Raw genomic sequence first — 60,948 nt, forward strand, 5'->3', positions numbered from 1 at the left:
AGAAGAGAGAAAATCCAAAAAAGCTCAATAAGAAATGAAATGAGAGATATTACAACTGACATCACAGAAATACAAAAGATTATTCGAGGCTACTATGAACACCTTTACACACATAAACCAGGATACCTAGAAGAGATGGATAAATTCCTGGAAAGACAGAACCCTGCTAGCTTAAATCAGGAAGAATTAGATAACCTGAACAGACCAATAACAAGCAGTGAGATTGAAATGGTAACTTAAAAATTACCAACAACAAAAAAGTCCAGAACCAGACAGATTCACAGCAGATTCCTACCAAACATTCAAAGAATTGGTACCAATTCTACTGACACTATTCCACAAGATAGAGAATGAGGGAACCCTCCCTAAATCATTCTATGTAGCCAGCATCAACCTAATACCAAAACCAGGAAAGGATATAACCAAAAAAGAAAACTACAGACCAATATCCCTGATGAACGTAGATGCTAAAATTAACAAAATACTAGCTAACCGAATCCAACAACATATGAAAAAGATAATCCACTCTGATCAAGTTGGTTTCATACCAGGGATGCAGGGATGGTTTAACATACGCAAGTCAATAAATGTGATACACCACATAAAGAGAATTAAGAACAAAAATCTCATGATCATCTTAATAGATGCAGAAAAAGCATTCAATAAAATCCAACATCCTTTTATGATTAAAACTCTCAGCAAAATCAGCATACAAGGGAAATACCTCAATGTAATAAAAGCCATCTGTGACAAACCCACAGCCAACATAATACTGAATGGGGAAAAGTTGAAAGTATTCCCTCTGAGAACTGGAACAAGACAAGGATGCCCACTCTCACCACTCCTCTTCAACATAGCACTGGAACTCCTAGCCAGAGCAATCAGACAAAATAAATAAATAAATAAATAATAAATGGCATCCAAATCAGTAAAGGTGAAGTCAAACTGTCACTGTTTGCTGATGGTATGATTGTTTACCTAGAAAATCCTAAAGACTCCTCCAGAAAGCTCATAGAACTGATAAAAGAATTCAGCAAAGTTGCCAGATACAAAATTAATGTACACAAATCAGTAGCTCTGCTATGCACCAACAGCAACCAAGCTGAGAATCAAATCAAGAACTCAACCTTTTTTTTACAATAGCTGCAAAAAAACCAAAATACTTAGGAATATACCTAACCAAAGAGTTGAAAGAACTCTACAAGGAAAACTACAAAACACTGTTGAAAGAAATCATAGATGACACAAACAAATGGAAACACATCCCATGCTCATGGATGGGTAGAATCAATATTGTGAAAATGACCATACTATCAAACGCAAGCTACAAATTTAATGCAATTCCCATCAAAATACCACCATCATTCTTCATAGAACTATAAAAAAATTCTAAAATTCATATGGAACCAAAAAAGAGCCCTTATAGCCAAAGCAAGACTAAGCAAAAAGAACAAGTCTAGAGGCATCACATTACCTGATTTCAAACTATACTATAAGGCCATAGTCACCAAAACAGCATGATACTGGCATAAAAATAGGCACATAGACCAATGGAACAGAATAGAAAACCCAGAAATAAGCCTAAATACTTGCAGCCAACTGATCTTCAACAAAGCAAACAAAAACATAAAGTGGGGAAAGGGCATCCTTTTCAACAAATGGTGCTTGGATAATTGGCTAGCCACATGTAGGAGAATAAAAGTTCATCCTCATCTCTCACCTTATATAAAAATCAACTTAAGATGGATTAAAGACTTAAACCTAAGACCTGAAACTGTACAAATTCTAGAAGATAACATTGAAAAAACCCTTCTAGACATTGGCTTAGGCAGAGATTTCATGACCAAGAACTTAAAAGCAAATACAATAAAAACAAAGATAAATAGTTGGGACTTAATTAAACTAAAGTGCTTTTACCTGGCAAAAGGAACAGTCAGCAGAGTAAACAGACAACCCACAGAGTGGGAGGAAATCTTCACAATCTATACATCTGACAAAGGACTAATATCCAGAATCTACAATGAAGTCAAACAAATCAGCAAGAAAAAAACAAACAATTCCATCAAAAAGTGGGCTAAGAACATGAATAGACAATTCTCAAAAGAAGATATACAAATGGCAAACAAACATATGAAAAAATGCTCAACATCACGAATGATCAGGGAAATGCAAATCAAAACCACAATGCGAAATGCAATACCATCTTACTCCTGCAAGAATGGCCATAATCAAAATATCAGAAAATAGTAGATGTTTGCATGGATGCGGTGAACAGGGAACATTTCTACACTGCTGGTGGGAATGTAAATTAGTACAATCACTATGGAAGACAGTGTGGAGATTCCTTAAAGAAATAAAAGTAGAACTGCCATTTGATCCAGCAATCCCAGTACTGGGTATCTACCCAGGGGAAAAGAAGTTGTTATACAAAAAGGATACTTGCACACTCATGCTTATAGCAGCACAATTTGCAATTGCAAAAAACATGGAATCAGTCCAAATGCCCATTAATCAATGAGTGGATAAAGAGATCATGGTGTATATACATATATATATATATAATGGAATACTACTCAACCATAAAAAGGAATGAATTAATGACATTCATGGCTACCTAGATGAGATTAGTGACTATTATTCTAAGTGAAGTAACTCAGGAATGGGAAACCAAATATTGTATATTCTCGCTCGTAAGTGGGAGCTAAGCTATGAGGATGCAAAAGCATAAGAATGTATTGGGGAAACCAGCCCCCATATTTCAACGTAGGTTCTTTCTATTTTCCCTAAGTGTTGGCCGGTCTGAGAAATAAAGAGAAAGAGTACAAAGAGAGAAATTTTACAGCTGGGCCTCCGGGGGTGCCATCACATATTGGTAGGACCGTGATGGTGATGCTGAGCTGCAAAATCAGCAAGTTTTTATTAGGGATTTTAGAAAGGGAGAGGGTGTACAAACAGGGAGTAGGTCACAAGGATTACATGCTTCAAAGGGCAATAAAGATCACAAGGCAAGGCAAAATTAGAAATACTGATGGAGGTCTATGTCCCACTGTGCACGCATTGTCTTGATAAACATCATAACAGGAAACAGGGTTCGAAAGCAGAGAACTGGTCTGACTAGAATTTACCAGGCTGGAATTTTCCAATCCCAGTAAGCCTGAGGGTACTGCAGGAGACCAGGGCGTATTTCAGCCCTTATCTCAACCGCATAAGACAGACACTCCCAGAGTGGCCATCTATAGACCTCCCCCCAAGAATGCATTCCTTCCCCAGGTTTATTCCTTGCTGGGAAAAGAATTCAGCGATATTTCTCCTACTCACTTTCTGCAGAAAGAAAAATATGGCTGTATTCTGCCCGACCCCACAGGCAGTCAGACCTTTATCCTCCCTCGTTCCCTGAAAATCGCTGTTATTCTGTTCTTTTTCAGGGTGTACTGATTTCATATTGTTCAAACACCCATGTTTTACAATCAGTTTCATATTGTTCAAACACATATGTTTTACACACTATTTGTACCGTTAATGCAATCATCACAGGGTCCTGAGGCAACACACATCCTCAGCTTATGAAGATGATGGGATTAAGAGATTAAAGTAAGACAGGCATAAGAAATTATAAAAGTATTAATTCTGGGAACTAATAAATGTCCATGAAATCTTCATAATTTATGTTCTTCTGCTGCAGCTTCAGCTGGTCCCTCCGTTCGGGGTTCTTGACTTCCCACAATAAGAATGACACAATGGACTTGGGGAATCAGGGGGAAAGGGTGGGAAGGGGGTGAGGGAGCAAAGACTACAAATAGGGTTCAGTGTATACTGCTTGGGCAATGGGTGCAATGAAATCTCACAAATCACCACAAAAGAACTTACTCATGTAACCAAACACCACCTGCTTCCCCAATAACCTACGGAAACAAAAAAAATTTTTTTTTAAATCAGGTGCTAAATTTTGATTATTTAACTTTTCTTAGATCTTTAAGACTGACCAAAATTTTATCAGTTTTCAAGGTCATTTAAATTCAGACACAATAATAAATAATTTACTTATTTTATAATGCTTAGTAATTTATGGGGGGGCTTGAAATTTCAGTTACTGTAGAATGATGGTACCCTGGTAAGTGTACAACTCCCAGAGGTAGAATTGTGTGTGATCAAAATTTTATTTTATTTACTTGTTCAGTGATTAAGGGATTCTGGGGACAGATTTCATATAAAATTAACTTTCAAGGGTCTGGTTTTACAGATTGGATGCTCATGTTCTGTAACTAATGAGTTTCCCTGTAAACAAATCTACCTGAGAAGTTAAATTATAACCAAAGATAGTTTGCTCATTAGCAGGAATCTAACCATAGATGGAGCACCTCATTTTTGGCAGTTTACACATTAGATTGATCATTTAATTAAGAAATCATGAAGGACGTAACTTGACCTAAGTAACACAGCTAAGCAAGTAGAAAATTTGAAATTTTAAGCAAAGTTTGTCTAATGTCCCAAGGTGATACTCTTGACTAGGCAAATTGCTTTTCACAGTAGGGGATCTAATGAATACTCCCTTGCCCAGTATCTAGCATGTAATATCCTTTTCTTTTTTAAACTAAGAACAATAGCATTTTCTTAATCCTGTACATTCTATTTAAAGTTGACCCTTGAACAACTTGGGCTTGAACTACATGGGTCCGCTTATATGTGGATTTTTTTCAACCAAACCGATCACCACGTATACCTAGGGATGACTGTACTGTGGACTCAAATTGAGGTCTTTTAATGAGGAAGAGTTAATAGGTACCAAATAAATGTACACTGAATGAATGAATATATTGACTCACATTAGCTATTTTGAGGAGGCAATTTGATGAATTGTCTCAGAAAAGAACACACTTGTATATATTTACTAAATTATGATATTATACTAAATTACAGTATTATACTAAATATAATATCATTGAGTCCTGGACCCCCAGACTTTGCCAGTGAAATCTGTATGAGAACTTTTGCACTCAAAGAGCTGTGGAAGGCAGTGTTGTTTATTTCATTATTATTATTTTTTCCTCAACCCATTTAAGGTGGAGTTTATCTCATTATTAATGTTGCTACTCTGAGAGCTGTATAGCCTCCATTTCCTCTTGTTTGGAATCCTAAGTAAAAAAAATACAGAAGTGTTTAATTCATTCATTCCAATGAATATTACTGAGGCACTGACGTGTACAATGCCTTATTTTCCTTTTTCTTTATTTTCCTGTTTTTTGTGAGAGAAAAAAGCCTACAATGCCTTATTTTTCAAATAGAACTCCTAATTCCCCTCTACCCCAAGCTTGCTTTTCCTTATGTCCTTCCTGTCTCATCAAATTGCAACCTCTTTTTTAGTAGCTTTAAGTAAGAAAATCTACAGTCATCCTTGACTTCACTGTTTCACACACACCCCACAAACAATCAATCACCAAATCTTATTGCCTCTGTCTTAAAAATATATCAAGAATCTGACCCGTTCTCACCACTTCCACCTGTACCAACCTGGTCTGAACCATGCTCACCTCTCACTGAATGAATTACTACAGTTGCCTCCTGACTGTTCTCTACCTGATCTATCTTCTAAAACCTTAACTCTTTAAATCCCTCTTCCCCTTGCTTCCTCTAACTTAGCCACAGTGGCTTCTCTGCTTTTCATTAAACACACCAACACAGTTCTGTCTTTGCACATGTTGTTTTCTTGCTGGGCAAACTCTTCCCTTGGAAGTGGGCATGGCTACTTCTGTGTCTATATTCAGGTCTCTGCTAAATGAGGCCTTTCCTGAAAACCCCATCTAAGATAGTCCTGCCCCACCCCATATCATTTTCTATTTCTTTCCCTTGTTTTCTTCTTTATCATATCAATAATCAACATCTGAGTGCTTATATATTTATTACTTTATTTATTGTCTTTCCCATCTTATTAGAATGTATGCTCCACAAGGGCAGAAATTAGTTTTGTTACCTATTGACTCTGCAATGCTTAGAAGAGAGCCTGTCATTTAATATTTACATATTTGTTGAATGAATGACTATGCATAGTATCAAACTGAATGCTAGAGATACGGTAATGGACAAGTAATGGGCAACATAGACACGGTTCCTGATCTCATGACATTTACAGTTCCTACAGGGGAAATAGATATAAACAATTAATTACATAACATTTAATTATTATGGTTATAAACATGAAGGCATCATTGACCACTCTGGCTGAAGGTCTTGGTGTGTAGGAAGACAGACTATCAAATATTTAATAACTTAGGATCAAGAGCCAGAATCCCTCAAATCATATAATTTTTGAATAAAAATACAGAGAATCAGTGTCATGCAAATGAGCATCTATAGTTAGAGGTAGGTTAAATAGGATTATGAAGATTTAGAGGGAGCTGACAAAGCAAGACAGGGAACAAGATTAAAAGTAGCCTACTAAATAGATAATCCAATGCAGCTATGTTCTTTCTATCAGTCAAGGTTACTGCAGGTACCCGGAAAAGAAATCCAGTGATAGGTATACAGGGTCAAGCTAATCATGCTTTGGAGGGGAAAACACAACACAACACAACTCAACACAACACAACACAATACTCTTACCCTTTTAAACTTGGATAAATCAGAAAAATATTGTAGTATGTAAGTTTTATATATGCACATGAAATTCCAACTTACCTTCAATTTCAGCAAAAAGATAATCTTCCCAAAGCCTTCCAGTTCAGTTCCTTTCCTCCCCAAATTTTTGGGCTCCTTGTATGTAATCTCTCAGCCCTTTATCATACTGTTTTGTAATCATCTCTCTTTCTCTCTCTCTTTTTTTTATTTTTTTGTTTGCCTGTGTCCTGCCTCTGTGGAGTCTCTGAGGAAGGAACTTTTCTTTGTGCCTCGTAGAAAAGTGCCCAGCACACCGTAGATACTCAAGAATTATATGTGAAATGAATGTACAAACATTTGAGCAAATTTTATGCCTTTATGAAGGATTATTATTTTGCATTGTTAAACACTCTACACACATGAAAACACAGATTCTCATTAAAAATGAAAATATTGAATGAAAATTGAAAATAAATTGAAATTAGTTCACCTGGTTATATTTTGCTAGAATTATATAATAAATTACTTAGAAACAAGGTATAAAAATGGCTTTGTGTCCTTTTTTTTTTGAAATAGAGTCTCACTCTGTCACCCAGGCTGGCAGTGGTGCAATCTCGGCTTACTGCAACTCCGCCTCCTGGGTTTAAGTCATTCTCCTGCCTCAGCCTCCCAAATAGCTGGGATTATGGGCATGCACCATCATGCCTTGCTCATTTTTGTATTTTAGTAGAGATGGGGTTTCACCATAGTGACCAGGCTGGTCTCGAACTCCTGACCTCAAGTGATCCGCCCACCTCTGCCTCCCAAAGTGATTACAAGCGTGAGTCACTGCACCTGGCACAAGTTAATTACTTAACAGCCACAGATATCTGCTTATGAAAACTCCCATTGCAGCATAATGGGTACAGGTAAGCCCTCAGCAATATGCTGCAAAGCTTCAGTTTAGGTGCTCCACACTTTAGAAGGAAGGAAAAGGAAGAGAGCACAATTATGAAGTGTCCTCTTTATATACTGACAGTGTGTGAAATGCTAAATCCATTTAAGTCTCATAAAAACCTAATGAGGTAGGTGTTATTTCCATTTTACAAATAAGGAAATTGAACCTTGAAAAAGCTAAGTAATTTTCTCAAGACCACACAACTAATCCACATGATCCCAGGAATCCGTAATATTTAGTTCATTCTTAAATATGGTTTTTTTGGGGGGGGTGGGGGAAGATAGACGAAGGAAGTGTGAGAGCTAGTAAAGAAAGCAATAATTTGCTTTATTTTTGAGATAAATCAAATCAGTTATTTGGAATATGGAGAGAGAGAGTGTGTGTGTATGTGAGATTCATTGTGGAAGAGCTGTTTTATAATGACAAGTTCTATGAAGTTTCATGATATTGACCAAGATTTAAGTTGGCTGAAGGAAGAAAGGTTTACTATAATCATTACCCTGTTTTATTTAATTCATTAAAATCATTTAAGAAAGTTTCAAGTAACAAGCAAACCATGAAGAAAATAAACATTCATGGCTACCTATGGGAGCGAATTCTGGATCTTGTCATTTTGATTTCTTTTTAGATATGTTTATTATAATTACATCATCTGTGTATGAGGTAGGTAGGACTGCAAGAAGATTGCTCTAATTAACCCTGGTATATTTTCTAACCAGAAAATATATCTTCCACTTTTAAAAAGAAACCATGTAAATTTATTGCAATGCAATTATTGTAAAACAAAGTTTAACTTTGATATTTGTCTTCTTAAAATTGATAGCCTCTTCTCAAGTATTTACAATGCTTTAGGAACAGTAATAAATGCTTCATATTACTATGTCTCATTTAATCCTCACAACAAACCTACTAGATATTATTATGCTCATTTCATGAAAACTGCAACTGAGACCCAGCAGTTCATTATCATGCTCCAAATCCCAGAGCTAGTGAACAGCAGGGCTGAGATTCAAACTCAGTCCTGGGACTACAAAACCCATATATTTAAGCCCAGTGTGATATCGTAGAAAACTCCCCCAAAGTGGATAACAACAGTTGGCATTAGAGAGGCTAAAGTAAAGTGAACACTGAATGTAAGAACAAAAAGGTCTTCCACATTCAACAACAGGCAGTCATTTTCTGAAGATCTTAACTCCCCAAGAAGCAATATTAAGCTGAAAATATTAAGGAGACCCACAGAGGTCTGGTCTGAGTACTTTCATGAATGCTAGATCTAAATTGGGTAATTAAAAAACATTTCTTAGATGTGAGGGACAATTATATATATTATATATATATAGTATGTGTGTGTGTGTGTATATATATATATATTTTTTTAATTTGTTTGTTTGTTTTTTTGAGATGGAGTCTCAATGCCTTGCCCAGGCTGGAGTACTGCAGTAACACTATCTTGGCTCACTGCAACCTCTGCCTCCTGGGTTCAAGCAATTCTCCTGCCTCAGCCTCCCGAGTAGCTGGGATTACAGGCGTGCACCACCATGCCTGCCTAATTTTTGTATTTTTAGTAAAGACGGGGTTTCACCATGTTGGCCAGGCTGGTCTCAAAATTCTGACCTTGTGTGATCCACCTGCCTCCACCTCCCAAAGTGCCGTGATTACAGGTGTGAGCCACCACACCGGGCCTCAAGGGACAAGAATATTATAAAAAGTAATAGTGGGCATTATCAAATTTTGCATTTGTATGCAGGTAAAGTGCTAAGGGGTTTACAGGTGCATTCAATGTAAAGATGAGGAAATTGAATAACAGTTGGTGAAAAACGTTTTTCTGTAGAAGAATTCTTTGCTATCACTGTTAGAGGCAATTTGCTGAAATAGGCGACTTGACTAATTTTCCATGTTTTTACCTTCCAGATGTCAAAAGTAGTGTGGTGCTCTGAAGTCAGATAGGCCTAGACATAGAGGTATCAGATAAAACACAGACTACCCAGTTAAATTTGAATTTCAGATTTAAAAAACCCAATTTTAAAAATAAGTTTGTCTCATGCAATATTTGATATATACTTATACTGTACTTTTAGTTGCCAAATCTAGTAACCCTCTCTGGGTGTGAATCACAGCTAACTCTGATATGGTAGCAGCCATTGTGACTCTGGACAAATGACCTCATCTCCCAGCCTTCATTTTCTTCTTCAAAAGATGAAGTAGATACCTTTTGTACTTCACAGAATTGTTTTAGGATTTGAAGAAAGTTAAGTTCATTCTCTTGATAATTTCTTTGTGTGTCTGTTGATTACTTCATGGGTTTCCAAATATTTACCATTAATTTCATAGAGATAGACTTAAGACACTGCCATGGTATTCAAGGCAAGGGGCTTATTCTCTTTTTCTTTTTCTTTTACTTTTTTGTTGTTGTTGTTGTTTTTGAGACAAAGTCTCGCTCTGTCACCCAGGCTGGAGTGCAGTGGCGTGATCTCGGCTCACTGCAACCTCTGCCTCCTGGGTTCAAGTGATTCTCCGACCTCAGCCTCCTGAGTAGCTGGGATTACAGGCACTGTACCACCACACCCAGCTAGTTTTTGTATTTTTAGTAGAGACAGGGTTTCCTCATGTTGGTCAGGCTGGTCTCAAACTCCTGACTTTGTGATCTACCCGCCTCAGCCTCCCAAAGTGCTGGGATTACAGGCGTGAGCCACCACGCCCCGCCAAGGGGCTTATTTTCTTAAGCAGATTATGTAGTCTAGAGAGAAGCATGATATAAAAGGATGGACACAATAACATTTTAGCATAAAGCTAAATTGTGGCACAAGAGGCCACATGTGTTAATACACTTTTTTAGATCCAGTGATCTAATTTCTAAGTAAACACTAATCACAGAGGTACATAATGAAGAGTAAGAATATTCATTTTGAGGCTGGGCTCAGTGGCTCACGCCTGTAATCCTAGCACTTTGGGAGGCCCACGTGGGCGGATCATTTGAGGCCAGGAGTTTGAGACCAGCCTGGCCAACATGGCGAAACCCGATCTCTACTAAAAATACAAAAATTTCTGGGCTTGGTAGCACACATCTGTAATCTCAGCTACTTGGGAGGCTGAGGCAGGAGAATTGCTTGAACCTGGGAGATGGAGGCTGCAGTGAGCCGCGATGGCACCACTGCACTCCAGCCTGGGCGAAAGAGCGAGACTCCATCTTAAAAAAAAGAATATTCATTTTGAAATGTTTTAGACCAGAGGAAAAAATATCCAATAATAGGAAAATGAATCAATGAATTATGGTATAATGAAATACAATAGAAGATTATGTAATCTTAAAAAGAACGCATTAGATATTTAGTGATATAAATATTATCATAATATAATATTACATAAAATCAGAATAATTTTAATTTAAAAATATAATGGTAGGTATAAGGAAAATGTTAATATTGGTTATCCCAAAATAGTGAGACTATGTTTCCATTTTCTTTTCTTTCTTTCTGTAATATCTTTTTATGAAGCATGTTTTATATTAGAAATATGAATTTAATTTTTACAATTCTGGAACTCAGAAGTCAATCTTCCTAAGGTACACAGTACTCCTCTAATTTTCTCTGCTAGGCATCTTGGGGTGCCTCCTCTCTTGAGAGCCTCCTATGCTACTGGAGCTGAAACCATTCAACTGAGGCAATAAGTGTTACTCGGTTGTTCATTGTTCAGCAAGAAAAATATTGCAAATACTGGAGAATGCATGATGTATTTTTGGAGCTAATAGATGGAAATAAAGGCAGTTTTGCTAAATGGAAACAGTATTTATTTCATGTCATTCTGATTTTCAGCCATAAGCAAAAGTTTTGTGAGTATGTAGCCTGTCATACATTGCATAAAACAGTTCTTAGGGAAATTTACTTTTAGGTTATTAGAGTAACACTGAGACACTAACTGAAATGTTGTGATGATTTTTGTACATCTAAAGTATGAATTTTTCTTTCAGGCAAGCTCAGCTTTATCCTATTTTATTTCTTGACCAGGTATCTGTCAAATATGCAATTCCTCCATAAAATAGACAATTAAAAGATCAATGACTAATGAAGTGCATCCTACTAATATTTTAAATAACTTTTAATATCATGGCACTATATTTGAAAATGTAATTATACTTTGTAAAAAACCTAGACACTATTTTCAAGATTATAACCCTGGGTGAAGTTGGAGGTATAATTTTAATAAAATTCATCAGGCAATAGTACATTTGGTTTACTTTCAAATTTGTTGAGAGATGTAGCTTTGAGAACCCCTCTTTTATTTCTAACTCTCATTCATATTAATAGGCTCAGACTCAAGCAAAGGATAATGATGTTGCTGTTATTTTCATCCATGTGTAAATCCGCAAATCCAATGCCGAGTCATGAAAGTCCTACTTTGACAATGCGACGAACTGTTTATTTCCCTGGGAATAATTTTGAAAACTAGCCATTTGTGTATCTTTGAGGAAAGGGAAAAAATCAGCATGTTTATTATTTTTAAAAAATTAGGGCCTGGATTTTGACAATGTCAAGATTTACCGTATATCCCTGTTTGTTTGGATACACCAGTGACTTCCACTTCTAGAAGACAAAGTTATATTACTTAAACAACCAAAGGTAAGAACCCAGTGATAACGATAATTAGAGTTATATTTTTCACAAATGCTTATACTTCTGTTTTGACTCTTTAAAGTATCAGCTTTTGCTTTGCTTTTCATGTGATGTGCTCTCTAGATACAGCTATGATTGTATTTTTATTAACTTCTCTGTCTTTTTGAGAGATAAGTGAATACTCTACCTGGCAATATGATTCTGCTAATCTGAATATCACAAAATAGTAAATGCTACCGGCTTTTCACAGATTTTAGTTTTATTTTTAGAAGTCAAAAACAATACCTTTGACAGGTATGTTTTTCCCCAAAGGAAGTGTCATATACTGATTTTTCTTTCTAAAATATTTGGAGATAGGACACTATCAAACTCATGTAAATCTTAAAGAATTCACTCCTAAAAATAAGAGTTCCAACTCACTGGAAACTTAAGTATCAGATACTTTATCAACATTATTATAACAACCTGCATATCCCCTTTCAGAGATGAATAAGTGGTCTGAAGAGATGAATAAGTGGTCTGAAGAGATTAAGTGCCTCACCCAAGGATACAATACTATTCTATGAAGGAGCTAGAATTTAAATCACCTTGCCTTCTTTTAAGTAACTGTGATAAGCGTGTATATTTTAATCAGAAAAAACAGTTATTGGCTGGGCCTGGTAGCTCACACCTGTAATCCCAGCACTCTGGGAGGCTGGAGTAGGTAGATCCTTGAGCCCAACAGTTCGAGACCAGCCTGGACAATATGGCAAAATCTTATCTCTAAAAAAATGAAAAAATTAGCCCAGGTGTGGTGGCATGTGTTTGTAGTCCCAGCTACTCAGGAGGCTGAGGTGGGAGGATCACTTGAGCCCAGGAGGTTAAGGTTGCAGTGAGCCGAGATCACACCACTGCACTCCAGCCTGAGTGAAAGAGAGAGACACTGTATCAAAAAAAAAAAAAAAAGAAAGAAAGAAAGAGAAAGAAAAAACTGTTATCAATTACTGTCATGTTTTTCTTTAATTAAAAAATGCGTACTGCATTCATCATGTAATAAGATTACATGTTTCAAAATATCAGTGATTTCATTCTATATTGGAAAGTTGAACAGTCTTAAAAGAAGATTTTAAAATGTTTCTATCAATAAAGATACCTCTTAAAACGGGCTTTTTACATTTTGACTTTTTGTTTATATATCCTTTAATCAGTTTGTTCAATTACACTCATTCTTTCACTTGGCTAACACCCATAAACACCAATCACTCATTTCATTGTCATTTTCCCACTCAGCAAATAAAAGAGGGTGGGGAGTGAAGTATTAGGGTGTTAATGAAATTAAAAGGCCTATTATTTACCTGTTGCACCTTATGTCCCATAGAGAATATGCCCTCTTTTCTCCATTCTGGAAACATTTACAAACATTGTTAAGAAAAATAATCTCAGTAAAGCCAAAAACTATCCAGGCCACAGTCAAAGTTAGAAATTAATGAGGAAAGTATAAATTACAGACCCTAGTCCTTAGAGAAAAAAATGTTTTCAAAAAGGAAAAGAAACCTCTTTAATTGAAGATATCAACAAAACAGCCATTGCAGATCACTCTCTTTTTCTTGGAGGTAATTTTTTAAGTTAGAAAGTTAATGTGTTGAAAACTAAAAAGTTTGGGTAAAATAAATTATTTTGTAGAAAAACAAATGTCAAATTTAAATTAAGAATCAAGAGTTAAGTTGACTAAAAATCATGAGCAAAATTTTAAAAAGTGTCCAAGAACTACCTCCAAAAAAGCTACTGCACCTTAAATATTTTTTACTTATTAATTTATTCAACAAATATTTATTTAGTTCCTACTCTAATGCTAGGTATTTTCCTAGGCAGAAACTTTCCTTTGTTTTCTACTATATCCCCATCAATAGGTCAAAGGAGTAAATCCATAGGATGCTACAGCCATTTACCTCAGGTGATAGTGTGTGGTATCTGGGCTACTATATTTTATAAGTTTTGGGTATGGCATTAAGCAAAATTCCACAGCTGGTCCTTTCTTACATATCCTTAAAGTAGAAATATAATGTCCTTTCCCATGAGCAGACAACCCTTGTGCCAAGATTTTTTTTTTTTTTTTTTTTTTTTTTTTTTTTTTTGAGATGGAGTGTTGCTCTGTTGCCCAGGCTGAAGTGCACTGGTGCGATCTTGGCTCACTGCAACCTCCGCCTCTTGGGCTCAAGCGATCCTCCCGCCTCAGCTTCCTGAGTATCTGGGATTACAGGCATGAGCCACCGCACTCAGCGAATTTTTGTATTTTTTGTGGAGACGGGGTTTTGCCATGTTGCCCAGGCTGGTCTCAAACTCCTGAGCTCAAGCTATCCTCCCATGTCTGCCTCCCAAAGTGCTGGGATTACAGGTGTGAGCCACCATGCCCAGCCTGTGCCAAGATTTTGAACAATGCTAATATAGCTACTTGATAGTCTGGAACAAGTGCTTACAGTTATAGGTAATGGTTCTCAAATGTTACCTTTCCAAAGTACAAATCAACTTGAGCTTTAACAATTTTTATAGCTTTAGTTGATACAAGGGTAATTGATTAAATGCAATGATATAGTCTTGATAAAACAGAAAATTTTTTATAAAGAAATTTCTTTGACAAAATAAGAAAAATTTATCTGAAATTAATGGGCAAAATAGGAGAAATTCTAGAGACTGAAACAAGAAGTCAAGGAGTGCCTGATAGAATATCTATTATTTATCATTGTTCTATAAATTCTACCCAACACAATAAAACAAGAAAAAAGAATAAGATATATACTTTGAAGAGAGAAAATTATCATTACCTGTGGTTAATATGATTGTTTATCCAGAAAACCCAAATGGATCAATTTAAAACTATATTAAAACTGACAAGATACTTAGGAAGATGATAGGCTACAAAATAAATATATAAGTAGTTTTCCTCTAGACCAGTAATAATTATTAATAGTTAGACGGTATAATACAACAGATTTTATTTAGAAATAACAAATTTAAATACAGAGAGTACATTTAATAAGAAATGTACCTAGCTTATTTAATAAAAATTACAAAGACATACAAGGTAAATTTTAAGAAGTAAATTAGTAAATGAGAAGACATCCCTTGTCATGTGATAAAAAAATTTAATGTTAACATGTTGATTCTCCCAAAATTAATCCAAAAATTAATAAAATCTCTTTAAAGTATATTGTGAGAGTTTATTTTTAGGGGACTTGATAAAATTATTCTAAAGGCAACTGGCAATAATAAATGTATACACTGTACTGTCATAGGAATAAGTAATCATTAAATAGGATAAAAATCACTTAGGGCTGGGCGCGGTGGCTCACGCCTGTAGTCGCAGCACTTTGGGAGGCTGAGGTGGGTGGATCACCTGAGGTCAGGAGTTCGAGACCAGCCTGACCAACATGGAGAAACCCCATCTCTACTAAAAATACAAAATTAGCCAGGCATAGTGACACATGCCTGTAATCCCAGCTACTTGGGAGGCTGAGGCAGGAGAATTGCTTGAACCAGGGAGGCAGAGGTTGCAGTGAGCCGAGATCGTGCCATTGCACTCCAGCCTGGGCAACAAGAGTGAAACTCTGTCTGAAGAAAAAAAAAAAAATCACTTAAATGCAGTCATTAAAGTGATGAGTGTAGATGTATACCTTTTTATTAGACATGCAAGTAGTGTTTTGTGCAATAAAATACAATAATTAAAAAAGTGTTGTTGCTTTTTATGAACCTGTATAAAGCACTGTATAAGGTTCTGGAGACATTAGAGTTCATTAAATGAACTCTAATAAAAATCAGAGCTCACTGTGACCTGTCCTCAATTCTGGGGGAGAGACACTGACATAAATGGATCATGATAAAATAATGGGTCAGTGCACTGATGATAAGCTCTCTATATTATGTGAGTGTTGAGGAGAAACCATGAGCACTCAGACATCCTAATTCCAGCTGTATTAGTCTGCTACGGCTGCCATATCAGAATACCGCAGGCTGGTGGTCAATAGAAATTTATTTCTCATGCTTCTGGAGGCTGAAGTCCAAGATCAAGGTGCCATCAGTTTTGGTTTCTTCTGAGGCCTCCCTCCTTAGCTTGCAGATGGTCATCTTTTCGCTCTGTCCTCCCATAGTCATTCCTTTGTGCATATCATCCTTCCTGTCTCTTTGTATGTCCACGTTTCCTCTTCTTATAAGGACACCAGTCAGATTGGGTTGGGTCCACCCTAATGGCCTCACTTTGACTTAATCATCTCTTTAAAGGCCTTGTCTCCAAAAACCGTCACATTCTGGGGTTAGAGCTTCAATATACGGATTTTGGGGGCACACAATTCAGCCTGTAACACCAGCCATTAGAAATATTTACTCTTTTCTTCATTCTTTACCTTTTACACATGCTGTTTCCTCTGCCAAGAAAGCTCATTTCCTCTACTGTCGCAAACTCCTATTCATCTTTCAAGATCCAATTACATATCCCCTGCTTTGGGAAGCTCTGTGATTCTCCCACCTCTAACAGAGTTGGCCTATGCACACGTGATATTGTCATATGAGATTTTTATCACTTACAGGTTTCTCTTACTAATTTCTCTAGGGCTGGAAGCCTGTCTTAATCAACATTCTATTTTCTTTTCTTTCTCACTTCCATACCTCAGCAACCTACACGATGCTGCTGTCAAAGGGAGCGCTCAACAAATGTTGAGAAGCAAAAATATTAATGAAATACAGATTGGATTACATGCTATCTGTAAATTGTTTGCAAGTGAAAATATCAAAACTTTAAATGTACCCTTTTCAGAGATAAGGTATAAACTTGCGAGAGAAGTAGGAAAAAAAGGTTATACAAAATGCTGAATGCTCACAGTGACTGACAAAATCTCCGTGGAATTACAGTCCAGGGAACCTCCCTTGCTGGGTTCTAAGTATCTGCCTTTTTATATGGTTACTTATCTTTATTGTTACTATCAAGAAATTTGCACTTGCCTTCTCTCAGGGGATATAAAGAGAAATGAAGTCAGTTTCTTGACCTTAAGAAGCTTACAGAATACTGGGAAAGTGAGACATTCACCTGTACCCATAATAAATACATATACATATATATATATGTGTATATATATACATATATATGTATATATATATGTGTATATATATACATATATATGTATATATGTATGTGTATATATATACATATATGTATATATGTATGTGTATATATATATACACATATATATGTATATATATGTATGTGTGTATATATATATACATATGAAAGTAAATGCTTAGGGAGAAAGGAGTGATTTAAGATATAGGAAATGCATGCAATGGATGGTGCCATCACAATTGATTTCATGGACTTTTTTTTAAGACTTTCCAAAACACCTGTCATCAGCATGAATTTCTAGAGAAATTTCATTGTGAAACAGATATTGGGGTGAGGAACCCTAAGATAAAAGTCAGGAACTACTTCAGTTCATCAATATTTAATAATTTTTATAATTAAATATTCAGAATTCTGAATACTTTCTGATTCAATGAAGGTAGAGAAGTGGGAAGGATAACACATTAAGGTCTCCAACCATTGTGCAAAGTCTTTGTTCTTACTCTTGATTGTATAGCATATTGGTTTTAAAGTAAACTTTCTTTGATGATGAAGGATCTTGTGATGCCCCAGGATCATAATTAATATATATGACTTTATAGTTCTAATAACTTTTTAATGCTTATTTAACAAATATTTATTGACAAATATTCCCAGTTCTAGATACTGGGATTATAACAGGGCACAAAAACAGAATTCTTGCTCTTAATTATGCTTACATGCTCTGGTGTTTAAAACACTCTTATATCACTTTGTGTTCTTATAAAATATTTTGTTTAAAGAAAGGAGTATTGGAAAATATATTGGGTTATTTGTTTGTTTTAGTTAATTGACTTTTGATTAATTGAGCTTTTTATTGTATTGTAGATACTACTTTAACATTTTCTGTGAATTGTGAAGATGATGATAATGATTATGATAACAATGATCTCTTTGGTAAAATTGTTTCTTCCTGAGCAAGTACTGGATTTTCTTTATACGTTGATAACAATTTGACTTACCAAGTGTGGCAGGTCCCTGTGTGTGCTGGGGCAACATAGCAACAGTGTTTTGTCAGCTCTGTTTTAGTTTTTCATGAGAATTACAGCTGGCTTATGAGCCTATAAGGATAATTATTATTTTCTTTAATAGTTGCTTTGACAATTTTAAAGTCTCAAAGTGATATTTCAGGGGAAGAGATTAAAGAAAGATTAATCATTTTAAGTTTCTTTGTCTCTTTAACAAGTTGATGGTTCTCTCTTTCTGAACTTAGAGATCATATAAGAATATTATCAACTAGTATTTGTATAACTTTTCACAAACAGCCTTCAATATTGCCTTATACATATTTTTCATTACCTCCCCATCGAGACTTATTACAATAGGCAGAGCATGTATTATTATCTCCACTTTACAGAAGAGAGGACCCTGTAACTCAGAAAGATTTTTTTGTCAGGGTTTCACAGGTAATTTGCTAAAGAGCTAGGGCTAGAAACTCAGCCCTTGTGGAAGAAGCGATTGCTATTTTCAGGCACTGGCTGTTTCTCTTTTGCAGAGCAGGCACAACCCATTCTAGAAGTTACACAACTTGCTGAGCATTGTTAAATGTTAAAACAAAAAAAACTTAGTTCTGCAATTAAATACTGAGATGGAACGAGTGAGATGAAAAACAGTATTATGGAAAATGTTTATTTTAAATTTATTTTTACCATGCTATATAACAGATCTCCAGACCTTATTCCTCCTAACTGAAACATTGTATCCTTTGACCAACATGCACCCTGCCCAATAATGGAAAACATTATTTTAAAGCAAAGGTGCTGACACAAATGTCCAGACCTTATTCCTCCTAACGGAAACATTGTATCCTTTGACCAACATGCACCCTGCCCAATAATGGAAAACATTATTTTAAAGCAAAGGTGCTGACACAAATGATTTTTGATATTAAACAGACTCTTGTTTTAAAAATATGACTTTTTTCATTTAGAAATATATTAGGAGAAAATATAGATAAAAACAAAGAAGAAAACAAAAATACCAATGATCCCACCACTAAAAACTTAATGTTTAACATTAAAGTGCTTATTAGTTCTATGTACACACACATAGTTTTAAAATAAAATGGTATGATACTATAAATATTACTTCACAATTTGCTTTTTCTTTTTTAAATTTTATTTTTAAAGTTTTATCTAGCTATCTATCATCTATCTATCTATCTATCTATCTATCTATCTATCTATCTATCTATCTAGAGACCAGGTTATGAGACTGACTAATTTTTGTATTTTTTGTATTGATGGGGTTTCACCATGTTGCCCAGGCTGATCTCGAACTCTTGGGCTCAAAAGATCCGCCCACCTCAACCACCCAAAGTGCTGGGATTACAGGTGTGAGCCACCACACCCGGCCACAATTTGCTTTTTCTACTTAGCAATATATCATGAACATTTCTTCAAGTTGTTCAGAAGAATATGAGAAAAAATATTGAAATATATCATTTTATTATAAAATTAATGTGTTCATTCTGTAAAATTGATATAAAACAGAAGTATATAATACTACTGTCCAGAGGTAGCTATGTAGTTTAGTGCCTACTCTTCTGCACTTTTTTTTTTTACACATCCCGAAGTTAACTGGTTGGTGGATTAGAATACCTTCTTCACAAAAAGTTTGAACTAATGAAGAAGAGAGCATCATTTATTTTACAAAGGTATATATTTTACTTTAAATTTCAATATAGCAAATAATATGTAAATAACAAATGCATCATTTGTAATAATCTTTAGGGGCATTCACACAGAATGCTACTCTGGAAACCACTAGCATACAGGAAGCCTTCTACATGTTGAATAATCTTTGGCTGTCTTCAAGTAATACCTCAGTGGTGTGTGAGTGCTCTGAGCTGCATACTATATAACTATCCTTGTTTAAAGATGGTGCTTTAGACCGGGCGCGGTGGTTCACGCCTGTAATCCCAGCACTTTGGGAGGCTGAGGCGGGCGGATCACCTGAGGTCAGGAGTTCAAACCAGCCTGGCCAAAATGGTGAACCATCCCCACACCCCATCTCTACAAAAATATAAAAATTAGCTGGCCATGATGGTGGGTGCCTTTAATCCCAGGTACTCGGGAGGCTGAGGTGGGAGAATTGCTTGAACCGGGGAGGTGGAGGTTGCAGTGAGCTGAGATAGTGCTACTGCACTCCAGCCTGGGCAGCAGAGCAAGACTCCCTCTCAAAAAAAAAAAAAAAAAAAAAAAAAGATGGTGCTTTAAAGTCTGTGTACTATATCAGCCTTTCAGACTGGATTTCTCAATTCAGTTTGTAATTTTATCCAAAAGTAGTTTACTGCTTGGGTGATGTAATACAACCTATATGTGAGCCATAAATTGGTAAACAAATATTTGTTGTGAAATGACTTACAGGATTTACAGGTTAGTAAAGTACACAAATGACTTTAGTAGATGGCAGAATTTTATGCTTCAGAAAGGTAAAATTAAATTGTAGTTAATAGAGGACCATGGTCAGTGGTACATAGTTACTTGTGGGACAATAATAATGCTTGACACCTAGTAGGCATTTCTTAAATATGTGTTAAATGTTGAATGAATTAAAGAACCCAACTCAAAAAAGCAGACCAAGAATATAAACGTGTAATTCACAGAGAATAAATCCAAATGATTAATAAACACATGAGAGTTTGTCTAACTTCACTAGTAAATGTGAATCAAAAACTGTAGGGTAAAAAATGCTCACCCATCGGATTGAGGAAAACTTTTAAATCTGACAATATTAAATGTTGGTCAGGGTATGGGAAAAAATGATCTACTTCCATAGGTCTAGCAGAATGCAAAATGGTACAGCAACTTTGGGCAGCAATCTGGCTGGCTCTAGTGAACTGAAACTAGAACTAGCAGTTCCACTTCTGGAAACATACATGAGAACCACTCTTGCACATGTGACTAAGGAGACTTAGTCTCCTAAGACTAGGGACTTTTATTGCAGCATTGTTAGTAAGAGCAAAGAAATGGAAACAACCAATCCTTCATTAGTAGGAAAGAAATAAAAATAGAAAAGGGGAACAAAATATTATGTATTTATAGGCTGGAATATTAATAAACAATATTGTAAAATGAAACAGCTCTATGTATATTAGCATAGATAATTTCCAAAATGGTTTCAAGTGAAAAAAGCACAAGTTGCAGAATTATGCATAGAGGAAGATACTGCTTTGCAAACTTAAAATACATGTGCAAAACTATACATTGGTTATGGAAGCTTACATAGGTATGTAAAAGGATGAAGAATTACCCTGAAGGATATACCCCAAACTCACAGTAGTGACTGCTCCTAGGGAAATAGGGAAGGGACTGGGAGGTTACAGTGGTTTTTGTTGTTGTTGTTGTTTGTTTGTTTGTTTGTTTTTCAGAGAGTCTTGCTCTGTTGCCCAGGCTGGAGTGCAATGGCATGATCTCAGCTCACTGCAACCTCCACCTCCCAGGTTCAAGTGATTCTCCTGTCTCAGCCTCCCCAGTAGCTGGGACTACAGGCGCATGCCACCATGCCTGGCTAATTTTTGTACTTTTAGTAGAGACGGGATTTCACCATGTTGGCCAGGCTGATCTGAAACTCCTTACCTCAGATGATCCGCCCGCCTTGGCCTCCCAAAGTTTGCTGGGATTGCAAGCGTGAGCCACCGTGCCTGGCCACGGTTTGTTAAAAGAACTTTAAATATAAAGTTTTATTTTTTTCACATGCCATAAAAGGACTGAGAGCCAATTTGACAGAAATCAACAGTTGTTAATTCCTGGTGGCAGAAATATGAATGATATAATTCATATTTTATAGTTCATATAAAATGAATATATGAATATTTCATAATTCATATATAATGATATGCTGTTTTGCATTTTGAAATGGGGGTCAGTATATATATTCACTAAGTAATTAATTTACATGATACAACATTCAAAATGTATAAAATATATACAGTGAAAGATATTTTCCCTTCCACTCCAATTGGAAGTCCCAATTGGAAGTCCCATACTTCCCCTTCCTCAGAGGCAATCACTGTTACCACTTTCTTGTTGCATTTTTCCAGAGAGATTCTCCCCACTCCTTTATGCACAGCACACACACACACACACACACACAAATATAGATATTTACATATATATGTATATTTCCTACAAATGGTAGCATACTGTATTTTTTTTTTTAGATGGAGTCTCGCTCTTCGCCCAGGCTGGAGTGCAGTGGCGCGATCTCGGCTCACTGCAGCCTTCACCTCCCAGATTCAAGCGATTTCCAGCTAATTTTTGTATTTTTAGTAGAGATGGGATTTCACCATGTTGGCCAAGCTGGACTTGAACTCCTGATCTCAAGTGATCTGCCCACCTCAGCCTCCCAAAGTGCTGGTATTACAGGTGTGAACCACCACACTTGGCCTCATACTGTATTTTTGAAGGATTTCCAATACCTTTTTTTTCCTTCCAAAAAGAGGTCCCATAGATGAAATACTATATAGTATATAAAATATAAAAATAACAAGGTACCAGAGGTAGGAAGAAAGGCAGAGGGAGGGAGGAAGGGAGATTGAGACTGTGGCAGAAGAAAGGGCAATAATTCAGTAGACAACGGTGAAATCTTGTTTTCTTTCTTTCTTTTTTTTTTTAATGGAGTTTTGCTCTTGTTGCCCAGGCTGGAATGCAATGGCACAATCTCTGCCCACCACAACCTCCACTTCCCTGGTTCAAGTGGTTCTCCTGCCTCAGCCTCCCGAGTAGCTGGGATTACAGGCATGCGCCACCACGCCCGACTAATTTTGTATTTTTTTAGTAGAGACGGGGTTTCACCATGTTGGTCAGGCTGGCCTCGAAATCCCGACCTCAGGTGATCCACCTGCCTCAGTCTCCCAAAGTGCTGGGATTACAGGTGTGAGCAGTAATCCTAGCAGGAGATAATTTTGTCAGTTGTGGAGTTGGGGGAGGTGGTGGTGAGATCAGGGTATTGAGTACCCTAGCTATGCTGTTCCCGTGGGCTTGCCTTGTGCTGGCTGTGTTCTTCAACGTTAAGTCACTGTTCCTCATAGTTATTCTGCATAACTCCCCCTCTATCCAGGGCCACACTAAATTCCTCTTCTTGTCCTTGGATCCCAGTGGTATTAACAGTTTGGCTACTTCTAACCCGAGGTTACTGCAACCATCCTTTGTGGTTTCCCTATACTAACATCTTTGTAAATAGTCTCTTTGGAAATAACCTCTTCCAGAATTATTTTGAGTGTGCCTTTCTTTTTGGTTGGGACCCTGACTGAGAACCTCCTTCAAAAGTATTACTTATCTAGTACATATCCTTTTTGTCTTATTCACTGTAGTATTAATTTCTTGAAGGCATATATCATATATTTTGTTAATATCTGTATTCATAACATCGAGTACACTTCCTGTGGCTAGTAGGTATTGATAAATATTTTTGTCTCGAGAAGCAAGAATGGAAGGAACGATGGAAGATGGTAGGATTATAGTCGCCAGGCAGTTTTTTTTAAATCTTAGTTTTGGCGGGGCGTGGTGGCTTATTCCTGTAATCTCAACACTTTGGGAGGCCAAAGCGGGGAGATCACCCGAGGTCAGGAGTTCAAGACCAGCCTGGCCAACACGGTGAAACCCTGTCTCTACTAAAAATACAAAACTTAGCTGGGCCTGGTGGTGCACACCTGTAATCCCAGCTACTAGGGAGGCTGAGGCAGGAGAATTGCTTGAACCCGGGAGGTGGAGGTTGCAGTGAGCCGAGATTGTGCCACTGAACTCCAGCCTGGGCGACAGAGCAAGACTCCATCTAAAAAAAACAAAAAAACGAAAAAACAAAAAACTGAGTTTGGTTTCCTAAAATTTTCTCATTTCTCCCAGTCTCCGAATCAGTTCAGTAACCATTTTCTCTGTGTTTCTGCTCTATGGAAATCACTTTACTAGGAGTGGGGTTCTGGCTAGTGATTCGGGCATGGCTCATGCCTCCAGAAATTTGTCTCGGTGAAGGGACCAGTGTGGCTAAAGTTTCTTAAAGCAGGAGGTGTCTTCTGGGGGTGGGAGATGGAAGTGGGATCTGACACTAATGGAGAAGGCGTGGAAAAGCTTCTGTGGCTATAGGAAGAGGATTAATGAGCAGTATTAAGAGCCAAGTTGAAACTCCATAGCAGGAATTTATAGTGCATCTAATCCACTTTACCTTACACAAAACTACTATATTAGTCTTCCTAAAGTAAACATGGGATGATGTCATTCTCTTGCCTTAAAATCTTCAATGACTCTTCATTTCATGTAGAAAGAAGAATGAGCCTCTATTTTGATGCAGTGCTCTTACTTTCACAGACCTGTTTCTTACTTTTTCTCTCTGTGTAGAAATTAAACCAGTTTAATTTCTATTCTCCAGATGGGCTTCCACAGGAATTCCATAGGAATATCTCCTGCCTCTATATCTTTACTCATGAATTTCCATTTGCCTAGAATAGGAAGCCTTTCTCCTGCCCCATTTCCACCTGATAAATCCTACTTACCCAGGCCCCTTATTTTCTGTTTGCTCTTGAATTTATTGTTTCAGGAGGTGTCTCCCATGATGATTTCTCTTCCAACAGAGAGACTCTCCCTTTCTAGTCCCAGATCCTGTGGGCCATTCCTAACTTTAAGCAGCCTCTTGCATTTATGTCTCCTGCTCTTGGGGCAGTAGGAGTGTCCTATTATTGTTAATCTCTGGGTTTCCTCACTGTCCTCTGTTTGACATTACTAATACCTTTGTAGCTAATGCTCTGTATTAAATTCGCTCTATTGAACCACCTGATGTTAGCCGTTTTTCTGATTGGCTGATTTCTGATTCACTGTGTTAGATTCACTGTGTTAGCACACCTGATTGAAAGACTGTGCTTCAATACCTTTGTACAACTCCATCTTCTTCATGGACCTCTTTTCATTATACAGCTGAAAAAGATTAAAAAAAAACTCCCCTAGAATATTAAAAAATATCTGTTATTTCAACAATCATATTTTTCTTAAGACATTGTACAAATATCTACTAATTTCTAAACAAAATATCTCAGAAATTGGGGAAAGGATGATGGACAATTACAAATAATTATCTAAGTTCCCCTTGTAGATGCCAAATATTTGTTCATTTTAGTACTCTTGGCTTGTTCCCCTATAGTCCTCTACTACACTACTAGTTGGGGGGCATACTCATCTTTGGATTTGTTCCTTATCCAACTGGCAGAGAACTCTGTGCATTGTACATGTGTGCTATTTATCAAGTTGGGCACAGACTTATTGCTTGGCAAGTGTATTTTTTTTTTTTGAGACGAAGTCTTGCTCTGTCACCCAGGCTGGAGTGCAGTGGCGTGATCTAGGCTCACTGCAACCTCCACCTCCCGGGTTCAAGTGATTTTCCTGCCTCAGCCTCCCAAGTAGCTGGGACCACAGGCACCCACCACCACACCCAGCTAATTTTTTGTATTTTTAGTAAAGACGGGGTTTCACTGTGTTAGCTGGGATGGTCTCAATCTCCTGACCTTGTGATCCACACGCCTCGGCCTCCCAAAGTGCTGGGATTACAGGTGTGAGCCACTGCACCCAGCGGTATTTTAAATTTTCATTTTATATTCTAGTTGTTCTTTGCTATTACATATAAGTAAAATTCATTTTTACATTGACTTTACAGTCCTGTGACCTTGCTAAATTCACTTATTTGTTCTAATCATTTTTTTCTAGATTCTGAAGAATTTATTTTATGGTTGACTACATACACTATTATGTCATCTACAAACAAATAGTTTTACTTCTTTTCCAATTCAGATGCTTTGTATTCTTTTTCCTGCCTTATTGCAAGTGCTAGAACCTCCAGTGCAATGTTGACTACTTCTAGAATATCCTTGTCTTATTCTTGACCTTAGGAGGAAAATGTTCAGTCTTTCATTATTAAGTATAATGTCAACTGTAGTTTCTTTTTTTTTGTTTTTTTTTTTTTGTTCTTTGAGACAGAATCTGGTTCTGTCGCCCAGGCAGGAGTGTAGTGGCAAGATCTTGGCTCATTGCAAACTCTGTCTCCTGGGTTCAAGTGATTCTCCTGCCTCAGCTTTCCAAGTAGCTGGGATTACAGGTGCTCGCCACCATGCCTGGCTAATTTTTGTATTTTTAGTAGACACAGGGCTTCGCCATGTTGGCCAGGTTGGTCTCCAACTCCTGACCTCAAGTGATCCACCCGCCTCAGCCTCCCAAAGTGCTGGGATTACAGGTGTGAGCCACTACACCTGGCCAATGTTAACTGTAGATTATTTGATACTTGCTGTTTATCGGGTTGAGGAAGTTCCCTTCTATTCCTGGTTTGCTAAGAGTTCTAGTTATAAATGGGTGTTGAATTTTGGAAAATGCATTTTCTACATTTCTGCATTTCTACATTTGTTGAAATCAACATTTGGTTTCTCTCCTTATTTTTTGTCATTATTATTGTGAATCTTATTGATTACTTTTCAAATTTATACCTACATTTCTCATTTTAAGTTACAAATATACTTATAATAGTTGCTTGTAAGTTTTGTTTGCAAGAACTGATCCTAAAGGTTTCAGATTTGTAGATCTGAAATATCAAGCAGTTAACAGCAACCTTGAAGCCTTTCCTAACCATTATTTTCTGTCTCCCACTTGTGGCATTCAGAAAAGGCCAAAGGCACTAAAGGCAAATAATGCAGAGTAATGTTTCACAAGGTGTGATTCAGGAATCCTTTGCAACAGAATTACTTATAGCGCTTGGTAAAACTGTAGATTTATGTGCCTTACCCATACCTTATTCAGACTCTGCAAATAGGGCCCTGTAATATGCATTTTAAACAAGCTTCACAAGTATATGCATGCTAAATTTAAAGAACCACTAATACATAGTTAATTATGTGTGGGTTTGTGTGTGTAAGTGGGTACACAGCATATCTTCTCTGCCCTTTTATATAAAGAAGGCATTATTATTCTGTTCACAAATGTGTAAACTGAGGTTCCATGAGGTTAAAAAAATCTCACTTGAGTTCATTCAGCTAATAAGTGGCAGAGCCAGGTTTTGAACCCAAGCTAGAGCATGACTTCAATCAGTAGAATATACTGCTTCCATGTATTCACAGTTCATGTTCCATATTTGTTTTGCCTGAATTACCCATAAGATTTTCTCAACCATTGCTTTGGTATATTTTTGTGTACTTTGTTATATCCTCGCTTAAGTGAGGAATTTTTGTGAGTCAGCTAAATATGAGAGCTGAATCTTGCTTTCCAAAGCAATTGTTTCTCTTTGATTCACAAATTTCAATTCAAAGACTCATGCATGAGAAAACCAGTAAAGCAACGAAGTCCCTAAAAGAATATTTTTTTTCTGTTCTTTTCAGATGTTTTGCCTATGATCCTATGATACCTCAAGAGTTGAAAAATGTATGAAAAGAATAAGCAATTACTATTAAAATTTTTTTCTCAAACTACAGAGTAATTTTACCTTTAAAAACAGATGGGAAAAGTTCAAAATAAAATACTAGCAGCTGGGACCCAGTAGCATATAAAAAGAATAACTTATCAGGGCCAGGCATGGTGGCTCACACCTGTAATCCCAGTACTTTGGAAGGCTGAGGTGGGTGGATCACCTGAGGTCAGGAGTTTGAGACCAGCCTGGCCAACATGGTGAAACCTCATCTCTACTAAAAATACAAAAATTAGCCGGGCCTGGTGGCGGGCACCTGTAATCCCAGCTACTCGGGAGGCTGAGGCAGGAGAATCACTTGAACCAAGATGGTGGAGGTTGCAGTGAGCTGAGAACACACCACCGTACTCCAGTCTGGGTGACAGAGTGAGACTCTGTCTCAAAAAAAAAAAAAAAGAATAACTTATCATAACCAAGAAGTGTTTATCATAGAAGTGTTAAAATTATTTATATAGTTCACCATATTAATATTCACAGGAAAATATGATTATTTCTATGAGAGCAAAGGAGACTTTAATAAAACTCAACATTAATTCCCATTTCTAATATTTTAAAAATTGGCAACATAGGAAACTTCCTAACATGAATAAAACATCTACCTCAAACTAATGGTCAACACCATGCTTAAGAATGAAAATCAAGAGGCATTTTCATAAAGCCAAGGACCATACTGGATATCCGTTAAGATAGTTATAACAGAATATCAACATTATTATGTATTATCTTCTGGAAGTTTTAGTCAAGGCAATTAGACATTAAAACTAAATGCTTCTTAAAAAGAGGAAATAAAATAATTTTGTGTAAGTAATATAATTGTATTGAAAAAACAGAAATTAATTAATACAAAAACTATTAGAAAAAAATTTTGTAAAGGCCAGTAAGGTGGTCAGTTTCAAAATAAATAAGAATAAATAATTTCCTGACGTAGCAAAAGTAAAGAGTTAATATACATCAAGGGAAAACCAAGCTAATGACAAAAGGAACACAAATATAAAACATGTAGGAATTAATAAAAATTTAGAATCTATACATTGAAACATTTTTGAAAATGTAAAGGAAAATAATTTCCTAATTTATTCTATGATTTTAATGCAAATTCCATCAAAATCTCTATAGTTGGAAAGGCAGTTTTAGAATAACATTTCAGATCAGTAGAGAAAAGATGGTCTATTGATTATTGATTAAATGCTAATTAGAATATCGACTATCCATTCAGAAAATATAAAGCTAAATCTCTACTGTATACCTTGCACCAAAATTAATTTGAGGTAGATTAAAAAGAAAACCATAAAACAAGTGGGGAAAATATTTATAAATAATTATAAATTTCAAATGTCTTTTTCTGTTTATAATTTCTATTTTTAAAAGTGATTATGTATGTTTAAAAGTGATTAATAAAAAAAATTTCCAAGTAGAACACTTAGGCCAACAAGAAATTATAGGACAAGAGAAGGACTCATTTTTCTTTAGGGTTAAGCAAAGCCCAGGCTCGGTTTGTTCTGACAATCAGAATTATATTTTCTGTTCTTATTTAATATTTTACTCATATAATTTTTTCTGTGTATTATGATGAATGAAATAATCACATATTCTCCCTTCCCTAGTCATAAGGCATGAGGTCTCCAAAGAGAGTGTTCATTGATGACAATAGGGAGTTGGCATGTGGGGAAATATACCAGAATAGTCATGTCTTCATTCTGATGCTGAAAAGGAGTCAGCGAAGAATTTCTCATCTTAGAAAGCAGTTGTTTCTCAGTAAAAATTACTTTAATTATATTTTAAAATATAGGTACACGTTCATTCACAAACATTACAAAAATTCTTTATTTGCTATTTATTGGCTACTGCCTGCTAGTTATTTTCATTAATTGTTTGGATACTGGAGTAAGATAGAAAGCATTATTTATTGTTGTCTTCACTTGAATATTTAACATTTTATAAAATTTAAGTCATTATTGATTTTACTTTCAATAATGAGGTATATTTTATACATTTTTCTATATCAAATGATTTTTCTTTCATTTTAATTTACTTAAGAGTCCTATGAATTGGCAAGAAAAGTTCTAAGAACAGATGGGGACAGTCCTGCCTTGGACTCTTTCAGGGCAGAGTATAAATGGGTGGACATGATTGACAGTTCATTGTAACTCAAAAGTATATGCTACCGTGAGGATTATGTTTATTAAACTGATAGAAGAAATTGTCATTTATTGGGCTCTTACTATGTGCCAGGCATAATGCTAAGCACTTAACTCATTTTATCCTCACCACAGTTTGTGAAGCAAATGTTATTCAGGAAAGTAAGATGAATTTCCTAAAGAACAAAGTTGTCCAACAATGGAACAGGCTACTCATAAGGCAGGAAGTTCCCACAACCAGAAGTGTTCCAAAAGAGACCAGGTGATCATTTATCAGGAATACGATAGCGGCATTCCTGTTTGAGTGGAAGGTTGGCTCAAGTGACATTTGAAATTATAACTGCTTCTAGGTTTCTATGATTCTGCTTTGCAAAGGCCATCACACCTTGTAATATAAACCAAATAATACCAGCAAAATCACTCAATTTAAAATCCAGTTATTGGCTTGGCATGATGGCCCACGCCTGTAATTCCAACACTTTGGGAGGCTAAGGTGGGAGGATCATTTGACGTCTGGAGTTCAAGACCAGCCTGAGCAATAAAGTGAGATCCCATTTCTACAAAAAAATTAGCCAAATGTGGTGGTACGTGCCTGTATTCCCACCTACCCAGAAGGTTGAGGCGGGAGGACTGCTTGAGCCCAGGAGTTTGAGGCTGTAGTGAGCCATGATCACACCACCGCATTCCAGCCTGGGTGACAGGGTAAGACCCTGTGTCAAAAAAAAAAAAAAAATTCAGCTATTATGTTTTAAACATATCAATTCTTTCTGTCAGTCAAGACACTAAATTAGTGTTGTTTGCTTAAACAGATAATATACGTAGTCTTTGGTTTATTTTTTCTCTTTGAGGTTCAGTGGTCCTCAAATTTAAAAGTGGATTATTGAAATGGTATACTAGAATTATGACAACTTTAATATTAAAATTTAAATATGTTTTTGATTTCTCATCTGTAGTGCAAAAATTTGGGGGAAATTAGAAATCAGTGTAACGAGAAGTTAAAAGCGTAGAGTTTTGGCATCATATGTACTTTGGTTCATGTAACTACTATACTGAGTATATATTCTGGCTATATGTTCTTGGCAAATTAAGTACATTTTCTGAGTTCCAGATTCCTTATCTGTAAGAACCTGAGGAAATACTTACTTCACAGTTTGTAGTGAGAATTACCTGAATAGAGTGCTTTATGTCTGGCATATAGTAAGAACCCAGTAAATTGTCAAGTAAATTATTACATTAAAGAATGGCATCACTAAAAACGTATACTTTTTTTTTCATTTTCAACAATATATTTATTCAACCTGGTACTTCCAACATATTATTCCAACATGTAATCAATTTTTTTTTTTTTTTTGAGACAGAGTCTCGCTCTGTTGCCAGGCTGGAGTGCAAGTGGCATGATCTTGGCTCACTGCAACCTCCGACTCCCTGATTCAAGCGATTCTCCTGTCTCAGCCTCCCGAGTAGCTGGGATTACAGGCACACACCACCACACCCAGCTAATTTTTGTATTTTTAGTAGAGACAGGGTTTCACTATGTTGGCCAGGATGGTCTCAATCTCCTGACCTCGTGATCCACCCGCCTTGGCCTCCCAAAGTTCTGGGATTACAGGCATGAGCCACCGCGCCCGGCCATAATTAATATTTTAAAAATCAGTAATGAGATATCTTGCATTCTTTTTTTACTCAGACACTTCCAGCACATTTCAATTCACATGTTAAATTTCCAAGTAAATGCTCAATCTATATATTTAGATTTATAAAATTCACAATTGAAATTGAAGGTTCACATAGTCAAGTTGTTCCAAACACACTTAAAAGTCTCCTAATAACTTTATTATCACTTCAAATAGTTAAAATTAAATAAAGTTTAAAATCCAGTCTTCAGTCTCACTAGCCACATTTCCAGTGCTCAGTAGCTACAACAGCTGGTGGCCACCACATTGGACAGTATTTTTATTTTTATTTTTGAAACAGAAACTTGCTCTGTCACCCAGGCTGGAGTGCACTGCAAACTTCACTCCGCCCCAGGCTCAAGCGATCCTCTCACCTCAGCCTCCTGAATAGCTGAGATCACAGGCATGCACTACCATGCCTGACTAATTTTTGTATTTTTAGTAGAGATGGGGATCTCACTATGTTGCCCAGGCTGGTCTGGAACTCTTGACCTCAAGCGATCTGCCCTCCTTGGCCTCCCAAAGTGCTGAGATTACTGGCATGAGCCATGGCACTTGGCCTGGACAGCATATTTAGTGTCTGATCATTGGTTCTCAGCTCTGACTACTCGGCAGAATCCAGAATCCACAGAAGAGGGTTTTAAAAGCACAGTTCCACAGCCCCCAACCCCAACCTTACTCAATGGGAGGCTGGAAGGGACTCTGGTTCCAAGAGGCAGCCTGTGTTTCTTGATGGAAGGATGTGACAGGGCTGTATCTTTAATGTTTCACCTTGAATGCTGAAGACAGCTTCAAGGAGGAGATAACTCAATGTATCTTAGTCCATTTTCTGTTGCTTAAAAGAAATACCTGAAACTGGGCAATTTACAAAGAAAAGGAATTTCTTTTTTTCCATTCTGGAGTCTGAGAAGTCCAAGGTCAAGGCACTTCTTAATATTTTTGATGCAAATATTTTTGTATTTAAGAATTGAGGTTAAAATTTTCATACTGTAAGTAAAATGCAAATATATTAAAGGTACAATTTGATGACTTTTGATCTATGTATACACTCATGTAACCACCTTCCCCAATTTTCATTCCAGAAAGTTCCCTTTTGTCCTTTTCAGTAAATTTCACCCCCCTTAGACAACTACTATTTTTACTTCTATCACCAATGTTTTGCCTGTCCTTAAATTTTATATAAATGTAGTCATGCAGCATATACTCTTATATCTGGCTTCTTTCATGTTTTTGGGATTCATCCATGTTGTTGGAAGTATCAGGAGTTCATTTCTATTTATTGCTGAAAAGTATTTCATTGTTTTTTTAAACCAGATTGTTTATCCATTCCTCTATTGATGAAAATATGGGTTGCTTCCTGTTTGGGACTTCTATAAATATAGCTAATGAAAACATTCTTGTACAAGTGTTTTTATATACATATTATTTCATTTCATCATATGTGTTTTGATAAGCAAAAGATTGGAATTCTAATGATATCCAATGCATCAAAAATTTATTTTAGATTTAGTGTCTTTTTTGTACCCTCTCTAAGAAGTGTTGCCTATCCCAAGGTCATGAGGATATTTTCCTATGTTTTCATCTAGAAGCTTTATAATTTTAGCTTCTATGTTTAAGGTCAGTGATCCATCTTAAATTGAGTAAATACATATACTGAAATTAGTGAGAAACAGAGTAGTTGTGTGTTTGTAGGTAACTGCCAGACAGTTTGCCAAAGAGGTTGTACAATCTTTTGTCCCACCAGTGACATGTGTGACATTTGGGGTGTTGGTCTTTTAAATTTTAGCCATCGTACTAGGTGTGAAAAAGTATCTTGTGGTTTTAATTTGCATTTATTTGTTGACTGATGAGTTAAGCACATTTTCATGTGCTTATTAGTTATTTTTATATCTTCTTTTAGGAAGGATTTGTTGATGATTTTTGTTTACATTTTTATTGGGTTGTTTTTATGGTTGATTTGCATAAAATTTCATAAATATTATGTATGTAAGTCTTGTCAGATAAATGTACCGTGAATATGATTATCTGTGGCTTGCCTTTACATCTTCTTATATGTCTTTTGATAAGCAAAAGTTTATAATTTTTGATGATATCCAATGCATCGCGAATTTCTTTTAGAGCTGGACATGGTGGCTCACAACTGTAATCCCAGCACTTTGGGAGGCCAAGGCGGGCAGGTCGCTTGAGGTCAGGAGTTTGAGAGCAACCTGGCCAACATGGTGAAACCCCGACTCTACTAAAAATACAAAAAAATTAGCCAGGCATGGTGGCAGGTGCCTGTAATCCCAGCTACTCCGGTGACTGAGGCAAGATAATTGAACTAAGGAAGCGGAGGTTGCAGTTAGCCGAGATGGCGCCACTGCACTCCAGCCTGGGTGACAGAGAGAGACTGTCTAAAAAAATTTTTTTTCTTTCAGATTGAGTGTCTTTTTTGTGCCCTTTCTAAGAAACTTTGCCTACCCCAAAGTTATGAGACTATTTTCCTATGTTTTATTCTAGAAGCTTTATAATTTTAGCTTTTGTGTTTAGGTCTGTGATCCATATTGAATTAATTTTTGTGGTGGTGTGAGGCAGGGGTGGAGTTTTCTTTTTTTCTCCATGTACTTTTAAAATGATAATTTACTTTATTTGCACACTCAGGCCACAAGGTTTTCAAGTTTCCAAAGTGAACATGGAATTAGTGGGACTAATTAAATCTGATATATTTTTGGTGGTCCAAAGGCTCTTAGATGAGTGTGTACCATTGGTTGTTGTTATTGATTTCTCATTTCTTTTGAGTTTCTATAATATTCCCTTTGCCTCTAATTAAACATGATAGTTTTTGTGAGGCTGTTGGGCACTAGCACCCACATTTGCCACCAACTCTCTCCCCAGTGACTTATACCTGTCTTTCTCTATAGTTTCCTGACCTTTCTCAAAATCTCCATGCTTCATGTCTTTGTTGATTGATCACATAAAATCTTCTTCGCAAACATTTTCTTCTTTATGTTGTTAATTTCTCTATAAACAATCAAAGTAATTCTGTTATGGCAAGTGATTTTATTTCTGTAATTAAATTTATTTGTAACTTTAACTTTATTACTTATGTTTCTGCATTACTTAAATGAAAAATGAAATAATTATAATGAGTTATGTTTAAGGTACTCAGTTAAAACTTAGTGCAGAGTTGATTCCACTTTAATGCTAAAAAGCTTTAGTAACTATCAGGTATTATGTTCAAGAGCTCCTGTATGAACTTTTCCGAAGAGCTCACAATCTAGCAGGGGAGGTGGATGTATCAGTACCCATGTAGTAGCCAGTGTGTAGAGAGGTAGACGTACAGAACTATGGGAACAAAAAGGAGGGTGTGCTGGATTCTGTGCCCAAGTAATCATCTACGTGTATTTTTTTTTTTTTTGAGGCGGAGTCTTGCTTTGTTGCCCAGGTTGGTGCGCAATGGTGCGATCTCGGCTCACTGTAACCTCCACCTTCTGGGTTCCAATGATTCTCCTGCCTCAGTCTCCCAAGTAGCTGGGATTAGTCACCCGCCATCATGCCTTGCTAATTTTTGTATTTTTTTAGAGATGGAGTTTCACCATGTTGGCCAGGCTGCTCTTGAACTCTTGACCTCAGGTGATCAGCCTGCCTCGGCCTCCCAAAGTGCTGGGATTACAGGCGTGAGCCACCACGCCTGGCCTCATTGATGTCTTTACACAGGGAATATATGAACTGATTTTTGAAGGCCAAATAGGATTTTTCCTGGGAGAACAAAAAGGGTCAAGAATTCCATGCAAAATGAACAGCATGAGCAAAGTTATTGTTAAACAGAGGTGTATATAAAAATTACAAACATGGCCAGGCACGGTGGCTCACATCCCAACACTTTGGGAGGCTGAGGTGGGTGGATCACGAGGTCAGGAGATCAAGACCATCCTGGCTAACACGGTGAAATATCATCTCTACTAAAAATACAAAAAATTAGCTGGGCGTGGTGGCACGCGCCTGTAGTCCCAGCTACTCAGGAGGTTGAGGCAGGAGAATCACTTGAACCCGGGAGGTGGAGGCTGCAGTGAGCTGAGATCCCGCCACTGCACTCCATCCTGGGTGACAGAGCAAGACTCCATCTCAAAAAAAAAAAAAATTACAAACACATCTATCTGATACATTATCAAATGCTTACAACATAGGAGAATGGCCAAAGCTAATCAAGGTTTCTGAATTTTTGAAACCTTAATACTGTTTGTATCTGGTCAGTTCAGTTCTATATCTGGTGGGAGATCTTTTAAATAGCATAAAGATGTTTCTTATCATTGCTAAACTCACCTTTCTTCAAATTTCCTCTAGTGCTTGTGAACTTGAGGCATAAATATCAGTGATTTTCTTATTTCCATTTTTAATTTTAATTTTATTTTTAGAGATGAGGTCACTCTCTGTCACCCAGGCTAGAGTGCAGTGGCACAATCACAGCTCACTGCAGCCTCAACCTCCAAAGCTCAAGTGATCCACCTGCCTCAGCCTGCCAAGTAGCTGGGACTACAGGTGCACATCACCACTCTGGGCTAATATTTTATTCTTATTTTTATTTTGTAGAGATGGAGATCTTGCTATGTTGCCCAGTCTTGAACTCCTGGCCTTAAGCAATCCTACCACCTCAGCCTCCCAAAGTGCTTGGATTACAGGTTTGAGCCACCATGCTCAGTGTGTGATTTTTGCTCACTTCAGTAAAAGATCCATGAATATATTTAAGGAGACAATATTCTCATCATCTTGAAAGGTTAGACTAATATAAAAATTTGCAGGCTGGTGGCAGTGGCTCACACCTGTAATCTCAGCACTTTGGGAGACTGAGGTGGGTGGATCACCTGAGGTCAGGAGTTCGAGACCAGCCTGGCCAACATGGTGAAACCTTGTCTCTACTAAAAATACAAAAAAATTAGCCAGGCATGGTGGCATGCACCTGTAATCCCAGCTACTTGGGAGACCAAGGCAGGAGAATCACTTGAACCCAGGAGGCAGAGGTTGCAGTGAGCCAAGATTGTGCTACTGCACTCCAGCCTGGGTGACAGAGCAAGACTCGGTCTAAAAATAAATAAAAAAATAAAAAAATAAAAATTTGCAGTAAATTCTGGAATTTATTATAATGTAGATATTTAAATGCCAGCAAAAAAGGCAGTTTGACCATTAATGTTTCTCCTAAATTTTCTTCAAACAACAACAATAGCAACAAAAAGTCTGGGAATGTGCTCTGCTTTTCTCCTATCACCTCTCCCACACTCCCTCCTTCCCTTTTCCTTCCTCTTCTTTCACATTTCCCGTTCTGTCCTTTCCTTCCCCTTCCTTTCCCTCATTTTGGCAACCATTTCCAATGTTCTACAGCACTTCATGTATCTAAAATCAGGAAAAGAATTTGTTCATTTGCAGAAACCGAATTGTACACTGGCCTTTTTCAATAGAGAGAGGTTTAATTCTTGGAAATAGATGCAAAGAGTCATTAGAAGGGCTGGGGCTCTAGGCTGAACCATAGGCATAACCCCAGAACAATATGCCAGAATTAGCCAGCAGGGAAGTTTCTTCCTCTCTCGTAACCTGAAAGTGGGCAGTGAGGAAGCTCCCACTGGAACTGTTTATTCAAGAACGCACTTCCTTAGATGGGAGCCACTTCCACTGCACCTGGCACAACAGTCACCCTACTCCTGCTAGATGCATTCCAGCATAAACTGGATGCCCTTCCTTTGGCACCAGGAAAGCTAGTAACCAGACGGGGATAGCCGCCTCAGAATATCCAACGTGTCCCTGCCCGTTCTTGCTGGCAGCCATAGCAGAAATGGAAGATCCATTGTCTTCACCTCACTTCTACCTTCCAAATCTCATACAAATGCATTTAATTGACTAAACCTAAGTGCCGCAAATGCCATCCAGAATCTGAGCTGCAAAGCAGACTCAGTAATGTAGATTTTTAGCTCTTCCAGTTTTTGCAGATCCTGAAAGCACACTAGAAGGAGAGAAGAATGGGTTATGTGGGCCAATTCACCATATCTGTCGCCCTAAGAACCATTTCAAAGTCATTGTAAATTTAGTGAGTTTTCATAACTTCTAATGAAATGTCTCATGAGTATAGCTTTTTAAAACACAAAACTATATTTGTTCATGCCATAAGCATTTCTTGAGTACCTATCATGTGCAAGCACTGCTGTGGTTACAAAAGTCTCCCTTCCAGAGGAGGTTGTAGCCTTGTGAAGATGGTGTGTGTCACAATTTAGCAAGTGGAAAATAATTGAAATATGTACAAAATGCAGTGGCAGAGAAGAGAAGGAAGCAATTACCTAGGTCAAGGGCGAGGAGTCAGTGGCCTGGACTTGAGCAATGGATAACACCTATTTGGACTCAAGAGAAGTGGACTTTTGAAGCCCAAGGAGAGCATATGCAAAGGCACAGAGGTGTGAAACAGCATAGCTCAGGCAGGGAACTGCAGCTGGAACACCACTTTGTACCTTAGTAATAATCTGTTCTCATAGCATAGACCAATCATTAAAAAAATTGTTATATGGGCCAGGCGCGGTGGCTCACGCCTGTAATCCCAGCACTTTGAGAGGCTGAAGGGGGCGGATCACCTGAGGTCAGGAGTTGGAGACCAGCCTGACCAACATGGCGAAACCCTGTTTCTAGTAAAAATACAAAAATTAGCCGGGCGTGGTGGTGGGCGCCTGTAATCCCAGCTACTTGGGAGGCTGAGACAGGAGAACAGCTCAAAACCAGGAGGCAGAGGTTGCAGTGAGCTGATATCGCACCACTGCACTCCAGCCTAGGTGATAGAGTGAGACTCTGTCTCAAAAAAAAAAAAAAAAAAAAGAAAAGAAGAAAGAAACAAAGAAAAAGAAATTTTATTGGATTCCAAGAATTCATATCCTAATTGAGTCACTGAGCCATGTACACAAAACTGTTAAGTAATAAAATTAGGAAAAAGTGATACTAAAATATTTAACAACTATTACAGTCGTTGAGCACTTAACTATCAGAAAAGGATAGTTATAAAGGATGGTTATAAACAACTGGTCTAGCTATATCGGTGAGTACCTTTACATAGCAGCCCTGTTTGAATATAGCCTAAAGGTCCCTGGGCCCATGGAGTCTTTGGATCCAAATAAATTTGCATAGTCATCAACGGCACAGAATTTCAGCTCCACCTACACCCAGAGGGCCTTCAGCTTTACCCCCCCTTCAAAAAGGCTCGTAAGGGTTTCCAGGGAATCCCTGAAGGGGTGCCTCACATGTGCTCGTTTTGAACAGAAGTATGTTCTTTAAGTGGCTGGCTCTTTTAAGGGCAGGTATCAAACTCCACGCCTAGGTGATCAAGGCCAGTAGGGAATTAGGGGGAGGAACATTCACCACTCTGCAGTCAGAACCATTCTGGCACCGAGTATTGGAAGCCATGGAAGATGCAGGCGATGTCATCTTTCATGTGGTTATAAAATGGGAAGGTTTTCTGATTCCCCTTGCAGGACGTGCGGCAGGGGTGTGGCTCACCTGTTTGGTCCCCTCCCCCGCCGCTGCTCAAACCCCTGAGGGAAGGGGGAGCACGCAGACGGAAAGGTGCCAGAGCCCAAGTGGGCATGTGTTATAGTGAGCTCCTTTAGCCTTGCTGTCCGGGGACAGCTGAGTGTTAACCTCCCCACCTCCATTCTTTTCCAGAGTACTGGACAAATCAGGTCATATGAACTGTTTGAAAGGTAATGAATGCTGAGACTTTGTTGAACAGTGGAGGTGACTTTCAGCGGGATGGGGAGCTGGAGTTCCGGGAAGGTGGAGGGGTGTGGGGATAATCTTCCCCTGGAGTTCCGCCTTTCTGGACGCAACTCCTCTTGATGTTCAGACGCCTCTTACCTCCTTCTCTGCCGTGCTGCCCTGCTGCTCTCCACCACTCTCTGCCGCTCTCTGCCATTCTCTGCCACTCTGTTCCTCTCGACATTCAGCCGCTTGTGTGTGTGCCCGCTAAGGTCTCAGGTTTATATGGGCACAGGATGGGGGGGACGTGGCAGCTAGAGTGGTCTCAGAAAATGCAACATTGAGGCGAAAACAGGAGTGCCTGTTTTCACTTAGGTCCGTGGGCATAAGGCCCGAGTGTGGAGCCCTCGCCGGGGACCCCACTCTTCTCTACCCAGCACTTCCCTGTCCCCCTTCCCGTTATCAGTTACTGGCATTCTCAAGGTGGGTTCCCTCAAACTGGAGAGAGGATCCTTCCTGAGGACCATGAACAGAAATCATAGACAAACGGAAGCTGAAGCCAGTGAAGAAGGCAGAGTCTCAGACAGCAGCCAAAGGGGCATGGCCTGTGCTGGGAGCAGCTGGAAAGTGAATTGAAATTCCACCCTGCCTCCTCTACCTGAGCTGAGGAAATAATATGTCCTGACTAGAGTTTAGGCCAGTGTTTTCAAAATATGTTGGTTGGGTATATATGCATCTGAATAATTTAGGGGACTTGCTAAAAATGTGATCAATTTTATCTCTCTTTCCTCTAAAGTTTGAATACTACTCAAGACCCTTTTTGTCCAAATGCCTATGGAAATTCACAGCAGATTACCTCCATTACATCTACTGCTTTTTACTGTTATTTAATTGCTTGATGGGTATGCGAGGTCCCTATGGTTTTGTTCTACAGTTACATTGCTTGAGTATTTCAAAACTTGGATAAATCCAAATTTATAAATGTTTTATAAGTCTGGTACATTCTTAAATTAAAAATTTTTTTACAAAAAACTGGTCAATGGAAATTAGGGGAATAGGCCATGCCTGCATTCTATTAAAGAATAATTCCTATGTAAAACTGCAAACAGATGGTATTATATAGTCTTAGAAAAATGGTAGGGTTGATATGGTTTGGCTGTGTACCCACCCAAACTTCATCTTAAAGTGCGGCTCCCATAATCCCTATGTGTCATGGGAGGAACTCAGTGGGAGGCAGTGGAATCATGGGAGTGAGTTTTTCCCATGCTAGTCTCATGATAGTGAATAAGTCTCATGAGATCTGATGGTTTTATAAAGGGGAGTTCCGCTGCACAAGCTCTCTTGCCTGCTGCCATGTAAGATGTGCCTTTGCTTCTCCTTTGCTTTCTGCCATGATTGTGAGGCCCCCACTAGCCATGTGGAGCTACAAGTCCATTAAACCTCTTTCCTTTATAAATTACCCAGTCTCAGGTATGTCTTTATTAGCAGCATGAGGACAGACTAATACATAGGGTGAAACTTTTGATTATATATGTAAATATATAAAAATAGCCTTTCCACTAATAAGACTTCTTTCTTCTCAGATATGAAACTATCCATGAAGAACAATATTATCAATACACAGCAGTCTTTTGTAACCATGCCCAATGTGATTGTACCAGATATTGAAAAGGAAATACGAAGGATGGAAAATGGAGCATGCAGGTAAATCCAAACATTTTCCCATGCATTTTTATTATTAGCTACAGTTCTTTAATTTAACTAGATTTAATTTCAATTTAGCTTTATAATTTGTAACCTTGAACTTTGTAATGTATTTAGCAAATTTATTTATACTTTGGAACTGCATAACTTGTCTAACAAATGAACATAGATTTTATTTATTTATTTATTTATTTATTTATTTATTTATTTATTTTGAGATGGAGTCTCACTCTGTTGCACAGGCTGGAACGCAGTGGCACAATCTCAGCTCACTGCAACCTCTGCCTTCTGGGTTCAAGTGATTCTCTTGCCTCAGCCTCCCAGGTAGCTGGGACTACATGTGTGCACCACCACACCAGGCTAATTTTTTTTTTGTATTTTTAGTAGAGACAGGGTTTTGCCATATTGGCCAGGCTGGTCACGAACTCCTGACCTCAAGTGATCTGCCTGCCTCGGCCTCCCAAAGTGTTGGGATTACAGGCGTGAGCCACCATGCCCTGCCTGAACATAGATATTATTGTGGTCACTTTTTTGGAAGCATCTATTAAGCACCTATGCCAAACATTTCTTTAGTCAATGGCAGGGCTTTTCCTCAAGTGACATTTTGAATCTAAAAAGATGACATTGCCATAGATACATATGAAAAGTACTCAGAGTATGAAATGCTAGCAACGTGATTTAAAAGTATAATTTAAAGTGCTTACCCTATAAATGAATATAATGTATATGAATGTGGTTGAATTTACTTTTAGTGGGATGAAACATTAGTTAGAAAACTAGTTCACACAAAGGTATAATATGATCTAAGTCCCAGATATCACACTTGCTATTTGATAAATATTAACATCAACCAATGCATCAAACAATAGGAATGTGGAAAACCTAGAAACTAGTTTCTTAGTTAAATGCATTTTACTGAATTATACATAAATTTTATATAATTCCATGTATTTTGTATAGTTCTAACTTTATGCTAACTAAAAATTGTTATGTGTGTTAGTTTGAGAGGGAAGGAAAAGAGGTGAGGCAATTGTCCCCCTAGTGAGGAATGTTGCTTCTCTGCAGTGGCTGAAAACATTAACTCATCTCTCTCTGCCTCCTATTGGGCTGTAGCTCCTTTTCCGAGGATGATGACAGTGCCTCTATATCTGAAGAATCAGAGAATGAAAACCCTCATGCAAGGGGTTCCTTTAGTTATAAGTCACTCAGAAAGGGAGGACCATCACAGAGGTGAGCAGTATGATCCATCCCTTGGTGCTTGTTTTTAACCATTTATGCTTAAGGTTGCAGTGTTTTGAATTTTTGCAATCAGATCATGGTGATGACCTTGAGCAGTAGGATAGAAATAACTCCCACATGCTTAGCGTTCCAATAATCAAACACTAGGCATAAATGGTTTTTTGTAAACTGTTGTTTCGGAGCAAGCTTGGCAAATGCCTCTGCTATCTACACACGATGTAGGATCTCAGGAGGAATTACTTCTGTTCCTTACCCATGCCGTCTCTTGGGAAATATTGCCACTGCCCGATGATTATTTATGGCCATGGCGTTCCAAGTTGTAAACACTCTTGCTTCATTTTCCCTGAGACCCACTGGGGTCTGTCCCTTAAGAAACCCTTAAGAAACCCAGTCCTTTCTGATTTCTTGTTTCTCTCTGATCCTTCTTTCAGGGTCCTGAAGCAAGTACATGTGAGAGGGTTGGCTGTTATTCTCTAAAATGCTCCATCCCATTTGGTCCTACTTTTAGGAAATAGAGCACTGGAGAGAGGTGCTAGAAGAGAAAAGCAAAAATATCCTTAGTAGGAAATAAAGAAGTTGTGAAAACTTCAGATACCGGACTTGAGATTGCAGAAGGGGTGTGGTGTGGTATTGGTGTTGGAGCTGGGGTTTCCACCTGTTTTACATAATTACTTGTTCTTTGCTTTTTTCCTCCCCTTTTTTTTCCTTTTTCTTATTTTTCTTCCCATTGACTACCTCCAGCCTTCCCATTGTTTTTATTTAGCTTTTCTCCTCATCTTACTTTCCCTAACAGTCTTAGGTCTCTTGTTGGGAGTTACTGGCATTGAGGTTGGTTCACTTAAGCTAATTCTTGGTATAAACATTGACCGATATGCATTTACTAACCATGTCCATTTTCATAATGTTATGAAGAAATACCCGAGACTGGTTAATTTATAAAGAAAAAGAGGCTTAATGGACTCACAGTTCCACATGGCTGGGGAGGCCTCACAATCATGGCAGAAGGCAAAGGAGGAGCAAAGTCATGTCTTACATGGTGGCAGGCAAGAGAGCATGTGCAGGGGAACTGCCCTTTATAAAACCATCAGATCTTGTGAGACTTATTTACTAGCACGAGAATGGCATGGGCAACACCCACTCCTATGATTCAATTACTTCCCACTGGGTCCCTCCCGTGGCATGTGGGGATTATGGGAGCTATAATTCAAGATGAGATTTGGGTGGGGACACAGCCAAACCATATCACTATGTTTGTTCAAGACACTGGCATTTGGCAAGTCATGCTTCATGGAGGCTCAGGATATACTTTTATGCTTTATGCTTCATAATATGTTTTTGAAATATCTATCATCTACATAGTCTTTAGTAATGAGTAGAAATGGAAAAGAATTTGTTTTTTCAGACCATTTGCCTACCATGGACATTATACAGATGGTGACTATTGTGATTTCACTGCATGTTTTTCATTTCCCAGGGAGCAGTACCTGCCTGGTGCCATTGCACTTTTTAATGTGAACAACAGCAGCAATAAGGACCAGTAAGTATATTTACAATAGAAAACCAAAGCTTTGGTTTTAAAGAAAACCAGTAAAAATGTAGGAATATATCTGAATCTGTTATAAAGGAAACATTTATTAATCAAATGATCTAATACAATGGCAATGATAGTCTTATCATTTTGTTGAAAAGTAGTGTTCATTCATTTATTTGAATACATGTAGAAAAAATCATGTCCATAGTGTTCATGCAGTTGACTTTCTCTGTGAATAGAGTGACTGACAAAAATAAGTGAATTTTTGTCAGGAAATATTACTCCTTTCCAGTTTGAGCCAATGTGTCTTAGGTGAATTTCCTCAGGAGACAGTTTCTGAGATGGAGTCTTGTATGCAGAAGTTTGTTGGGAATGGTCTTGGGAACAATATCTGGAAGGGAGTTGGGGGTCAGTATTGGGCAGAGGGAGAAGTCGAACTTCAGAGAATAGAGCTGATGTACAATGTGATTCTGTGGGGATCCCTGGAGCAGGGATGACCTTTTAGAGTTGTCCCTATTTAGGTAATAGACTTGGGCCTTTGTTTCCATGCACAGTTATTGGAAAAAAGTTGGCCCTAGAAGATGGAGCATAACCATCTGGATGGAGCATGGTGGTTTCCTTCAGCCAAGGCCAGCCAAGGGAGAGGAAAAACTGAGCTGACAGCAACCAACACTCTTGGCAAGTGGGGAATGAGTGCCTGAATTTTGTGCACCACCTGCATAGCCACTGTACGGCCCAACCGTGTGCTGCCCAGATCCATTTTGTTTATATAGAAAATGCACCCCATGTGGGAATACCTACTCCAGGATCCTGGTTATTTTTCCCTGAGAAAGCTTATAAGAGTACAGTTAATGGGATTAAACTAAGGTCTCTGGCAGTTGCAGGTGGTTTTGAGGCCTCAAATGAAATTCTTCACCCTCTCCACTTCTACTCATTCTAGGGTCCTCTCACCCTTGGCCAGCACATCTGCTGGTCTAGATGACTTAGCTGGTGGAACAATACAGACACTCATCCCTGAAGAACTTGAGCCCTGGGTCACCATGCCCTTCTTGAGTCATGGCTACAGTACTTGCCCATTTACCACCAAAACTGGGCTGGAAAATACCAAAAGACCACCTAGGTGCAAATACATCTCCCCTCCCTGCATTGTATACAGCACTGCCTACTTCTGATGATCACGGTCAATAACTTTTGCCAGTGTGGTGACTCTCTTCCTTGCCTGTTGGGCACGAGGGGATGAAAGTGGCTGGGGAGTAGCCGTAGCTTAATGTTTAATGGAACTCTGGCATTCCCTGGCAGATGCATCACCCCTCTGGAAGCCAGGACCTCTAGATCCGTAGATCCTTAAGTTGCAAGAATGGGAAACATACCTTTCCTACATTTGTCACCCCTACTTAGACCCCGTAGTTCCCAGACCAATGCATTCTATACAGGCATAGAGAACCATACAGTGATCATTGTTTTAGCATATATACAGTATCCTAGAGGATGGCACCTTTTCTTCCTAGAGTATAAACTCTATGATAGCACTTCAGCTGTGGTTTCAAAAGGTCCCTCCTTAACTATCATGTCAGTAGCTGACAAAGGTGTGCAGCTTATGATAGGACCATTGGATCCCAAACTCAGGTTCCAATGCCACATTTTTTTTTTTTTGCCTTAAAGTGGGTCCTTGGTCCAAAGTGATGTTAAGCAATATTTCATATTAGTGATCATGCTTCATATGCCCCTAAATAATGGCACTGGTCAAAGCCCTGTGGCAAAAAAGCAAATGAATAGTCATAATATATGTCAGTTCTTATCAATATATTTGATGCCCCTTCCATGGTGTCAGGAGTCCAATTTAGTTAACTTGCCATCAAGTGACTGATTACTTTCCTCAGGAGAAAGCACTGTTTTGGAGTCATAGCATTGGTCTCTGTAACAGGCACGTTCACTACAAGCGAAAAACAAACAAATAAAAACAAAGATTTTCAAACTTTGTGCTCACACTCATAATATGTCCATTCAGTCTGCCTCTTCTGAAATATTTTCCCTGATCTTTCCATCGTTTTCCATCCAGGTCCCTGACCAACCAGTCAAGGCATTTGTGACTGCCCACGAGTCCTTTTACACATGTATATTCTTCATTTGGGCTATTTCTTTTTCCCTTTTTTTTTCTTTTCTTTTTTGAGACAGGTACTCACTCAGTTGCCCGTGCTGGAGTGCAGTGGTGCAATCTTGGCTCACTGCAGCCTCCATCTCCCGGGATCAAATGATCCTCCTGCCTCAGCCTCCCAAGTAGCTGGGATTACAGGCGTGAGCCACCACGCCTGGCTAATTTTTGTATTTTTAGTGGGGTTTCGCCATGTTGGCCAGGCTGGTCTCTAACTCCTTGGCCTCACGTGATCCTCCCACCTCAGCGTCCTAAAGTGCTGGGATTACAGGCTTGAGCCATCGGACCCAGTCTGGGCTATTTCTTTTTCCATACAAACTAGATGACTGTATACTGCTTGAAGCTGTGCCATTGGGGAAATTAACCTCACACTTTCAAGACCACCTCTAAGTGAGGCTGTGGTGCAGACACAGACCATTTTGGCTTGCATCCACATTCTAAACTGACCCATCTATGCAACATGCCGTATCAGCTCCTTCTAAAGAACCCCACATATGGCCACAGGTGGGGGCTGATAAATAGGTGCTGAGTGGAAAATGACATAATGGAAAATGAATGGAAATTTCCAACGTGGAAATGACATAAAGAAGGGTACTGAAGGCCAGGCATGGTGGCTCACACCTGTAATCCCAGCACTTTGGGAGGCCGAGGCAGGCAGACCACCTAAGGTCAGGAATGGAGACCAGCCTGGCCAACCTACGTGGTGAAACCTCATTTCTACTAAAAATACAAAAATTAACCAGGTGTGGTGGTGCACGCCTTTAGTCCCAGCTACTTGGGAGGCTGAGGCAGGGGAATCACTTGAACCGGGAGGCAGAGGTTGCAGTGAGCCGAGATTGTGCCACCGCACTCCTGCCTGGGTGACAGAGCAAGACTCCTCAAAAAAAAAAAAGAAAGAAAGAAAAAAAAAGACGAAGGGTACTGAGCCACCTGCCTGGGCAGCTTACTTATTTGCTCTGATTCATGCTCAATCCCAGATATCTTACTTCATCATATGACGGATTGATACATTATGAGTTGTTGTTTCTGACAGAATCCATCTCATAATGGGCATTCTTTTTATGTCCCATGGTTAGGTAATCCTATTTCAGGGTCTGACTAACAGAATGCCATTGATGCAGATATAGTGGACTAATGTGGTGCTCTGAGAAATGTCCACGTTATCCAGGTCCCTCAAGGCTGTCATGACAGTAGGAAAGAAAGTTAATATAACCTTGGAAAAGAGTGTAGGTGTGTACAGTTTGTTATCCCCTGTGAGTATGAGCTATGTCTGATCCTCTTTCCTGATAGTAATGAAAAATGACATTCACAATGACTGACCCAGAACCTTAGGTATGCAGTGTATATCAAGTGAATGCATTGTTTTCCACATATGACACAGCAGCTGCAATTGGGGCTACTACTTGGTTGATTTTGCAATTGTCTATTGCTGTCCATTAGGATCCATTTGGTTTTTGCAGGGGTCTGATGATGAATTATGTGGGGAAATGAAGAGCGATCACCACCCCTGCATGCATTAGGTCTTTAAGGATGGCATTTCTTTTTCTCCCCAGGATGCAATGTTGCTTTTGGCCAGAAGGTGGGAAGCAGCTTAAGGGCTTCTCCTCGGTCTTACACCTCTTTCCTCACAAGCCAAGGAACTAGTGGGGTAGGGGTGGGAGTTGTGCCGATGACCAACTATATACATTTCCCTTTTGTATTCAGGAATTATGTACATTTCACTTTTACATTTAGGAACTGGAGAAGTGATCACAGAGTGGGTCACTGTGTTATTTTCCACATAGGACATGTCAGCTGCAATTGGGGCTACTACTTGGTTGATTTTGCAGTAGTCTCTCTGCCATCCACTAGGATCTATTTGGTTTTTGTGGGAGTCAGATGATAAATTACATGGGGAAATTAAGAGAGACCACCACTCCTCCATGCATGATTTTATACAATTATATACATTTCTCTTTTATATTCAGGAACTTATATACATTCTACTTTTATATTCAAGAATTACATACATTTCACTTTTACATTTAGGAACTGGAGAAATGATCACATAGTAGTGGGTCTGTGGACCCAGTGGGAAACACCATAAGTCATATCTCATCCAGGAATCTATTATTACCAGTCCATCATATGCCCCTCAAGTTTAACAGGGGGCCACGATGATGCTTCAATCCCTAGGTTTCAACATCAACATGGATCCTGTGCCAAACAGTCTTCAATGTATCTAAGTATTCTTTTTTTCCCCCAGAGTATAGTGATCTAAGTAATGGCCATAGGTTCTTTAGGAGAAAGACCAGGGAAATCGTTACTGGAATATGTTTGTCATACTGTTGCAGAGTCTTTCTTCATGGGTCTTGGCTTCTCCTCTAGTCATTGGTTTTAGGTCTAAGTACTGGCTTAGGTCTAAGCACTGGCTTAGGTCTGGAACTGTTCAAAGGATTCTGATTTTTTTAAAATTTAAATTGTAATGAATCAATTTATTTTTTGAGATGGGGTCTTGCTATGTTGCCCGGGCTGGTCTTGAACTCCTGGGCTCAAGTGATCCTCCCGCCTCAACCTCCCAAAGTGCTGAGATTATAGCCATAAGCCACCATGCCCTACTAGGATTCTGATTTTTTTGATGGAGTAAGTTGCCCTCAACCTCCTAATTATTCATTCCTGATTCGTTTTGGTTGTATACATTAAATAATACCCTAACTAGCTAACAGGCTTCCCATCTGTCTAGGAATACTATATTCTATTAACCTCCTCCATAGCTGTCTATGGGTTAAGACCCTTGGTTACCATCCCCACCTTAATGCTCATTATAATTACTGGACCAACCTTACTTCTGATGGGTAAGCACTGCCATTAGTCTCAGTTATTTCTAGATCCTATTATCCCTATTGCTCTCAGAGAACTCAGTTCTGTAATGACATTTCCCACCATCAGCCCTGGCCTACAGAGGATAGTACCACTGAACTTCTCAAAGCTGATAATATCCCTCTCACCAGCCCATTCCACATCAATTTTGCATCCTTTGAGCCCTCTTTGGGAACATAATTAGCTGGTAGGCTATCTTCCAAACAGTGTATCCACTTCAAGATGCCACTTTTCTGAGTCTTTTGATACCTTCCTCCACCATCTGCCATGGTGTTAATGTTTATTTCATTTTGTGTGGGCCATTACCTTTTTCCAGGTTTCCAAGAGCCATTTGAGTAGTGTGTCGACATCATCCTTCAGGATCCATGCTAGGCTGTCAAATCTTGAATAGAAGTGTACTCCCATAGCAGTAAATTCTTCCTTATCCAACTTTATTGTTCTGTCCCTGTTTGTACGTGACCATCTTAGATGTTAAGCCTCACCTCACTTGTCAATCTTATCTTCCATTTCTTCTCAACAGAGGCTTTCCACTTCTGTTGGGTCATTCTTACCCAGATTGAGTCCATTGCACTTAGAAATTTTCCTGCTCTAACATCCTCTCTCTTCTTCTCAACTCCAAGTCTTAGTGATACTTTGAGGCCTAGCTTTAGAACTACTTCCCTTTAAAAGCCTTCTCTGACTATCCTAGTGGTAACAAGATGCCTGTTCATTCATGTCTGGCTAATGAAATTTCCTAAGACTTCTGAGCTGACAATGGCAGCCTGCTATAACCCTAGGTCTGTCTGACTTCAGAATCTATTCCCCTGCTGATAGAGAAAGCTAATCATAGAAAGAGGCACTAGTTATACAGTCTCCACTCAAGAAGAAATTGTATGTGGAAAAAGGTGGCCTTAAATCTGGTAAATTATTCTAATAACTGAGATTCCACCATATTACCAGACAGCTTGTTGATTACTCATGAAAAATGACTTCAGTCAGGGTTATCCCCTCTAAAGAAAATTGATGGCATTTTCTTAAAATTCTCAATGATTTTATTCAAGGATAAATGTAAATGATGTCAAGAAGCTTAAATTTTAAATATTATTTTTAATACATTAACACTTTCGAAGAACACTCTTGGGGGGCTGTTGTTTCTTAAATTTTTCTCCTTGGTTCTATGCCTTTATTCATCTCCATTTGTTTCTATTTCCCAAATCTATTAGCTTAGAAGTTCTTGTTTATTATCTGGATAATTGTCTGCCCCACCCCCCACTTTTTGGGGTAGAAACCTCCAGTAAGAGACCAGATGGGTTTTGAGCACTGGAGCAGGTCTTTGAATGCAAGGCTGAGATTTTTGCTCAATGAAAAAGAAAGTAAATAAGAGTGGAAGACTGTGATTATGTGACAGATATATTATTTTTTTCTTTAGGGAACCAGAAGAAAAAAAGAAAAAGAAAAAAGAAAAGAAGAGGTAAGACTTTGGCAAGAATTACCCCACATTTTTCTGCCCATAACATTTCTGTATTTTAATACTACTTGCTTAATTTTTTCAGCAAGTCAGATGATAAAAATGAAAATAAAAATGACCCAGAGAAGAAAAAGAAGAAAAAGGACAAAGAGAAGAAAAAGAAAGAGGAGAAAAGCAAAGATAAGAAAGAAGAGTAAGCACTTTTAGTGGCATTGAAATAGAAGGAAATTGTGATGGGTTTTAGATGCAGGGATGATTTTCCATAATACAAAGTAGAAAGAAACTTTATAGTAAAGAGCCCTGTGTAAAGACCAAATGTCTTTAAACATTGAAAAATAAACATTTAACATAAATTATCAGAAGTGAATTAAAACTTTTTCCAATTTCCCTAAAATTAGCAATGGTAGCATTATTCTTAATTCTCTCAAGAATTTTCACTGCTAGGGTTAATTCTCTTCCCTAAGCATTGGTGAAGATAACTTATCGCTGAGAAATATTTAGGTTCCAAGGAGGATTAGGTTTCTAGGATCCTACAATCATTTTAAAAACTGAAATAAAAATTTAATTTTTATTTTAATTACATTCTTATAAGGAGTGTGCAACCTAGATCCCTTGCACGCGCAGATCACAATAAGGTTTGTGCTCCTATGAGAATCTAATGCCACTGCTGATCTGACAGGAGGCCGAGCTCAGGCAGTAAAGCTCCCTCGCCCTGCAGCTCACCTCCTGCTGTGTGGCCCGCTGGGTTCCTAACAGACCACAAACCAGTACCGGCCCACAGCCCGGGGGTTGGGGACCCCAGATCTATGCCACTATTCCCTCTCAGTGGCTGAGGTATACAACTGACTGCAGCATCGCAGTGAAACCAGGGCTTTAGTAAAAACCTAATGTATGCTTTAATATAAGACTGGTCTTAATGAGAAGAGTGGCATTGTTTTACATTTTTACACATCTCTTTAACATTTAGCTTAATAAAACATAGCTGGCCTCTCAAAAAAAAAAAAAAAAAAACTGGTCGTTTTGTTATCTATCCACCCCTCACTAACCACTTTCTTATGACTAGTGCTCTTATGCCATGCTAATCTTCACACTGCAGAGTGAGCTTCTCCAGCTTACTTCCATTTCATTAATTGTGGTTGATGGGCATAACGATGTTTAACATGGTAAATAAAAATGTTCTTGTATCTTGGTAACTATCCCCTTTATTTCTAATTGCCGCTAGGGAGAAGAAAGAAGTTGTGGTTATTGATCCCTCGGGAAACACATATTACAACTGGCTGTTTTGCATCACATTACCTGTTATGTACAACTGGACAATGGTTATTGCCAGGTGTCTATAATTTTTTTTTTTTTTGGTGGATCTCACCCCATTTCTAGTTTCCAAGTTCACTGACTAAACAATTTGACTTAGAGCCCTTTAGGACACACCTCCTTTCTCTACTGCAGGTGGTAAAGAGAGGCTAGATTATTCTCAGTGTGTTTTCCTGGGATCAGGAGGAAGTGCTTCAGTTCTCAATATAATTGGGTCTGCAGTACTGGGATGCATGGAGGGGTCGGGGAAAACTTTTATTTTTTAATTTTTTTAACTTTTATTTGACGTTCGGGGGTACATGTGCAGGCTTGTTTTATAGGTAAACTCGTGTCACAGGGGTTTGGTGCACAGATTATTTTCTCACCCAGGTGTTAAGCCCAGTACCCAATCGTTATTTTTTCTGCTTCTCTCCCTTTTCCCACCCGCCACTCTCAAATAGACCCCAGTGTCTGTTGTTGGAGGGGAAGACTTTTAAACTTTTGGTTGTATAATAACTTAATTAGAACATCGGGAGAAACTATTTTCTTTGACCTATGAGAAAAAAATGTTGCCAATAGTGGAAAAAGATCAAGGATTTAATGTCTTTTAGATGGTAAACATCTCACTCATCCAAGACCAAGCACAACTTCCTAAAGCATTTTGGGTACAGATAGTCAATATGAACCTGGTGATCGATGTGTTTCACCCAACATATTTTGATTTTAGTTTTAGGCCATTTATTTTTTAAATTTATTTAAAGATTTTTTTGTACAAATTTATGGGGTACATGTGAAATTTTGTTACTTGTATATAATGCATATAGTGATTAAGTCAGGGTATTTAGAGTGTCCATCACCCAAGTTCAATACATTTTTGTTAAGTATAGTCTGCTATCAAACATTGAATTTATTCCTTCTGTCTTACTGTATACTTGTACCCTTCAACCCACTTATTCTTATTGGATGTTTTTACTAAGCTGACTAGTATCATGGAAAGGATGTTGGAATTCAGAAGTGTGAGGATCGAAATCCAACCACTCAGGGAAAATATCGGGAGAGCCATGGTTAATTAAAGGACTCTAAGGACCTCTCCTAGCCTGAGTGTGCTGTGCTTCTCATCATGATAAAGAAAATATACAAAGAGAACTTTTACTTAAATTGGCCCCCATTTCTTTTTTATTTATACAAGTGTTTCTTTTTTTATAGAGCATGTTTTGATGAACTTCAATCTGATTACCTAGAATATTGGCTCATTTTGGATTATGTATCAGACATAGTCTATTTAATCGATATGTTTGTACGAACAAGGACAGGTAAATATGTTCAGTTTTGAATATTTTAAAATTTCATGCTTTTATCTCTAGCATTGTAATTTGACATTTCCTAATCCAAGTATTCTTCAAAGAAAACTCACAAAAATCTGTTTTAGAGAAAAAGGCACAGGTGAAGGCAAGAGTCACGATGTATAAACTCACAGGCTTAGATGACTCCAGCTGATTCAGAGGAAGTTACCAGGCAACTTTTTGACAAGTAGATGTGGCTTTCCTCCATTATCTTGTTCATTGGTTTTGTGCCAGGCGAGAGGAATAGAGAGAGCAGAAATATTCTGCCAGCTACAGGGGGAAGCTAACAGGGAGATAATGTAAAGAGTCGTGGGGAAAAATGTCATTGTCCTCAGCAGAGCCATATTCAAAATTTTATAAGAAGGAGGAAAAATGCACTTAACTCAGCTTTGTGGTTTATGGTGAGATATTATTGACCAGAGGGGATAGCTTCTGAAGTATTTCTGTTAAGTACGTAGAAGCTAATTGTTTCTACACTCTCACATGCAAATGTAACCGTTATACACAGACTATAACCTTTTAAGAATCATTACGTAAAATTGAACATTCTCTAAATACTAGTATCCTGGAACAATGCCCTGTCATATTTGTAGCTTTGGTAGCCAGTTTAGGAGAAGGAGCAAATCCCTTTCCTAGTGTAATGTATCAGAGGGCTGAAATGCTGGGTTTAAAACACACAAGCCCATGGTAACAGCATAGGAGGGAAGATCCCAAGTGTCTAAGGGAGCAAGAATGAGAGATGAAAATGCAGCCTCAAAGGACACTTATGCTTCACATCGAAGGGGTAAGGCAAGAATATGCAAAATAGACAGCACAGGGCAAGTACCCAAGCGTCCACGATAGGGCTGGGATTCTGACAAGACACTGGCGTGGGCTATTAGGCACATTGCTAGTGTGTTCAGGAAACCTTCCATGAACTGTGTACGGTGGGGGAAAAAAACAACAACCCATTGTATGTTACTACGCTCTCAATACAACACAATTCTGGTGACCGATATGTATATGGCGTTTCCTCTACACACCAAGCAATTCTGTAACACCAGCTGGGTTAAAATTTAACTGAATTCGGACACTAACGGGAGTTAGAACAGGCCCAACAGGTTAAGGGCTCAGTCTCCCAAGATGATCCCCCACTTCAGATGCCAATCGTAAGTCTCAGGTTGTGGCTTGTGCTTCTGACTGACCAGCTATAAATTGGAGTTCCCACAGCTCCCTTGTGGGTCTAGTAATTTGCTAGCACAACTTACAGACCATAGGAAAACACTTATGTTTACTGCGCTATTATATTAATAAAGGGTATGATAATGAATACAGATGAAGAGCCAGATGAAGAGATACATAGGGCAAAGTCGGGAAGAGTCATGAGAACAGGGGCTTTTGTCCCCATGGAACTGGGGTTTGGCACCCTCCTAGTTCATAGATGTGTTCACTAACCTGATAATGCTCCAAACCCCATAGTTCAGGGATTTTTATAGAGGTTTTATCATGGAGGCATGATGGACTATTAACTCAGTCTCCAGTGCTTCTCCCTTTCCTGGATGAAGGAGGTTGGGGTAAAAGTTCCAAGCTTCTAAACATAACTTAGTCTTTCTGGTGACCAGCCCCATCTTGGACCTCACCAAGGGCTGCTTCGTTAGACCAAAAGACACTTTTCTTTTTCTTTCTTTCCTCTTTCTTTCTTTCTCTTTCTTTCTTTCTTCTTTCTCTTTCTTTCTTTCTTTCTTTCTCTTTCTTTCTTTCTTTTCTTTCTTTCTTTCCCTCCCTCCCTCCATCCCTCTCTCTCTCTCTTTCTTTCTTTCTTTTTTTCTTTCAAATAATATCATAGAGACTTAAGCTGGTCTCAAACTCCTGCACTCAAGGGATCCTCCTGCCTCAGCCTTCCAAAGTGCTGGGATTACAGGTGTAAGCCACTACACCTGGCCAGAACAAAAGACATTTCTATCACCCAGGAAATATCAAGGGATAAAGAGCTCTGTTTCAGGAACTGGGGTCAAGAACCAAATACCACAACAAAAGACGGACTTAGGGCCGCGCTCAGTTGCTCATGCCTGTAATCCCAGCACTTTGGGAGGCCAAGGCAGGTGGATCACGAGGTCAGGAGATGAAGACCAGCCTGGCCAATATGGTGAAACCCTGTCTCTACTAAAAATACAAAAATTAGCTGGGCGTGGTGGCACGCGCCTGTAGTCCTAGCTACTCAGGAGGCTGAGGCAGAAGAATTGCTTGAAGCCAGAGGCGGAGGTTGCAGCAAGACGAGATTGCACCACTGCACTCCAGCCTAGGTGACAGAGCAAGACTCTGACTCAAAAAAAAAAAAAAATGCACTTAGTAACCATATTGCTTAGGAAATTACAAGAGTTTTAAGAGTTCTGTGCCAGGGACCAAATATATATATATCTCACAATATCACAAGAATGCTACTCATGAAAGGAATGCCTTTACCTGGATGGAGATGATAGACCTTGAGAGATTTGTACACTCTCACTTTTGCACTTACAAAATTTTTCTTTTTTTCTTTTTTTTTTTGAGACAGGGTCTCGCTGTTGCCCAGGCTGGAATGCAGTAGTGCTATCATGGCTCACTGCAGCCTCGAACTCCCAGGCTCAAGTGATATTGGGTCTCAGCCTCCCAAAGCACTGGGATTACAGATGTGAGCTGTCTGGCCAAAATTTTACCTTTTATTTCTACAGCAGAATATTTTCTACAGCCATAGGTTTATTAGTATTTGTATTTTATTACATTGTTAAAGGCATATTTATTGAAAATGAATTTTTCTGTTGACCTCAACAAAGTTAATTGACAGTTATTCACAAAAATTCACAATGACATAAAAAGGAGAAACACTGAATTGATTTTATTTTCTATTTTAGGTTACCTAGAACAAGGGCTGCTGGTAAAGGAAGAACTTAAACTCATAAATAAATATAAATCCAACTTGCAATTTAAACTTGATGTTCTGTCACTGATACCAACTGATTTGCTGTATTTTAAGTTAGGGTGGAACTATCCAGAAATTAGATTAAACAGGTTGTTACGGTTCTCTCGTATGTTTGAGTTCTTCCAGAGAACAGAAACAAGGACAAACTATCCAAACATCTTCAGGATTTCCAACCTTGTTATGTATATCGTCATCATTATCCACTGGAATGCATGTGTGTTCTACTCTATTTCTAAAGCTATTGGATTTGGAAATGATACATGGGTCTACCCTGATATTAATGATCCTGAATTTGGCCGTTTGGCTAGAAAATACGTATACAGCCTTTACTGGTCTACACTGACTTTGACTACTATTGGTGAAACACCCCCTCCCGTGAGGGATTCTGAGTATGTCTTTGTGGTGGTTGATTTCCTAATTGGAGTGTTAATTTTTGCTACCATCGTTGGTAACATAGGTTCTATGATTTCCAACATGAATGCAGCCAGAGCAGAATTTCAAGCAAGAATTGATGCTATCAAGCAATATATGCATTTTCGAAATGTAAGCAAAGATATGGAAAAGAGGGTTATTAAATGGTTTGACTACCTGTGGACCAACAAAAAAACAGTTGATGAGAAAGAAGTCTTAAAGTATCTACCTGATAAACTAAGAGCAGAAATTGCCATCAACGTTCACTTAGACACATTAAAAAAGGTACGCATTTTTGCTGATTGTGAAGCTGGTCTGTTGGTAGAGTTGGTCTTGAAATTGCAACCCCAAGTCTACAGTCCTGGAGATTATATTTGCAAGAAAGGGGATATCGGACGAGAGATGTACATTATCAAGGAAGGCAAACTCGCTGTGGTGGCAGATGATGGAGTCACTCAGTTTGTGGTATTGAGCGATGGCAGCTACTTCGGTGAGATCAGCATTCTTAACATTAAAGGGAGCAAAGCTGGCAATCGAAGAACGGCCAATATTAAAAGTATTGGCTACTCAGACCTGTTCTGTCTCTCAAAAGATGACCTCATGGAAGCTCTAACTGAGTACCCAGATGCCAAAACTATGCTGGAAGAGAAAGGGAAGCAGATTTTAATGAAAGATGGTCTACTGGATCTAAATATTGCAAATGCTGGCAGTGATCCTAAAGATCTTGAAGAGAAGGTTACTCGAATGGAGGGGTCAGTAGACCTCCTGCAAACAAGGTTTGCCCGAATCTTGGCTGAGTATGAGTCCATGCAGCAGAAACTGAAACAAAGATTAACCAAGGTTGAGAAATTTCTGAAACCGCTTATTGACACAGAATTTTCAAGTATTGAGGGACTTGGAGCGGAAAGTGGGCCCATCGACTCTACATAGAACCGAAAAGCTGGTCATTAACAGGGACATGCCTCATGATCCTTTTGATCCTATGACTGACATCAACTAAAATTTAAAAGAAGAGGAAGACTCAGTTGGGAAATTTTTCCATGAGGAAAATGTGCTTTGGTGCAAGGTACAAGGCCCACACCCTCTCTGAGAGATACTATGATTAAAAAAGCTTTATATCTTGGGATTTTTCACAACTGATAATGTGCAAAGATATAAACTGATTAACTTGTCAGTGTCTGTATTTTCTGATTTTTTCACATATGCTCATTTTATGTAATATTCTTCATAAAAATGAATAAGTAGCCCTCACTTTCATGCCATTTCCATTGTTGAGTGAAGCGTATTTGAAGTAACTGAGAATTACCATGTACATCATATTTGGGATAACATTTTTAAAAATTAGACTGTAATAAAGTAAAATTAATTATGCAACTGTAGTGAAAATGAGTTATTTGATAATTTAGCAGGCAGTTTAGGATCTTGCAGAACTTCAGGGTCATTTTAAGGAAAATCAATCATTTTTGTAGTCTAGGACTGAGAAAGAGTGGTTGAGAGAAACTTTTTACCAATAAAGCATGATAAATCAGACTTTATGAATATATATATATACACACACATAGATATAGAGATATATTACATTGAAAATCATAAAATGTTTTAGGAATCTTTTATATTAAATTTTAATTTTTTTCTGATTATTAAGACCTGACAGCAGTGGCTATTTTTTTACTTCTCTGCCTGGCCAGCAGTAAGAAAAAGGGATAAAGTAATAATATTTCTGGATGATTAACAAGGGAAATTGTCATAATGTTAAAAAAGGCGACTTGAAATTTCTGGAGACCACCATGAGCATCACCTGGGAGCTTCTCAGAAATGCAGAATCCTGGGCTCTACCCCTACCTACTGCATCAGAATCTGCATCTTAGCAAGTGTTTCATATTCATGTTGAAGCTTGAGAAGCATGCATGTAGAGAACCAGGAAAGAGTTAATGAGAGGATGGTCCTAGAAAAGAAAAGGAAACTATCTGGCAAGTGTGTGAATGTGGAAAACATTGCTAATCAATCAGCCATCTTCTGCTGAACCCAGATGTGGCTCAAAAAATCTTTCTTAACACAGATCACTAGAAGATTTCTATCCCTATCTATAATGACATGACTAAAAATGGCTTCTTGTTAATTTGACATTTCAGATACTTAAACAGACCTTGCTTGGGGTATGCCGATGGCATATTTTATTCTATTGTACCAGTAGAATATCCATTGAACTACACATTATATCTTTGAAGTCCTGTGTTTCATTCATCTTGGCTGTTCCTTCAATATCAGCTGGCAAGTATTTCTTCACTACAGAAATGTCTAGTCCTGGAGTGGGTGCGTTGTATATAATACCATAACGTATTTCTCTCTGACACAAGTTCTCCTTTTCCTTTCTTTTTCTTCTTGTTCTTGTTATTACTTCTTCATCTGCGTTTTGTTCTTTTTCTCTGTGCCATTTCTTGCCTGTTATAAAAACCTCTAAGACAGTGTAAAGAGGCTTACTGGCTACCCATACCAGATAGATATGGTAAGATAGGGAGAATGAGGGTTACATACCTGGCTTAGAGCTGGCTCCCAAGAAGAAGCACCCCTAATTACAGCATCCAGGACTAGGGTGAATACTTTGACTCTCATCTGGGCTAGAGATACAGCCAAGGATTCTGATTTGGTGACCCCTGGCCCAAGCTCTATAGTCTTGCTGATGCTTACATTGGACAGGTGGCTGATTCTTGGCTCAAAGTCTTGGGGTAAGGCGAATTTAGCCAACTATTCTTTTTTTCATGACTCCTCCATGTAGAGAGGAATCTGACGTGCTGAAATTGCACTGTGGGCTTTAGTTTACAGGCACCTGGGGTGCAATGCAGAGGTTCATAATTGGATTCCAGCTTCATCAGGGAGTTTTTTTTAAGACAGGAAACATATAGCTTTAGGGAAATTCATGATAAGAGTGTTGACTTGGGTACATGTGGATGCTAAAGCAGGAACTCACCTTTTAGCAACCCAGACACCAGCCGTATTCCAAGTTGATTCTAGACGCCAATTGGTCATCCAGAACTAGCATCTTAACATATGAGGACTAGAACAGGTTTGGCATAAGGACAGGAGTGAGGGTGGGGAGGTGGGTAGGATGAAATCTGAAGATCCTTAATACCTGTGTCTGAGAGGAGCTGGGACTCAAAGATGGTAGATCAGTGAGGGAATAGAAATTCAATCTCTAGTCTTGCCAATATGTCTGGTGAGTGTTTACCCTGTTCTTCTGCCAACTCTATTATAATATAGAGTTCTCATAGGAAGAGACTGCTTTAACATTTTGCATACATTAAAAAAAAAAAAAAACCCGTTTCCAACTTAAAATATGGTGTGATTAAGCTTCCTACCATTAGGTGGCAATGTAGGTCTACAATTATAACCTTGAAAGCCCGAAGCTGTTTAGAGATTATAAGCGGTGTAATCAGTGGTCTTTGGCAATAAAGAGTAATATTTCTCTGACACAAATATTTCCAGAAGATTTTAGTATAGCAAACTATATACTAGTTTGAACTGAAAACATAATCAAATAAAATTTAAAATTTAAATTTAATTGATAAAGTAATATGACACATTGAAGCATTTGAGTATTTCTTAATTTTAGGAAGTTCACCAAGGGAATAATAATAATTACATTACAAAAAGCTTGCTGATGTTTAAGACATGTACTAGAGATAAACAAAAGGGGACAAAATGGAGCAAATGGTGTTTATATTAAAATTAAGTTTACATTTTTATTTTTAAAAAGTCCATTGCTTTAAAAAGTCTTAAAACTACTGATTTAACAGTATTGGAAATAAGCCTACTTAGGACACTGTAAATTTAGGTAATGTTCTTCTTCGTGTTAACTGAAACTGTGTTATTGGATGCCCAGGTTTATAGACTGTTCAGAATACAAAATATGAATCAACAGGTGTGTAGACTCAAAAGAAATAGTTTGATATTCCCTAAACTAGTTTATCTCTAGGTGAAGAAGAAAGAAAGTGGGGAATTCAAGGAAAGGGAAAGGAGAATGTAGAAAGGCCTCAGAGATCATCTAGTCCATCCCTACTCATTTTACAAATACAAAAATCATGGCCAGGCAATAGTAAGATTGTTGAGAATGTAGAGTATTAGAAACTGAGTGAGAGTGGGAATTTTTTTTTTTAAACTGAGTCTCACTAAGGGAGGCAGGAGGCAGCCACATGCCTAGGCAGATAGGGGCAGGTCCCTGGTGAAACACCACCTCCAAGCTGAAGACAGTTTAAAGCCTGAAAGCCAAGCTACAAGTTAAATTCTCAGACCAGATTGAGAACTTGTCTTTCCGTTTGGCATGCTTTCCTCTGATTGATCCCCACCCTTCACCTACTTTACATATACCTACCCTTTTCTGTTGGTTTTCTACACTGTTGTGCCCACCTTTGAGTGATGTCTTCACTTTAATCTTTTTTGCATACTCACAAACCATCAGCATGCACTTCCTATTCTGAGCCCATAAAAGGCCCCAAGCTCAGCCATACTGGGGGACTTTTTCCCGCCTTTGGGTAGGGGAACCACCCCCACAACCCCACGTCCCCTCTTTGCTGAGAGCTTTCCTTTCGCTTAATAAATTCTACTCCACTCACTCTGCAGTGTCCATGTGCCTAATTCTTCCTGGTCATGAGACAAGAACTTGGACCTACTTGGACCTACTTGGACCTACACACACATGCCACCACGCCTGGCTAACTTTTGTATTTTTAGTGGAGACGGAGTTTCACCACGTTGGCCAGGCTGGTCTCAATCGCCTGACCTCGTGGTCTGCCCACCTCATCCTCCCAATGTGCTGGGATTACAGGGG

At 38.3% G+C, this 60,948-nt stretch overlaps 1 protein-coding gene across 2 annotated transcripts; it reads left to right on the forward strand.

Moving 5' to 3' along the window:
• Positions 1-12,036: 12,036 nt before the first annotated feature.
• CNGA1 (cyclic nucleotide gated channel subunit alpha 1) lies at positions 12,037-57,497 on the forward strand. Of its 2 annotated transcripts, none has more exons than XM_016944927.3 (9): positions 12,037-12,144; positions 40,793-40,913; positions 42,027-42,143; positions 43,627-43,689; positions 50,103-50,144; positions 50,227-50,334; positions 51,364-51,471; positions 52,638-52,744; positions 55,645-57,497. In XM_016944927.3, exons 2-9 carry the CDS (start codon positions 40,795-40,797, stop codon positions 57,051-57,053), a joined length of 2,073 nt encoding a protein of 690 aa, XP_016800416.1. In that variant the 5' UTR covers positions 12,037-12,144; positions 40,793-40,794; the 3' UTR covers positions 57,054-57,497. The 2 variants fall into 2 exon arrangements, with proteins under 2 accessions (XP_016800416.1, XP_054539142.1); XM_054683167.1 differs by lacking the exon at positions 12,037-12,144 and adding an exon at positions 22,614-22,632.
• The last annotated feature ends 3,451 nt before the right edge of the window (positions 57,498-60,948 follow it).

The sequence above is a fragment of the Pan troglodytes genome, chromosome 3 (assembly GCF_028858775.2).
Source record: "Pan troglodytes isolate AG18354 chromosome 3, NHGRI_mPanTro3-v2.0_pri, whole genome shotgun sequence".
Taxonomy (NCBI): Eukaryota; Metazoa; Chordata; class Mammalia; order Primates; family Hominidae; genus Pan; species Pan troglodytes.

What these genes read in the sequence shown, in the direction of transcription:
- CNGA1 (XM_016944927.3), top strand. Translation starts at nt 40,795, where the DNA reads ATGAAACTATCCATGAAGAACAATATTATCAATACACAGCAGTCTTTT. An exon ending in AAGAAAAAAGAAAAGAAGAG is followed by an intron (nt 50,145 to 50,226) that starts GTAAGACTTTGG and finishes TAATTTTTTCAG; the next exon opens with CAAGTCAGATGATAAAAATG. An exon ending in GTTTGTACGAACAAGGACAG is followed by an intron (nt 52,745 to 55,644) that starts GTAAATATGTTC and finishes TTTCTATTTTAG; the next exon opens with GTTACCTAGAACAAGGGCTG.